Source organism: Diadema setosum, chromosome 1 (genome assembly GCF_964275005.1).
Source record: "Diadema setosum chromosome 1, eeDiaSeto1, whole genome shotgun sequence".
NCBI lineage: Eukaryota > Metazoa > Echinodermata > Echinoidea > Diadematoida > Diadematidae > Diadema > Diadema setosum.
In genome coordinates, this window is record NC_092685.1 from 21893210 (window position 1) to 21965298 (window position 72089).

The 72089-nt window shown below is 38.4% G+C and overlaps 4 protein-coding genes across 4 annotated transcripts in view; 1 reads left to right on the plus strand and 3 right to left on the minus strand.

Annotated features, from left to right (window-relative positions):
- Nucleotides 1–950: 950 nt before the first annotated feature.
- On the minus strand, nt 951–11710 carry LOC140228292 (ras-related protein Rab-4B). The gene is made up of 7 exons (XM_072308520.1): nt 11656–11710; nt 8089–8169; nt 6543–6657; nt 5506–5568; nt 4657–4811; nt 3499–3594; nt 951–1142 (listed from the first exon to the last, which is right to left on the minus strand). The coding sequence occupies exons 1-7, from the start codon at nt 11669–11671 to the stop codon at nt 1036–1038; spliced, it is 633 nt and encodes a 210-aa protein (XP_072164621.1). The 5' UTR covers nt 11672–11710; the 3' UTR covers nt 951–1035.
- A 15886-nt stretch (nt 11711–27596) lies between these two features.
- Nucleotides 27597–40626, plus strand: LOC140228301 (uncharacterized). The gene is made up of 4 exons (XM_072308532.1): nt 27597–27687; nt 33146–33322; nt 38770–38907; nt 40422–40626. The coding sequence occupies exons 1-4, from the start codon at nt 27597–27599 to the stop codon at nt 40619–40621; spliced, it is 606 nt and encodes a 201-aa protein (XP_072164633.1). The 3' UTR covers nt 40622–40626.
- Nucleotides 40627–45178: 4552 nt separating this feature from the next.
- Nucleotides 45179–59079, minus strand: LOC140241525 (hyalin-like). The gene is made up of 16 exons (XM_072321620.1): nt 58926–59079; nt 58075–58320; nt 57083–57328; nt 56081–56326; nt 55145–55390; nt 54220–54465; nt 53385–53630; nt 52263–52511; nt 51621–51734; nt 51151–51258; nt 49981–50108; nt 49207–49411; nt 47896–48039; nt 47248–47354; nt 46540–46679; nt 45179–45320 (listed from the first exon to the last, which is right to left on the minus strand). The coding sequence occupies exons 1-16, from the start codon at nt 59077–59079 to the stop codon at nt 45179–45181; spliced, it is 2967 nt and encodes a 988-aa protein (XP_072177721.1).
- Nucleotides 59080–65115: 6036 nt separating this feature from the next.
- LOC140242534 (sushi domain-containing protein 2-like) overlaps nt 65116–72089 on the minus strand; it is an 18043-nt gene continuing 11069 nt past the window's right edge. Inside the window, exons 7-14 of the mRNA XM_072322625.1 lie at nt 71819–71963; nt 71208–71370; nt 70624–70758; nt 68674–68841; nt 67938–68195; nt 66503–66757; nt 66195–66336; nt 65116–65188 (exon numbers count right to left, since the gene is read on the minus strand). Of these exons, the coding sequence (XP_072178726.1) occupies nt 65116–65188; nt 66195–66336; nt 66503–66757; nt 67938–68195; nt 68674–68841; nt 70624–70758; nt 71208–71370; nt 71819–71963 (1339 nt within the window). The remainder of the gene's footprint in view (nt 65189–66194; nt 66337–66502; nt 66758–67937; nt 68196–68673; nt 68842–70623; nt 70759–71207; nt 71371–71818; nt 71964–72089) is intronic.

The following is a 72089-nucleotide window of genomic DNA, read 5'->3' on the forward strand; positions in this document are numbered from 1 at the left end:
CTGCTGCTTTACATTTTGATGGAACCGTGTGAGAAAATTATTCCAAAATTACCACTGATTGATGCGAAATTCAAATTTTGGGAAGAAAACAAATAAGAAATTTGTGAAATTCTAAAAATTACACTACCAGGCAGCTGTAATCTTTGAAGATACCACAGGCATGGTGCAGTAATGAGTGTCTTCTGACTTCTGTTTTTCCAGATTAACACTTAATTTTTTTGAAGTCTGAGTAGATTTCATATGACTCATCACTTTTTTTTTTACTGCAAAACATTCATGCAACATATCTATTGATATTATAGGGGAATGCTCGAATCATGTTGCATATTACATGGAGAATACATGTATCAGTTGAAGTTGTGAGCCAAAGGTAATACAATTACTTAGCTGTTCACGAGCAGTGTTTTGATAGATGAGGCTGTTGCGGGTGACGATGACCTAAAAACTTCATGCACTCATGCATGCACAGGAAGCCACACGGCTGGCTTATTGTGGAGTGCATGAGGTAGTAAATACCTCTAGTACTAGTTCAGCAGGAGTTTGTTGCTGAATTCACACTGATATTTTACAAATGCACTCCCTGCCTAAAAGAATACAGATGCAGTGGATCCTGTGACATGCACTCCTGTGCCGTTGACTGGTTACTCAGAGTGAATCTCACCAATTTCATTTACAGGGCGTGAGAATAACTGCTGTATGCGCCATATATTTCACACATTTGGGGCTGTAAGGCAATTTTGAGAGTGGTTAAATCTTGCTAACATGAATTACTGCAAGAGAATGAGAAATGAGAATCATCTCTTTTCAAGAATCAAAGTTTCGGTGAATTCCAAACTTTGAGACAATATGCATACACGCACTGCACTGGTGTGGTGTTGAGAGTGGATATTATATGCCCCCCCCCCCCCCCCAAAAAAAAAAGAAGAGAAAACCCTCACCAAACACCACCACGAAATATATGGCGTATACAGTACTCGAGTTTGTTTTCATTGTTGTTGCCTTTGGCTATCTGCTCCTCTCAGAGAACATACAGGCTCAGCACGAACACGACTGCGATGTGCGGACAGGCGGTCTTGTGACTTTCCTCAGTGTGGAGTCACCGTACTGGATACCAGATCCCATTCTCTCAGGGTCCAGCTCACCTGAGCAGGGCAAACAAAATATTGTGGTCATAGTTGTTCCATCAATTCCAATACATTGTGCCATTAATCCCTTACTTTCTCACCAAATTCTTGTGCTGCTTCCTCTCCCCTTCTCCCCCCCCCCCCTCCAAAAAAAAAAATAAATAAATAAAAAAAATCACACCCTTCCTCTTCTTGTTTTGTTTGTTTGTTTGTTTGTTTGTTCATTTTCCATCTGACAAGATGGCTGGATAGCCCATATTCAGCTACGTTAAGCTGGTCTTCCATGGGGTCCAGTTGGATGTGAGGTGGGACCACTTCACCGGGTTAAACACCCTGCTCTTTGCAATGAATGAATGAAGTGGGATCTTTCACGTGCATGAGTTGTTGCTCTCTCATACACGGGACCTCCATTTTATGTCCTATCCGAGGGATAGGACATAAAATGTCCAATTGGTGCTTTGATTTGTTTCAATAGTGAACACAGAGACTCACAGATTAAAAATCTTAATAACTATTTCTGTTACCTCTATATAATTGCCCTCAATGTCTTCAGACAAATGATGTGAAGTATAGCAAACAAGTCATGACAATATTTCAAATGATTTACAACGTAATACCCAAAGAAAATTAATGAGGATACTAATGAAGCATTCATTTCCTTTGATAGACAATGAACAGTTTAATAGAACAAACTCTTAAGGACTTGAGTGCAGCAAAAAAAGAAAAAAGTATTTTCTGATTGTTCTAACACCAATCATTCTAACAATGGTACTCCTTTTATATAATAACGACCTTATCTTATGCATAATCTTTTCATTTGGATGATCAAACAGCAATACTGCCTGTAACAGATTTCACGACTTGCCAACCATTAAATACTGATTTCTCTGTTACTGTGACCTACAATTGTATTCATTCAATGTAAAGAGGTATTGTAAAACTAAAAATATTTGTGGCATGGAACTTTCACAAATTGGAGCCAATAGCCAATGTTGGGTGCAAAATGGACCTCATGGCCTTTTTAGTGGCATGAAATTTTCCAAACTGCAAAATTGAAACTAGAAATGTCGCTAAGGCAACTGGTATGCCTCCGCCATAATGTATGGTTCTCCTAATTGGTCTATAGTACAATGTCTTGACAATGTGTGACGACAGTTTCACATAACTGGCAAAATATTGACATGACAGGTTTGTCACAAATGTGTTAAATGTTCACTTTCCCTGAACTAGCTTTGCTATAATGTCTAAGAGTGCAGGTACATGTACAGTTGTATTTGGAGATTTGAGGATTTTTACTTGACTTTTGACCATTTTTATAAGTTTATGCACTGAGTAATTTCAAGGTATGAAGAAAATGTGTAATTTCAGTATTAAATAGAAAAATTTTTGCATTTTAGCCTGGCCTTTGACCTTTGACCCTATAATTCCCAAGAGAATCATTGTCAGGTAGAACATGCATCCAGTCTTGATTTATCACGTAAACAGATAAATTTCAGGATTTGACCTTGACCTCTGATCTCTGGCCGATTTCACTCAAAAACTAATCAAGTAATTGCCCCATCATACGTCATCCTTGGACAAAGTTTGGTGAAATTTGCTTCATCCAGTCTTGAGTTATTGCATAAACGGATGCAATTTCATGATTTGACCTTGACCTTTGACCTCTGGCTTCTGGCATATTTCACCCAAAATCTAATCAAGTAATTGCCCCATCATACTTTATACTTGGACCAAGTTTGGTAAAATTCCACTCCATATTACTCAAGTTATCGTGTAAACAAATGGGGAGACGGACGTACGGACGGACGGACGGACAGACGGACAACCCGAAAACATAATGCCTCCGGCACCCTTCGGGCGGAGGCATAAAAATTATATGTAGACTACATGTACTGGACTGTGTTGACAAAAGACCTTTTGCTTGTGTTTTACTCACACAAATTGCTGCTCCTTGTGAAATTCATGAAAGTTTCATCCAAGCAAACATTTCTGGCTTGACAGTATTTGAATCTACCACATTACACTTGCTCCTGTGATGAAAGGAGGCTAATGCAGGAATGCATATTGATTCTGGGGATTCACTGCACTGTCCTGAATTCTAAGCAAACTTCAACCATTTTTTTTTCTTGAACTATACTTTCCATACAAAAACTACACAATGTCTTTCATCTTCACTGAAAATGGATATCTACTAATAAATAACTTTAATTGTGGCCACACAGGATTTGTAGAAAAAGAAGCTTGAAGAAACTTGTAAAACGGGTCTCTGGTAAAGCTAAGGATGAAATCAATGGACTTATGCTGCAACACTACTGGGTTGCAAAATATATACAATTTTTATGCTGAAGCAATGTTCATGGAGATGCCATCTTACCAATTTCGATCTTGTTGAGTATTGACCTAGCACACTTCAGGAAAGCTTCTTCCACGTTTTCACCAGTGAGGGCGCTTGTCTCCAAAAACATCATTTCTGTGAAACAATGAGAATTAAGGTGATGGAAATATTTACTCTAGTGTATTCTAAAAGAAACATCCCTCAATAATGTATCCCATGCTAATATATATCAGGTCTTTGACAAGTGATGCTGACAAATTTCTTTTGCTCCTTCCAATGAAAGAATCCTGTAGCAAAGAAATTGAGCAAAATCAAATTACTGCACATCCCGTTTGGCCTTCATATCATCACCACCCATTTGGCCTTTTAATTCCGATTAGCTGAAAGGTTCTTAGTGACTCCTGCATATCCAATGTAAAAACCTACAAACTTTCTATGCTTTTCTGACTTTACAGTTACAACACTTTGAGCGCTGCATGCTCGTATTATTCTTTATTCTCAACTACACCATAGGGTGTCATTCCCTTTGCATTTCACCCATTCTGATGCAGTGTTCTGCAATGTAGATGTACCTGGTAAGCCATGCACAATCCTGATCAATCCACATTCACTGAATACGCAATACTATCATGCTACACTGTAACAACACAGTCATGAAGAACTTCAGCTCAGTCCCCTTGGTAAGTTTGTACAGTGGACTCCCGTTATAACAAAGTACTCTGGACCGGCAGTTTTCTTCCATTATATCGCAATTTCGTTATAACCGGACAATAAACAATAAAAGAAACATAGAGTCGATAATTTTGCAACCTGGATATTTATTTCGTTGTAACCGGAATTTCGTTATGACTGTGTTTGTTATAACGGGAGTGCACTGTATTACTCCTAGTCCCTGGTGCAAATGAGGGTGTATGGCATTCAACATAAAGATACAAATGTCACAAAACTCAAGTTGAGATAAACAGTTTCTGTGACATGTCCAAACCACAAAAAGAAAACAAACATCATCTCAGAACAATGTCGTGCCATAAACGAGAGATGGTAGTGTTTTGTAGGATTGCTTTCTTAACAAAACCAAAACACTCTTCAAGGTCAAACGTTAATATTTCATGTGTAAAATGTATGTACATTCTATCAATCCATGGAAAAAAATGAGAATGTTTGTAACTGTGTCTGCATGCTGCACACATCACGTACCATTTTCTTGAGCAAAGCGGCTAGCTTCCAGGAATGTGACTTCTCTGTCTGCGTCCAGGTCTTTCTTGTTGCCGCAGAGGATGATGACAATGTTGGGGCTCGCCAGCGTCCTGGCATCTGTCAGCCATTTTGTGAGTGCGTTGTATGTTTCGCGACTGTATAGGACACAGGCAAGGGGTCTTTGTGAATGAGATCATTGCCATGCACATTCACACAGAGTGTGTTTTTATATTCATGAAAGGATACAGTCCAAGTTTAATGGCCAATTGCACAGAAAATTGTTTTCCTGGTACACATATGTGATGTTGTTCCTACACTCACACAATGCATAATATAGTTACAGCTACTTTTAAGGCAAGATAATGAATTAAGAGAACACTGAAACAACTATAAACCTTGTTATATTTCAAACTAAAGTTAGGAAGTCAAAATTGATACTAAAGGCCAATGCAAATCAATAAATGGCAATGATATCAAAAGAAAGAAAAGAACTAGCAGACTTACAAAGAATCTATACATTTGTTGTTTGCTTCCACAAAAGTGCTTCAGTTTTTTTAAAGTATCTTACAGAATAATGTGTTACATGAAGCAGAACTGACATTACTCTGAATGCATAAACACAGCAGTATATGTCTGAGTACAATTCTGATTCTTTATCAGAGATCACTTGTTTTGTCCGGGAAAGCACATTTACCTTGATTTTCATAGAATATGTAAACAGGCGTAAGGATGAGTGTATTGTATATCTGTGCGTGGGTGTGTAAACTTTAATACACACATCTTGAATCAATGGGATGAGGTATGTATCCTTTTTCCTATACTGTATAAGGAATCTTAATTTCACTTCACCTTGTGATATCATACACCAGCAGTGCGCCAGCAGCTCCTCTGTAATAACTCCTTGTCACTGACCTTCAAAATTGAGCAAAGAAATAAAATATACACATACAGTCAATCCATGAAAGTTGATCTTAATGGGACCAAGGAAAACACATCAAATTAGGCGACGTTTAGGACATAATTCTGCAACAAATATGTTCCCTACACATAAACTGTCATTACTCATTATTCCTAGTAGAAAGTTTTTGACATGATTAACAGTAGCAAGAAGGGCAAATAATCATCATTTAAAGTTTCCGTACAACATTATATTAATTAATTTCTCCATACATAGGATTACATTCATAACATATGTCATTTTGGTCGTACAGGCTTTAAGACTAGCAACATATACAAACTCTGTATTTCACCAGAACCTGAAAAGAGACTCTATTCTACATTTTTAAGATTCAAGTTAGGAAGAAAAATAAATACCACACATCCGTTAAGTAAACCCCCCCCCCCCAAAAAAAAAAAAAAAAAAAAAAAAAATTGGACCCTAAAGTTTAATCCATGTGGTGTCTTTAATTGATATGAAGGATACAACAGTTTTTACATGTCAGAGCAGTTGAACGGTAGAAATGAAGTACAAAGAGAGTTCCACACATTTTCATTTTTTCCAGCATAATGTCATCGAATACTTTACTTAGCGCCTTCATAAGGTAGGGGGCCGGGTAATATTACCCTTAACATATAATATCATATGTCAGTTGCAAGTTGAGGGAATATGTAATTCATGACAAAGTCTTACATTGTTTTCTCTTTCTACTTCATATTGCCATACTATTACAACATCACATATCACTACAGCATTTCCACCCAACAACGGTTACAACCTAAGTTCAGAACTTTTGACACCTTATCTAAATCTTTTTGAGCCAAACTGATGTGTTCTACTGATTTTTGCTTGGGGTAAATCTATAATTTTATTCGCCCAGTCAGTCAATATTTTGCAGGTCTTCCTACAATATACTAGCAAAGGTGGTGCACCTTGGTCTTCCTCCTACCTGAACCTTTCCTGGCCTGCTGTGTCCCATATCTGAAGCTTGACTGACTTCCCTCCAGCGTTGATGATCTTGGAGCCGAATTCCACACCTATTGTGTGGTTAGAGTCCTGCTTGACTGCAGAACAAGTGGCCACAGGGCATGCACAAAATACAGAGATGGATCAGACAGACCCGTGTCAATCACTCCCCAATTTGAAAATGGAAGGGAAATCAAAGTTCATGCACCAAATCAGCAATTGTTCAAAATATCTAGCACTTTGCAAGAGACACACAGCCTTTGATGCACAGAATATCCACTGATTTTCACTACTTTTCAATGTTCATCTCAGACATAAAAATAGTATTCACTGCATCATGAAAAAAAAAAAATAAGATCTTCTGAATGTAAAATACACACCTAGGGAAATTGACTGTGATCCACAGGCATCAGTATGGATAAGAGTTCATGTCCATTCAATGACAAAAGAAAGATTTTGTAAGTACATTTACAATGGAGCAGAATATCTATCTTACATGAGCAATTACATTAACTAAAAAGGACTACTGTAAGAGTGGAAATGTTTGTGCATTTCAAAGAGCCAGGAACTAGCGTAAAAATACAGCATATACTTTTGCTTGCATTATTTACCACTTATGTGATGTCTTGACTCCACAGCATCAAAAGCACACAAAATTTATCTTACTGGACAGAGCACAAAAAATTACTTGCATGAGAATATCCACTTTTACAGTATACAGTGCACTCCCGTTACAACGAACACGGTTATAACGAAATTTCGTTACAACGAAGTAAATCTTCTGGTCCCAAAATTATCATTATTAAAGTCTATGGCACAAAATTCGCTTATAACGAACACGGTTATAGCGAAATTTCCGTTATAACGAAGTCTTTTCCGAGCGCCACAGACAAAGAAAAACAAAAGAAATGTGCTCCCTTATAACGAAATGCGAATTGCTTTCGAAAATACGTAGCGGAACAAGCATTTATAGCGTCTCTGCATGGGTGAACGCTTCACACCACTGTGTGTTCGCTCCTTGTGCCACACACACTTTCTGAGTGGATCTTGCGTTTATTATTGTAATACAGTTATCCAATCACATTTCACACAGCTTTCCAGTGTATGATGAGTATTCAGCAAACATAATATGATACATATGCGTGGTTTCCTTGTTTTCGTTTTATATTGTATTTGTTCGGTTATAACGAAATTTCGTTATAACAAAAGAAATCCGCCGGTCCCGAGCATTTCGTTATAACGGGAGTGCACTGTATACATACATCAGGGCTCGACACTAATGGTGGCCCGGGCCACCAAAAACGCACATCGGGCCACCCAAAATTTCAGAAATGAAGAATTTGGTGGCCTTATCGGGCCATCAAAAAAGGTAGGATGTTTGCCTTTGGGCCACCAAAAATAAAAGTTAGTGTGGAGCCCTGCATATATCCAGTCATCAGTTTAGAGGGTGAAATAAAAATAGACCAAATGAAGATGACATTCAAGAACTTGGAAAGAAAATGTAAAGGCTGCCATCAAAATATACTCACATTTGTTCTCAATGAATTGATGCAGAATGCATGACTTTCCTGTTCCTGCACTGCCAATGACCAGGAACTTAAACAAAAAATCTGTCAGAGATATATAAATAGATAGTTAGTTATATAGAGGATGTAGACAGATAGAGAGAACCATGGTTAAATTTACACAAATGCAGTGCAAAATTGCACTGATTACCACTGTCTTGTCAGTGGTACATTTGTACATGAATGCATGGGTTGCACACCAGTTATAAAACATGATGTTAGGATATGGTGGCATCAGTGACATTGCTATAGAGGCAAATATGTACGAAGATTTGTTTTAAAGCACTGGACTTGAGAAACACTGCATCATAAAAAATATCTCATAACTCATTCCTTCTGCAATTCTCAGAGTGCCTTCAATGACCCACAACGAGATTCTTTTTGCAGGGGACAGGGACGAACAGACAGATTGGTATTTCACCTGTGTGAAAGCAGTCAAGTGGTACCTGTACTCTCTTTCCACGGTCAACTACATGTGCCATAGAACAACTGAAATATCGATCGGGTGCAAGGTAAGAATAGAGCGAGCACTGATGGGCTTGCAAACTCTTTTGTTACACAAAAGACGCACCTGAATGGGGTCAGGGAAATCAAACATCTACTGAGCTCAACCTTGTCCTTGATCACTATGTACACCTACATACATCGCAGAGACTCCAACCCCAAGCACCTTCTGATCTGGAGATTCTCCTGCCTGAAACCCCTAGCAAACGGGAGACTCCAATTCCTTGCGCCGGGGGCCAGGGCCTGCTCAAGGGCCCTGAAGCATGATTCTAGGTGCTCTCTCGTCCTATCTAAGGCTTATTTTGCATCATACAAACAATCAGCTGACGATGGCAATAAGTTAGAAATCATTTCAAGCGGGAGACACACAGCCAGGGCGGGATAAATTAAATCTCAAGCGGGAGAACGGGAGATTTTGCAAAAATGGGCTTTTGGCAGGAGATCTCCTGTCGAAAGCGGGAGAGCTGGAGTCTCTGACATCGCTATGTACATCTTCAGACGAGTTCTACAGCAAAACAACTGCACACTACATTGGAGGAAAGGCCAATAATACTGTGATAAACACAATTTTCATGCCAAAAAAACAAAACAAAACCAGATATTGATAGAAGAAACTCAGCTGACGCAATGGGAACCTTGCCCATAAGGAATGGGTTAAAGGGATCGTACAGTTTTGGTTGAGACCTAATTTCAGGTTTCTAACATTTTTTGGTGAGATAATGGGAAACCTCTTATGAAATATGAAAGAGCATGTAACTCCATGAGGAATTAAACATTTGATGAAAAATTGGTTTTGAAATGGCTGAGATATCCAAAACAGAGCGACTATAATAAAGTGTGGGACCCACCTTTTATCATGATCACTTTGTTTTACTTTGTTTTTGGATGTTTCAGTCATTCCAAACCCGATTTTCATCAATCAAACTCTGAATTCCTCTTAAAATGGTATGCTCTGTACTATTTCATAAGTGTTTTCATGGTATCTCGCAAAAAGTTAAAAGCCCAATTCTCATCTCCATCAATACTGTACCATCCCTTTAAGATTGCCATGTGCCATGGGAGTGGACCTCAACAAGTCTGGTGGTAAAGGTGTTTTTCTTCATGCTACTTTGATTTTTCATACATCGAAAGGATGTAACTTTAACTTCAACCATGTCAACAGAATTTCCTGAGTAGACTTTGCTATAAATAATCATCTGTGTCACTTACATGTATTTAACGTGGTCAATTCGCCAACGTACATTCAGGCATAGACACTAGAAACGGTTCTACTAGTAAAATAGGCCCCATCATCGCGTGCGTGGTAATACTATAGCAGCTTTCTTGTTATACTCGTGAATTCAGCCCCACTGTGTGGCATTCAATGGTACATCAGCACAGCGATGGGGCTTTCTTCCACAGTATAATCATGAAAGTGGCCCTACTGAACGATGTTTAGAGTAAAACCACCAGTTTTCGGACACTTACCAAAGCTTTTCTGCAGTATTTGTTCAACTCAAATAATACATACAAAATTATATCTATCACAATGTAAGTTAAATATAACTACTTTTTCTCAATGCTGATTTTGTTAAATACATCATAAAATTTCACAAAATCCCCAAATATTATCACCTTGATGATTCCCCAGAATCCGTCCGGCCTCTCCAGAATTCGGACACGCGCTATGCGAGTTCAATGTCAATGCGTGTACAAGGTCGCTGAAAAATGCGCTGCGCCATACCTTGCTGGCGCAAGGTTGCATCAGGACGTAGCGGCGCCCATTGGTGTCTGAATTCTGGCGAGTCAGCACTTGCATTCAACCCCTTTACATTTAGTCACTGCATTGGCACGTACAGAGATTTTGTTTTTGTATTTTTGAGGATACCGTCACATTCTGAGCTGAGCTTGCGATAAGCGAAAAATCTTGCAAGAGATCAGCGCATTTCTCAATTTTTAGCGCTTTTTTTCGGCAACTCAGCTGATTCTTTACATGGGACTTAATTCTTGCACGCTTTGGAAAAGTTGTGCCGATTCTGCGTTTTTGACGGCGAAATTTGGGATTTTATTTTTAGATGGATTTTTGGAGGTGTGTGACGAAGGCACTTTCCTGTTGTGAACAAAGTGCCAGTGTGTGAAATGACGTGATATGCGTGTGTTGTCTGACAATTAGTGACAATAAAATTTGCTGGCATGTGATAAGCAATACATGTGTGGATTCTGGAGGCCAGCCGAAAACTGGGGGTTTTACTCTACTCAAGTCCGACAATACTCCGCAAGAGGGATGCACTAAGCCATTAACTTAGAAGAAGAAGAAGAAGATGATTGATTGATACAGTGGCGGGGCCAATTTCCACGGCATAGCGTCTTTCGTCCTTCCTTCTTTCCTTTGCTCTTTCTTTTATTTCTTCCTTTTTCCTCGGAAGGACTTCCTAATGCAATGGCCCTCGACTAATTTAACTAACCATAGAGATCTAAATACAACCCTATCCTAACCCTAAAATGGCCAAATTTAACCCTAAATTAAACCTAACCTAGCTGACCTTGCTTGCCAACGCAACGCACGGATGCACGCGCACTAGGCCTACATTTGTTATAGGCCTATGTCGTACAAATTGAACGTCGTGTTACTGTAAATCTGTAATAAAGCCAGAGGACGGTAGTCGGTCGTAAATGCGTAATACCAATAGCATTGCGACAGAGCTATTGGTACAGTAGTCCTGGTAGTGTGCACTAGAATCTACGGAATCTACACTAACCAGTTACTTATATTAGTAGGCCTATAACTATTTCACTGCGGAAGAAAACAGTGCAGCGTTGTATTGATTGCATGTAATGTGTGGGATTCTCGATTACAGTCTGACTTGTCATGTCACAGTCACAGCCGTGGCCGTAGCGTATGTACCATCCATGGATGGTCATGGAAGAGTCGAAGACTTCTGCTATATTGACAACGCCGGGAACCACCTGAAACAAAGTGTTACGACTACATTCTTTCACATAACTTCAAGCATGCAACATACTGATAGAATTATGACTTCTTCTTACCGTATGATTCCGACATTTTGGTGAAATGTATGACTCCAACTCCTCACTATTACTTCCAGCCGAGTTGCCTCCACCTCGTCAATAAAATACCTAACGGTTGGCCGAAAAATATAATATACTATAAATTACAGACAATTATAACCTCAAATACATAAAAAATATATTATATAAAAAGCATTTATTATTTTACATTTTATAAGAGCTTTTTTATATCAGATTATGCAAATATTTGCAAAAGTATTGATTCAACTTCAAAATTGTTGCCCATCTACCTTCTTTCGCTTTTCGATCGTGTTTATTTGGTTCGCCCATCACATTTTGTAGTACACCATTTGTACATCACTTGCCGCATGTATTCTATGGTGAGGTAAGCAGCTGACTCCGCGCATGTACGAAGTTCCTTACGATGAATAAGATTACCTATTCGTCCGAATGGCTTCTATTCTCTCGATTATGCAAGAAAGGCAGCTTTGAGCTTTACTGTCGAAAATATCGGATTAGTCGAATAAGTAAAAATATTGACAAATTTTTAAATGTATTTATCTATGTACTTATTTATGCATTAATTGATTGAATAATTAATTACTACAGTAGTTGACTATCAATTAATCGATCAACTTATTTATTCATTTATTTATTAATGTATTTATGTATGTATTCATTTATTTATTTATCTATTTATGAATACAATAGTGCGAGAGATCGTTTCTGACCGAAATGGTACGCTGTGCCTCGTTGTGGATAGCATGTAGTGAAAGAAATCCGATTTGAGGCGGACGTTGCTCTCTTCGTTTCCGTTTTAATGGAGCCTTTGGCCTGACATGGCCTTCATCAGGATCTACCAACACACATTACAATAATTGTCTATAGATGGCATAATGTGCCATGATGTAATAAATGCAATATCGTATAATAACAATAATACCTATATTCTAAAATATTACCTTTGCACAAATCAATCATTACTTCAATACAAAAATGCAATCTAACATCATCTCATATATATATATATATATATATATATATATATATATATCAGTTGCACAAATCCATGCTTTGCGATTCTACATGATAAACATATGAAATAGGTCGATTAGGTATTAAAAAAAAAACCTCAAATCATATAGGCTAAAATTGGAGAGTAAATCAAGCAATGTGTTTAGGACTTATACATGTATCATGTAAATAATATCCGAATATCAACATCATAACTGAAGAGTGAGGAAACCCATATATCAAGCACAGAAATTCCAAGCTTTGCAATAAAGTTCTTGAAAGTATGGAGGGACTTTCAACTCTAAACCGGGATTGCATTGTACAACATATTATAGTGGCAATGTATATGTACATTGTTTTCTTCAGTATTTCGTCCTTCAAAGGGACCGCTTCTGGAGGGGCAGATAGTATATTGCTGTTTAATTGTTTATCAGTAGTTCCAATAAGTTGGTATGTTATTTTACTGTGCGTAACAAATGGACATAGTGCTAGGATGTATATAAGATCGTCTTTAATTACTCAAAATTAATAGTGCATCTTTATTTTGGGGTTTTTGCGTCTTTTGCACCCTGTGAGTTTGCACAGCTTCCCCAAGTGTCCTGCAATAATCAATATAACCCTAGGGAAAATCGTGGCAAATTATCTAAATTCTTCAATATTCTAATCAAAAGATTTTATGTTTTGCTTCTCCTCCTGCAAAATATATGAAACATATTCTTCCCATATATTTCATTTCTCTCTTCTCTACCGTGTACTCTTCTCTGCCACGTATATACCTTTAAAAAAAATGCAATTATGTTGTTACTCATGATCACTTGTATTTTGTTAATTTGCTTTTTTTTTAATTATTACATATATGCTCTATTAATGCATTGTATGTAATTTTCCCTGTTTATTCAATGGAAATGAAAATAAAGTTGAATTAAATTGAATTGAATTGAATTGAATTGAATTGAATTGAATTGAATTGAATTGACATCACTGCCCTTTGGCGATCGCCGATCCCCTCCAGCACCTTATGTCGTCGCACTACTAGTGCAGCGATGAGGATGCTCTTTCAATCTCAGCCATAGCGGACAGGAAAGTGATACAGTGTCGGCTGCTTCTGCAGCTTACAATGGGCCAGTCAAGGCTTATAAATGCATGCTCCTTACCTGTTTGTTTCTGCACGACGTGTCCCAAAACTGCATACGGTCAAGAGCAGCTCGTATTCCTCATGTGACCATCGGCAGCACTTCTGCATCTGATATCCTCTAAGTCCATGATATTTTCTTATCATTTTTCGATACCACCAGTACAGCTCAGTGGGTCTCGGTGCCTTCAAAAGTATATGTTTTACCGCGGGGCCGCGCCCCTAATCAAATTGTATTTTGGATGAAAAAAAGAAAAAAAAATAATCCTCTTGTGATTGGTTGAGAGAGCTTTACGTCACTTGTATGTATTTTTAACTATTTCATGATATAATGTTGGCCTGTTTTACACTCCATTGTGTACTATTTGCACGGGAAATGGCGTTACTGCTTATGACGGCATATTCCAAATGGTGAACTAGCTTGTGCACGTGAAATGATGGCAGGAAGCCATTCTGACATCAAGCGCTACTTCGAACTGTCACTTTGTGACAGTGAATGTAACAACTTCTAACAAAGCAATTGTGACATCACCACGTGATCACAAGCCAATTTCTTCTTTTGTTTAAAGTTTTAATCACAAATGTAAAACAAAATACTCTTCTAAATTTCGAGTTTCTGGTTAAAACTATATGGGCCTCCGGATGACTAAAAGTACTCCCCTCGGGACTGAGCCCCTTTCAACAGTGAAAAGTACTCTTGAAAAAAAAAAAGAAAAGTATTTTTAGTCACCTCTGCCCACAGTTTTAACCAGAAGCCCTCAAGGAAATGTATATTTGTATACTAGTCTAATGAAAATAATGGTTCACCCATTTTGACGTTTCTTCCTGTGTGACTTTCATGTACCCATCATTCAAGAATAAATTTCCTCTTTCTTTGACCTCAGAAGCGGCGCATTTTTCCGCTGAGCATAAGAAGTCCAGCATGAGTTACGAGACACCAAATGATAAAAATATAATTATATATATATATATATATATATATATATATATATACATACATATTGGTATCAACTTGTCCTTTAATCGTTAAACACAAGTGTTTTTCACTTTGTTTGTGCTGTAAATGATGGCTATTTTTCCTTATGATTATAGATATTTAGATAGATAGATAGATAGATAGATAGATAGATTTTTATTTTGATCAAATGATACTGGGTTAGCATGCATGGACATCTCTACAGATCTGTTGATTGATAGAAAGCTTTTGAAATTGTAAGTTGACTTAAAGAATCAATTTCTCTTCTCAGCGACCATAATACACTGCAGTTTTCAATTCAATTCAATGTTTTATTTCATTTTTCGACAAGAACATAATACAAACATCACTTCTTTTTTGTGAACAGAAAATCAGGTGCGTAAAACTATGTAGGATGAAAAGAATATACAATAATTGTAGCACCTTGCAATAATTACACATTATCATAAAACTCAAGTGATTTGAAGTAAGTAAACATTGTGGATAATTCGAAAAATGGAGGGACCCACTAAAAAGACAAGTCTTGTAGAATGTGGGCCCCTCAGACGAAAAACATCAATTAGAAGTAAAGAGAAGGTCTGGAAGCCCACTATAGAAACAGATCAACAAAATAGACACATGTACACACGTAAAAAACATGAGACGGGACTGAATAGGAGTAGCAGTACACAACAGACAGTTGACTACGAGATGAGACAAAACTAACATAACAGTACGAGAACAGAACGGAACAAACAAAACAAACAAAAACGTTTAGCAGAAACAGCGATCTCGTCGGAAGTATGTCTAGGGAGAGAGAGAGAGAGGAGGGGGGGGGGGGGGGAGTGACGCGAGAAAGAACAATGTAGGCCTACAAGAGATATTATCGAAGAAATATCCTGGCTTTATTACAATAAGAGAATACACGTAGCAATCAATAGTGGTTCTTTTCTTAGATAAAGGGTTACAACAGCTGGTCAATTTAAATCAGTAGAATTATAAGATTGCAGTAGAACAAATTTCAGTTTCCTTTTGAATGAGTATATAGAGGGGGCATTTTTAACATCGGAATGCAATGAATTCCAATAACTTGGGCCAGTATAAACAAATGTGTTCTTGGCTAAAATGGTACGAAGAAGAGGTAAATGATATTCATTAGAACGTCGAGTTGGATATTCATGAAACGACTGATTTTTTAGGAACATGGAATGAAAAATATCAGGAAGAGAGTTATTATCATACATATACATAAATTGTCCTAAATTAAATAAAAACAAATCTCTGATTTTTAACAGCTTATTAGAAGCAAACAATACATCTGTATGAGAACGTATGGGAGAATAACAAATGATGCGGAGAGCTTTCTTTTGTAAAAGGGACACTCTATCCAACAAATTTTGGTGGGTGTTGCCCCAAACTAACACTCCGTAATTAAGGTATGGCAATATCAATGACGAGTATAACATAAGTAATGATTTTTGTGAGAAACACAATTTTAGTCTATTAATGACACCTATATTACGAGAGATTATATTACAAATATAATCAATATGCAATTTCCAAGAAAGTTTGTCATCTACAATAATACCAAGGAATTTGAAATATGAAACTCTCTCTAAATGTGTATCGTCCAGAACTATGTCTGTATTTAAAGTGCTAACGGTATTACTAAAAAGCATATATTTCGTTTTTTGAACATTCAACGAGAGCTTATTAGCTCTAACCCAATTTGTTACTTTTTTCAATTCACTGTTAACTTTTCGAACAAGAACATCAATATTACTGTTGGAATAAAATACATTAGTATCATCAGCGAAATGAATAAAAGAAAGAGTTTCAGATACTTGACAAAAATCATTGATATAAATAATGAATAGCAATGGCCCTAACAGACTTCCCTGAGGAACCCCACATTTGACTTCTCTAGTCAATGACTTATCACTTTTAATTGTGACAAACTGTCTTCTATTAAATAAATAACTCTTGAACCACTCCAAGGCCTTCCCACGTATTCCATAATGTGATAACTTGTAAAGTAAGATATCATGATTAATTGTATCGAAGGCCTTGGAGAAGTTCAAGAAAATACTAATGAAATGGGAATGGTCATCAATTGCATGAGCTACTTTTTCGACGAAACTTAAGAGAGCATGAGTAGTACTGTGCCTCTCACGAAAACCAAACTGAGAATTTGTAAAAATTTTATGCTGTTTCAAAAAATTAATCATTCTCTTATGAATAAGTTTTTCCAGGACCTTAGACAAAGAAGATAATAATGAAATTGGACGATAATTATTGATTTCAAGTTTCTCGCCCTTTTTGAGTATTGGGATAACTTTTGCCAATTTCATTTTATCGGGGAACACACCGTGAGACATTGACAAATTAAATATATGAGCAAGCGGATCAGCAACCGAAGATACAACACTTTTCAAAATAACATTATCAATCTCATCATAACCAGAACTTCGTTTGTTCTTTAATGAAGATACCATATCAATTATCTCATATCTATTAGTAGGAGTAAAAAAAAATAGAGTTGGGATTATACTGACCTAAGAATTCAGTAAAATGCTTCTGTGTAACCGGGATATTTTGGGCATACGTTTCACCTATTTTTGAAAAATAAGAGTTAAAAACATTTGCAATAGGAACAGAGTCATGAATTATTTCATTATTCATCTTTATGCTATCAATATCTGAATTTTTACTAGAAACATTCATAGCCTGTTTTAAAACCTTCCAAGTATTTTTCATATCAAACTTATATCTCAATAATAACTTAGTGTAATATTTTTTCTTTTCAAATCGTAAAATCATTGTTAAAGTATTTTGATAAGATGTATATTTATTTTTAGATAACTCATTTCTATCCATTTTGTATTTGTAATATAATCGATTTTTTCTATTAATAGAACGGAGAATAGATTTTGAAATCCACGGTAACCTAGGTATCTTTTTGTAATCCGATTTATTCTTTTGTTTAGGGATTATTTCGTCCAAATGGTAATTAAAAATTTCCATAAAATTATCGAACGACAAATTAATATCATCACTGTCTAACACTCTCGACCAGTCAGTATTATCAAGGGCCGCGTCCAAACTAGCTAGCTTTTCATTCGACACTCTGCGGCTAAATGAAGGAAATACAGAAGATTTACCAATATTAGGTGAGACTTTAAGAGTAAAATAAGTCATAATTGGAAAATGATCAGTCATATCTGAAAGAATTATAAAAGAATCGGGGAGGGGTAGAACATTGCAAAAAAAGTTATCAATAAGGGTAGCAGAGTGATCTGTAACACGTGTAGGTTTTGAAATGAGCGGAAGAAACGAAGAAGACAAAAACGTTTGGAGAAACTCATTTGAAATATTATCATTATCTAATTTCAATAAATCAATATTGAAATCACCGAGTAAAAAACAGTCCTTATTTCGAAGAACCGGGGATTGCGCCAAATCTGAAAGATGAATAAAAAAATCGTTGATGCTTGAGTTGGGTGGTCTGTACAATATGCCTACCACAATATTTCTATTTCCTGGAATACAGATTTCGAGAAAAAGTGATTCGACAAAATCATCCATTCTAGAAATATTATCAAGAATAGTACATTCAAAAGTACGTGATACATACAACGCGACCCCTCCACCACTCCTATTTGGTCTATTATTGACAAACATATTATACCCATCGATTGCAAAAGAATTTCCAGAATCAGAAGTTAGCCAGGTTTCACTTAATCCAATGACTGAAAATGGCTGATTTATATCAGATTCCAGTAAAAATTTAAGCTCATCAAAATGTTTATTTATACTTCTTATATTCAAATGCAGCAAAGAAAACGTATTTTTAGAAAAATTATTATACATATCTTTACATTGGTTCACAGTGATATAATTACACAAAACATTCTGAGTTAAGTCAGAACTAAAATCATGGGGAAGTTCATTAACAGATGAATTCAAATTATCAGCGACAAGATTATCATAAGGGGTGATTCGTGTACTATCTGTCCCACTAAATGAATCAGATTCTGACATTGTATGCCTAAATAGTTCAAAAAGGTCATCATTTGAAACGGAATGAAATGGCGCATTACTGTAATCAGCCATTAGAGATACGGGGCGTAAATGTATATATGAGAATCAGCTTTACATATAAAACTAGATTGACATGAATCAATTCATGATAAGAGCAAATAGCCAGCCAACGAAATGTGGCAGAATACGAGAGGAATTGACGGCCATGAACAGCGTCAGAATCAGAACAGAAAATGGAAAAGAGAAAGTAGACGAGAAGACTCAGTAACATTGAAGTTGACAAACATGGAACACACACAAGTAGACAAGGATACATGGAGTGTCTTAGTGGGCTTCCGAAATGATAACAATAGCATGTGTAGACAATCCAAACAATGCAAACAATGTCGGACTGAACAGGGTACATGCTGGAACTCAGAAATGTCTCACGAGATCCCTCGTACTGTGTTATAAATTTATGCAGAATTTCACAGAAATTACCATATGATGTTGAACTTGCGAGGGAACAACAGACACTTAATTAGAATATGCCAGATGGTTCCACAGCAAAGATGTCAAATCGATAATAGGAATACCGTGAGGGAAAACAGAGTGGCGATCCCACAGCAATGTTTTGAATAAATAATGAATACATAATACACATCCGTGACCGTGACCGTGACCGCTCAACATTCTGAAAATAATACGGTCATAAAAAGAGCTGTTAGAATCCATTATAGCATTTATCAAGACCGAGTCAAATCGGTAGCATGAACTGGGCCGAATTCAAGGCCACAGGCGTGAACTTAAAATTAGACTTGTACAAAACAATGAATTTCATACCGGGTCGGTTACATAACGCACTGAATTTTGGTATTCAGCTGCGATGAATGCAAAAGCACAACATTCCAAATCGGCAAAAGTAGTGACAAAGTAATGCCATATAATTGTTGACGGATAAGGGTGAGGAAATGATAGAGAGAGAAAGTAAAAAAGGAAGAAGGGTGTGAAAACAAGTGATGGAGGGAGAGTGCTTGCATCTGATAAAAGTAGCTATTCTATGAAGGTATACATTGATATGCATACATACCGTCAGTATGTACATTGACATGCATAATAACAGACACTTATATTTTATACTGATTCATGCACGTCAACGTGTATCATGAATTCAATATACACACATACAAGCCACATGTCATAATGCCATATACATTGATTATACACGCATATGCACATAATATTATTGATACCAACATTATACATGCTGAAATGCGCACGTCGACAAACATAATACACTGAATCATAATAGTCATACTTTGATAAACCAACAGCATAGATATATGCATATTCATTCCATCTTTCATTGAAATTGATATTCAACTTTCATAAACATCATAAACAAAATCATAAGTATCAATCAATTATCAGTTATAGAGAGTTAAATGATCAAGAGAGAATACTATATGAATTTCTTTGGTTTATTACATAATATATACTTGTTATCATCATAATAAGGGAAGAATGAAAAATGCAAAGGCAAGACATTTCAAAGCAGTTAATCACACTCGAGTGCCAAGATGTTCAATAATTATGTATCGATTGATGAAATACCATGGCAGCTTAGCGAAGGGACAAAAGCATGAAGAGCGACTACACTTTCAGAAAAAAAAAAAACACATTCAAATCCTTAATCAGTACATATACATATTGATCGTAATATAATCATTATAAATGTATACTTTGATAACCTAACAGCATAGATATATGTATATTCATACCATCTTTCATTGAAATTGAGTATTCGACTTCCATAAACAGAACCATAAGTACCAAACAATTATCAACATTTTATTGTAAAGAGTCAAGTGATCAGAGGAATATATCATTATGAAAATATATCATTATGAACTTCTATGGTTCATTACGTAATGTACTTAGTATCGTCATGAAAAAGGAAGAAAGACAAGATAATATCTGTTATGCTATAATCACTTCAAAACAATCGATTACACTCAAATGCCAAGGTAGTGTATACTTAATCGTACACAAATAATATATCGATTAATGAGATACCATGGCAGCATAACGAAGGGGGAAAAAAACATGAAGAGTGACTAAATACTCTCAAAAAAAAAATAATAATCAGTTGAGGGACAAGTTCACCAGGAACTGGTCAAACTTAATTTACTTTGTGTGATACCTATTGATCAGTGGAAGGGTAGCCCCTGAACTGAGATTGTCTTTGAGGTGTTGAAGAAATGATCACATTTCCGGCATAAGTTGACACCACCAGAGGGCGCTTTAAATAGCAAAATATTCATATACTGAGTAAAAGTGGTATATGAATGACACAGGAAGAATATCAACATAAATTTAATATCATTATTTTCAGGCATATCATCACCTCGATTTTTGGATACGTTGAAGTTCCAGTATGATAAAATAGTGGTAAGTAATAGGATAACACAGTAGGATTAATACTTGTGATATCAACAAGCCTATAAAACAGCCTACAGTAGGGTTTTAAGTATACATGATGAAGACAAAATGATTGATGCCTCTGATATTTAATTTAACAATATCACATTCGATTTGTTAAGCATTTGAGAAATAACAAATGAGTGAAAATAACAAATGTAAATGAGAGAAAAGCTTACGCATGAGAATCAGACCAGTTTGACCAGCTGCTTGGGGCATTACCAGTCGATCTTGGGCGAGTTTGAAGAATTATCTTGGTGCCAATTATTTTGATTCTGGTAGAGAGGTGCTGCTTCTTTCGGAGATCATAAGCTATTGATGAAAGCCTTCCCCTTTCGCGTTTCATGCAAGCTGGAAGATCGGTACGAATAGAGATTCGCTTACCGGGGTCGGGTTCTTGCACGCCAGGAGGGCCATCGCTGTCACGAGTCGACTGTGTTGGATGCTCGTATGCGCGAAGTACGCGATCTCTGTCGATCATGTACGCGAATCGGACAATGATTGGATCCGGACGTTTCCCAGCACCTGCACGATCATTGGTCCCAAGGGCCGCAGCTCCGGACCTAGTAGGCAGACGGTGAGCGTTGACTAGAGGAATTCTAGCGGCGGTTTCCACGGGAATAGCGAGAAGCTTCGCAAACACATCGGCTGCGGCGGTATACGGGTTTTCGTTGGGCTTTTGGTGGGCTCCGTAGATGAGGAGGTTCAGCTTCCTCTCGTGGACTTCAAACAGCAAAAGCTTGTTTTCCAGCTCCTCCTTGTAGCTATCCACTTTCTTTGAGATTTCAGGAATGTCCTTTCGTTGTATATCATCAATTCTGCCAGAGGCGTCTCCCATGCTTTTTTCAAGCTCCGCAACAGTTTGCTTTGTCAGGGACAATTCCTGCTTGAATCCAGCGAGCTCTGCTATGACGTAATCGAGCTTTCCATTCATTTAACGGGAAAGCGTGACGAAGGACTCCCATGCCTCCCTCGTAGGACCTGATGCTATGTCAGGCGTGGCGGGGATTGTTGGGGCATGGTCGGGGCCTGAAGCAACGTGCGTGGCGCCTGCTGGTACTGGTGGCGTAGAACCAACTGCATCCATATTTTGACCAGGAAAATTAGGCGAATTAGCTGCTTTTTTGCCTCCTTTGCGAGTTCTTAAGTGGTACTGACTCATGTCCCAGTAACACTTGAGAGGATAATATGACGTTTATCCAAGTTAGAAGGCAGTAATTTCTGTGAAAAGTATGAATTCCCGAGAGCTCGTGAGACACACGTCTTGCTAACCCGCAGTCATGACGTTAATTTTATGACATTACACCTCACACTTATTAGGTGCATGAAGCGGAGTACATGTCTTGTCCCTATAGATCTTCAGCGTCTGCCCTATCATGGGATGAATAAACTGTTATCATAGATCAAAATTTTGAAAAATGAAATCATTCAGAAAATTTACTGATATTTTGAAGGAAAAAAAATCAATCTAGTGCATGTTATACTGGGCAAGCCTTTGTAGCATATACATCAAACGTTCACATTCGGTAGCCTTTGACAAGAATATTGGAGAGAATAACATATCAACAGAATTTTTGTCAAGATAAAGAACATGACAGGAAAAAGTGTTTCATTCTGGGTACGCGATCATTGGAAAAGGGAAGAATTTGAAATAAGGTATATAAAAAAACAAAATAAAAATAAAAAGAAGTAGGGAAAATTATCGACATCGTTATTCTAAAGATTAAGTATATATTTTCGATGCGTGATGTAGGCCTACAGCTCTTATAGTTTGGAGTGCATGTTCAGCAAGTGTAAAACAAAACAAAAACAACATCTTTGCGGAACTATTCAGATTCAGTTTCGTCTCTTGATGATCAATGACGTTATGAAGAACTATTATGGAAGTATGTTTAGCTTGACTCTCTCTCTTAATTTCTTAATTTCGATATAATTGTCTGTCTGTCTAGAGTGTGCCTTACTATATACTTCTATACCATTGGATTTCCGACCAGTAAGAGCAAACAATGAAAGGGTTAATGCTGAAAGTCATGTTCATGTTAGAGCTTTTATACGAGATATCGCACTGACTTAAGGTACCGGTAATATCCCCAAGCTTTTTTAACGTCTTGACACCCCGTATCAAGACGTAAAAAATTCAAGTGGCTCTCTTCAAAAGGCAATGATCTGGAGATTTCATGCCATTTCCACGTTGACACTCAGTCGACTGATCGTGAGCATTAAACCACACTGATAATAACAGTAATATCATCTGCTATGTATTTTTTTTTATCTATGTTAAGAATTATGTTGTTAAGTCTTGAATAATTGATAGTGTACTACGACACCGCGTGTTCTAACCTCTGGAGGCCACTAGGTCACATTTTCCATTGCACTCTACCGACAGTCACGCGATATGCCATCCCAGAAATGCCATTCCAGAGATGCCAAAGTCATTGAGAGTGCCAAGTTTTGCAAAATAATACACGTTTTTGTGCCTGGATTGGAATAAACACAAGTCGCATTGTCAACCAATGAAAATAAGAAAGAACAAAGAAAAATCGAAGCAAAACAAAATAAAACAAAAAAGAGTCGTTTCCGGCACTACAGTTATGTATGCATGTTTACCAAAGATTAAAGGGGGAGGGTAAAGCGAAGATGAGAAGTGGACATGTGAACATTAGTGGTTGAAGTGTAGACCAAAGACAGTCAGACACTGACAGAAATAAACTCACGGAGACAAAGATGAGAGAATAACGTCAACATTGATAAGCGAGGTCCAGCTCGTGACGGGAAACCGACATAAAACACCACGGGGCTTGAGTAGTGTCGATCTCGTGAGCCTCTTTTGCCAAGTGTCGAGCTCATGGGCCTTGTTTGCCTAGGGTCGAGGTCATGGGCCTTGTTTGCCGAGTGTCCAAGCTGGCAGGCCTTTTTTTTTTTTTTTTTTTCGTAATGTCGAGCTCATGCGCTGTACGACTTATGGACTTTTCGTTCAATGTCGAGTGCATGGGCCGTAGGCCCTATAATGTCTCGTGGGTTTTAGGTTCGTGGGATGACCCAAGTACGAACACTCTGAAGGTTAGTCCAGCAAAGCTGAAAAGACATCAGGTAGTGCTTATTTTGACGAAAAATCGACACTAGGGCTGTTCTGGGTATTGTGTTCAAGTTATAGCTGAAAAAAAAAATCATCATTCAAATTTGTCAAAAAGCAATGTTGAATTGAAAGTTGAAAAAGTTTATGTTGAAAAAAAAAGTCGAAAAATGTTCCTCTCAGAATAATTTTGTTTATATTTCGATATTCCAAATGTTGGTAAATTCGAAAATGAAAATTATAACGTTCCTTAGTCCGAACCTTAATTCATTGTCGGTCAACCGAACTTTCGGAATAACGGACCTTATTTTATTTTCAGACCAACAAACCATCGGAATTTACGAACCTTCGGAATATAACGCTACAAAATCAATGTTCGGATTAACGAACCCTATTTCATTTCATTTCTCTGACGAACATCTATGTGTTTGGAATTCGTGTGTTAAAAAAAACAAACCCGAACCTATGGATTAACAAAACTCTGTAATTACAATAAACATCACCAGTCATAACAGCATGTGGAATCGAAATGCGAACAAATATTGCAATCTCCAAACTCACTGCAGATAATTGCTAACAGGGTAAAGTCCTGATTACACAAAACGATTTGTACAACCGGAACATCTGCCGTCCTCATTCTCCCGGTAAAATGAATTTGATTAAGTGTCACCAGCTTCGAACATGGAAGTTCCAAAGCCGTCACTGTCAAAACAACGGAATTCCCTTGTTAGCTCTTTATTAAGTGGATTATGTACACTGACAGATTCGAGAAACCGTTCATACGTAAACCAAGAACATAATTCATTCACCGGAGATGCAAAGAGATAATAGCTTTTGAGATCAATGCTCTGTTAATCAGTACACGGGGCTCACATGGGGCTGTATGGTTGGCCCATTCCAAAAGGGAAGTGACGTAAGAAGAAGAGCTCATCTTCAAGAGAGAAAGGTCACTGAACTTTAATGGCTTGAGGGATAAAAGATGCGTTTAGGCCTATATCATAAAGCCTATGAGGTATTAGCATGTATCACCTAATGACGTCTTATAAGCTTATCAGATGGATTATCGTCTGGACATCAAGAATGTGACGTCACTTGAGATTAACGCTTCTCTAGCATTGTATCTAAAAAACTATCAATACCGTACTTTTCGATAGAATCGACAGAATTACGAGTTTAATAACAATTTTAGCTAAGCTACATTGGTATATACTTCCCCTTCACAAATCTTGGAAAATGACTAGACCATTTTTATATGAATAGTGAAGTCAAAGTGTTTAGTTTTTCTGTGCATCAAACACCAGCGAAGGTACGAGGGAATTGTAATAATGTCTTATTCAGATAAATATCATATGGATTTAGTACGAGCTATCGATATTTATACAGCCTTGCAACCTATCACTTTCTGTCTCTCTCTCTTTCAATCTTTGATAGTGTACGTGAGGCCCCATGTGTGTAAGTGTGTGCATGTGTGTCCATCTTTGCTTTGGCAAATCTTCCTGTGATATATACTGAAAGTGATACTAACGCTCATCGTTTTTGCTTCTTTTTATTTATTTTTTTTTTTTTGGTTTACAGTTTCTTCTCTTTGTTTCCCTGTGTGAATCGATAGAGGAATCGATAGTCAACTTCTCTTCAGCTGACGTGATCATCCATCGTCTGAGCACACGCTAGAGTCGGGAGCGAATATATCGACAGTTGATCGGAAGTGGCAATTAGGGCGGCTGCCGTGCTCGCGCAGGTTTCCGCCGCAAGTTCGGGGATGCCCGCCAGAAAGTCCTCCCAAAGCGAAATAAAAGGCAAACTGCACTCTATAATAGGCCTAGGTACTGAGCACAGTGAAACTGAGATGCACCCATGGATAACAGAAGAGAGGGCAAACTATTTGGAAATTTAAACATCATCTCTTTGGAAAAAGAAGAACCGAAGAGGTACAAAAACGAAAGTGAAAATCGGACCATGGCACGAGAGCTGTAAAGTATTTGAACGCATGTGGCGGAGGACACGCAGTCATATAGCTGGACTATAGCATAATGGCTGCCACTAAAACATAAGATGTGAATCTGCATGTGAGAGAATTATGTTTATATCATGACTAAAATGAAACCTGTGTGTGCTGTATAACAGACAATCACACTCATTTTAATCTGAAATAATGATATCTAAATCTGATGGGTGTGTAGTATGTTGTCTTGGACAACGGAAGGAAGGGGAGGGGAAATGACAACAAAAAGATATAAAAGATCAATAAAAGCAAACATTTTCAGTGAAGACGTTAAGCAATCCTGCCACGGATAACTTTGTAGGACGACAGGAACAGAATAAGAAAAACATGTATATCTCTGCTGTTAAGACCTTTACTTCTACTCACTTTCCTCTCTTTGCACAACTACAATGGCAGGATGTTTCATAAAATCAATGGCAAGATATTATCTACAGATGAACGAAATTAATACTCAACACGTAACGTCCGCTACAGAAATAAAATTAGGAAAACGGCGCAAGCGTCGAAGGTTGCTGCTGTCTTACATAACGACGTCACAGCTCGTCAGAAAAAGGGGAAGTACACCCCTCCTGTTCCTGCACCGACAGTCCTGCATGCATACGAATGAGACACATCGGCTTCAACAGACATGCGTCATCCAGTCGTGTGTGTCACAGCGAAAGTCTCGCCTCTTATAGTAATATCAGCAGAAGTGAGTGGTTGACAGTGCAGACAAATCGCGAACGAATCCACAACACGGAAGATGGTAAGCTGATCTCGCTCTCACAAGACGAACACATCGAGTCCTACATATCAACTGAAACTGTTGATAGGCATTTTGAGTTATTTATGGAATACTGCGAAGGAACTTATTCTCCTCTCACTTCAGTAATTCTAGAAAACAAGAGCATATCGATTTCTACCTTGAATTTGGGATTGCTCTTCTTCAACTTGTTATCAAGTTATGAAGACTCTGAGCACCGGATGCGACATTCATTCAATTACGATATGTGTTTTGCGATGAGAAGCAACACTGTTTTCAGATTACTAATCAGTTTTCTCCTTGTAGGTGGCGCCTCAAGGATTGATTGATATACTCTGTAAAGATCGGTAAACCTGAACGGCAATCCTCAACTGTACTACGTTCTGGAAGTATTGAAGAACATCCACAGCATCGATGTGAAGATAGAACAAACTTCGGCCAACGCTTTCATTTTTCTTTTAAACCCAGAAACTACAGGAACTTGGACTTGATGGTGATCCCTGTCACTGCAGTGCAGAAAGCACACGCTTCTTGTGAAAAATGGGGGCTTGTCTTTCAGGGTTCGGAACGCAATGGAAAAATACGTCGAAGACTCCAATGAAGGTTCTAGTAGTTGGATTAAACGGTGCCGGTAAGTATGTAACTACATGATTGTATAATACTCCGTGCTGCCATAACAGTCTCAAAATATACCTAGACGAGCTATTATAAGCATGAAGGTTACATCTGTAGTCGTTGCTTTTTAGGGAGTATAGTACAGAACACAAGGAGCATGTTCGTGAGCTCAAGTACTCTAAGCACCATACAGATTAATTCTTTCCCCTATCCCTGAGTATCTACTCTAAACTGTTTCGCTTGCGATAAAAAAATAAACGATGGCATAGTATTGACACGAGATAGAGCATGGAAATTTAATATCTTCCCAGATCGTTATTATAACGCGATGAGTATGTGTCCAGGCAGAGGCATATTAGTTATATTTTCAGAGATGTGCTCAAGTGGAAACACTTGAGCCAATGACAAGAGTAAACTGAACTTTATTCTTTGGAATTATTTCCTTTATCAGTGTATTGCGTTTCTCTTGTTTTGTATACTCTTTATACAGTCATGCATTCAGTGTTGATTATCACTTGAAAGAGCAACTGTCCAACATTCATGTTCGTTAATAGTGTGATATACGTATAATTACGTATAATTTAGGTTAAGGTTCAGGCTCAGTGACATTCATTTCAAGCAAAGATGAATATAAGTACAAGTAACATGCGATCAATTTGAAAATGCTGCACGGGGTGCTACATGCTATGAAGTACAAAAACTTGTGACGAGTGTGTCCTTGACATAAAGATGAGTATAACATTCCATAATACGCAGTATAATAGTAAATAGAAATACAAAACCGTGGTAATGACAAGGACAAAGACAGAAACATAGACATAATTATATCGACAATAACGGAAACAAAGACAGGAACATATATACGGATACTGCCATTTAGAGAGGCATCAACTTCGACTTATTATCAATAGAAATAGAGACATGGGACCCACCAATTTCATATGTCTTCTCCAAACTCCAAAACTTATTCACAGCTATGGTCCTCCGGCATAAGCGAATTAGTTGAAGTGATGATATCAACCCATATGTCTGTCTTTGGTTTGTGCCATAACTCCTTATTAGGTTTGCATAATTTGGTTTGACCAACACTTTTGATTGAACAAGGACGACCAAAAATAAACTAAAATGAACAAAAATACCTCACGGAAGAAAAAAGATAACAATAACAACAAACCAAATACCTCGTGACTTTCGAGGGTTCCTCAATGAAAGTTTTCCAGTGGAAGGGGGTGGGGGGCATTGACCCTTCCCTCAACAATCTTGTGATTCCATAATTGCTGTCGTGCTTGTAGCAATATCTGCAATATACAACGACAGAAGGTATACAGTACACATGCCATTGTCTGCTGCATACATCAATCAAACATGTCATTGACGGTTTATTGTTTGCTGATATGGCCATGTTTATAATGATGAGAATCAAGGGAGCGAAAATGTCTTTAACGAAGAAGTTTTAGTCTGTATCCCCATGTAAATCCTCTATCTTAATGATCCCAATAAGTTTAGTTTAGGTGGGAAGCTTGTTTACAAGATCTCTGATGCTCTAATGACCACACAAATACCCCTCGCTCTCTCCCTCTCTCCCCTTCTTTGTCGCTTCTTCTCTATCTCTGTTATAAACTCTTTCATATATTCAAATTCAAATTCAAATTCAAACTTTAATTTCACTTTTTTTTTTCAACAGAATGTATAAGAACAATATGGTATAAACAGGGGTTTAACATTGCGTTTTTATCCGTATCATTTGCTTTCATAATATTACTGTGTCGTTTCTCAATCTTCCTATGTCTTTCCTTAGATCACTGACATATCTCTCTCGTTTATTTTTTTTTTAGTTCAGTCGATTCACTATATAATATAGTTACGCACAGTGTATATACCAGAAATAGGAAAGGGCTCGGGGCAATTGAGCTGAATTTGATGGGGAACCCCGGTGTTGCTTGTTACTTGTGCGTCCACGGTCCACGGACATAACACACTAACTTGTCAGGCGGTGACACGTACGCGTGTCGACATGAATTCCGTTGTCAGCTATCCACATCAGACGATGACACATTTCCGATTATGTTCCACGAGCTTTGGGTGACCCAGATGAACGCATCTGGTGTGCTGGAGCGTTTAGCGTGCCTCTCCGAAGTTAAATACCCGTAGTTCAACTCCTTCCGATAATGTTGATCACTCAGAGACGTGATGTTTTTGCGCTTAGGGGCGAATTATCTAATTTAGTCCATGTAATTGGCGGATGGAAGTTAAAGCAAATGTGTTGTGTCCACTTCAAAGGAGACCCTTTGTCCAGTCGTCCTCACACAGAAAGTTATGCTTGCTGGCAGATTTAAAGGGACTGTACAGTACTGGTTGAGGTGAGGATTCAGGTTTATAACATTCCTAAGTGAGATAATGGGAAACCTCTTATATGAAATATGAAAGAGCATGTAATTTTAAGAAGGATTCAACGTTATCTTTATTTGATGAATTTTTTTTTCCTAATGGCTGATATATAAAAAAGTGATAATAATAAAAGGCAACAGGCCACGCCTTTTATATAGGATCTCTTTGTTTCACCTTGCTTTTAGATATCTCAGCCATTCCAAAACCGATTTTCATCAAATAAACTTTTGATACCTCTTAGAATTGCGTGTTCTTTGACATTTCATAGAGTAGTTTCTGAATATCTCGCAAGGCGTTAAAGGTATTAGCCCACATTTGTAAACCTGCAGCAATTGGTCTCATAGTTAGCATGGAGTTTGGGTATGATTGCAGTAACACCTGTGCAAAATTTCGTTCCAATTAGTCCATTACTTTCATAAAAATAAATGAAAATGCACGGTAATCCGTATGCATGCGTATAACGCTAGCTAGCTCCGGTCCACGTACGTGTTACATGTACAATGTACGTAGCTATAGCCCGCGCTCGTAATTCGATTTTGGGTCGGGTTGACCCGGTTTGAAAATTGATTTTAAAACGATGATTTTCTCTCTTTTATCGAATGGTATAGACAAAGAACGACAGGTGAGGTATGTTACTGTTATAACTTGTACTTGAAGTCATATTGGACCTGTTTTATGCAGTTTTGATTTTCGTGGGTTTGCAAATGTGGGCTAGTACCTTTAACAGCTAAATCCTCAACTCAACCAGAACTGCACACCCCTTTAAAGGCCTACATAGTGTTACCATAATTCTCAAACTTTGGTGGCAGTGTCCTACAGAACAGAAGAGTCTCGCTCTACTCGATCGATATCTCAATCCATTTTCCATAGTCCATTTATGGTCATGATGTATAACATCTACCCGATGAATGAGACACTATACGGGAGCGTAGAATATGCCATAAGCATTCAACAGAATTAAAACGAATTGAAGAGGAAATGAAACGGCAGTTATACGTGTATTTTAATTCGCCATTGATATATATACCTGAAGCCGGTTACTGCTTATAGTTTGACTATATTTGGGATTATTTATTTTTTTCTATTTCATTTTCTTGGGGGCGATTGTATACCACTCAAGACCTCTTCCGATGAATTCAGTACACATTGAAAGAGGGCTTCTAGGTTTATGAGTATATTACCATCTAATAATAGTTCCCGGCAGAAGTAACGATCTCTTTCATAGACGTCATTCCTGTCTATGGAGTGTTTTATCGCAAGATATTTATCTTATATCATAAACTATATCCGTACACTTGTCACGATAATAAGAAATGATGTCTGAAACATATTTCTTTTTTACTTCACTGATTTTACAACGTATGATATATTATCATAGAAATCATGTATCACACAATATCATACAGACACTATGGCACACACACACATACAGATATTGCCTTTTTAGAGGTGTAATATAACAATATTTGACATCCCCGCAGGAGTTACAATTTTTTATTCTTTATATAGATATTATGGCATACACACACACACACACACACACACATATATATATATATATATATATATATATATATATATACACAAATATTGCCTTTTTAGAGGTGTAATATAACAATTTTTGACATCCCCGCAGGAGTTAAAATTTTATATTTTCTTTTCATACAATAGCTCCCAAGGACCTGTCAAGTGTTACAATACTACGATAGATAAGGCAATATTCATTATGATTTACATAAATACACATCATTTCGTTCTAACCCAGTAGCAGCCAGTAATTTTTTTGAATTATATTACCTGACGCGACGTCACTGCTCGAAATAATATATTATTTCGATCCTCGCTGGTATAGCTACGTGATTGCATTATGACCATGGTAATTGCAACCACACATAATGCATTCAATTCAATTCAATTCAAAGTTTATTTCATTTTTCGACAAAGCATAATATTTATGTTACACTTCTTTTGACAACAGAGAATAAGGTAAACAGAACATTATGCAATGAAAAGACTGTACACTAATTGAGGACCTTATAGTAATTATACATTGTAGAAAAAAAAAAAAAAAACCAGAAGTGGTCGAAATGAAGTACATGTATAACCTTGCTCAAAGCATATATTATGTTACACTTCTTTTGACAACAGAGAATAAGGTAAACAGAACATTATGCAATGGAAAGACAGCGTCATTTTCGTTCTCATAGTCATTATTATCACTATATCGTTACTATTTCAGTCACTTTTTCTATCATTAATCCAAATATTCTGCCTAATATCGTTAGACAATTACCACGTGTGACAAGTTGTACACAATAAAAGTAATACACATTATAGAATACAGCATTCGATGTCTGTCCACACCAGCAATGACTGTTCTGATGTAGGACAGTTAGTAACCGACCGACTTCTTCCCCCAACTCAAGGTGATGATTATTTAAGGACATCAAAAAAGACATATCAAGAAATTAACTGGTTGAAGTGCACGTTAGCAAATTTGGATCAGACTCTTGACTTTCAGTATAGGAGATCCCGAGTTCGAATCCCGCCAAATGCCCTTACCCGAGGGTATAGAGGTTATCTGACATTATAGGGTGATGATAATGACGTATGTGTGGACAACAATATAAAGAAAATATAAAGGGAATTCGACAAAAATTCATTTTTCATGGAAATTGCACATTCCATCAACTTGAAACTGACATAATTATGTTAAGGGTAGCAATATCATTCCCCCCCCCCTGCTTTCTGAAAACGGTTAGACAAGTGCTCTTTCATTTTGCTAGAAAAGAGATTTTTTTTTTAAAAATTCCCGTTATATTTTCTTTATATTTTTGTCCACATGACACCATAACCTCTAGTAGTCTCCTAATTCAGCTGTTTCAACACCAAAACTTTAAAAGTTCTCAACTTTTGCATCGATTGTCCGATTTTCCTCAAACTTTCAGTGATGTGTTCTACTAATGTTGCTGCTTTCACTCAATCCACATTTCTCTTTGCCCTCACAACAGACCTTCTACGTGCATAGTATATTCAAACTTCAAGCACACTTTCATCTCGCTCTGACTCTTGGTCCCTCTTTGCAGGAAAGACCACCATTCTATATCGACTGATGCTGAAGGAGCAGGTGTTCACCACGCCCACGCTGGGCTACAACTCTGAAACGTTCACTCCGGTGCCGGGGCTGACTTTCACCATGCTGGACCTGGGCGACTGGCCCAAACTCCGGCAGCGACACTGGCACAATTACAGGGACGCGGAAGGTGAGTCCAGCGCCTCAGCAGCATCGTGTACTCTGCAGATGCATTAAGATCATTATTTCGTATATAATTAAAATACTTCCTGTATATGATATAATTTTATGTGAATAAGATAGAGCCATGCCTAATGCCTATATAAGATGAAATTTATGTATTCAATTTTTGTAAAATATCTATATGTTTCTGTTGGAAATGGAAAAATAAATGAATGAAATGAATGAATGAAAAAGTGTGAGCTTGTGGGGATTTCCCCGATGTCGCAACAGCAAACTTTCATGAATACTACTCTTACGAGCACAGGAGATGGACAAAAATAGAACAAAGCAAAGGGAGACAAAACGGGAGAGACTTATTGGCACAAGAAGCATGTGGAGTAGTAGGCATCTATCACATTGAGTGTAACAGTTAATCAATTCTATAATCAATATAAACCTTTGTATCTTGTTCAGTCGACAAGGACAGATGATACCATTTTGAAAGTGAAACACAGTTTACCGACTGGTAACGTCTCCTTTCGAAAAAAAAAAAAATTGCGGTTACAAAGCATTCATATGGAGCTTTCTCGCTGTATAGGTCAACAGTTACTCAGAGATATACGGCAAAGTAAATCCCATGCTAAATATTTGTGGTATTTAGCTTAATCATCATGGTTCACACCATCTCTTCACACGTTGTAGATCTTGATCGACCTATCGGGGTCATCCCAAGAGACCGTAGCCCACGAGTCACACAGATCATGAGTTCGACACCAGCCCAATAAGGTACATGAGTTCGACTCTATATAGGTAAAACAGCCCACGAGTTCGAGATTACAACACGGGGCTTTAGGTGTCGGTCTCATGGACCTTGTCTGCTTTAGTGTCGAACTCATGGTCTGCGATGACCTGTGGGCTGTATGATTCTTGGGTGTCGGTCTCGTGATGTGCACCTATCGACCGTGACAATAAGTTATTCATCTGTTTTGCCTGATGTAATCAATTACCACTCAATTATTACAGTGAGCAAGGTAACTTTTCTGAAGTGAAACTTGACAGGGAATTCTCGTATGTTTTCATCTTCTGGTCTTTGTTGACTTTGCTTCACTATAGGCTAGGCAGGACACCCATCGTGTTCATGTTGTTCCCAATCCATTTTTTTTTTTGTATTGAATTCCTACATGCTTATTGGGAGCAATCTTTATGTTGTCGGCAAATGCCTTAAAAATGTCGCGAGTGTCTATGAACTCGCCAAGAAATTGCATTTCTCCTCTGAGAGATATGCCTCCAAGCAATCATACATCGAATTTAGCAGCTATACTGAGGAAGATACATATGAAATTTAAATCTTGGCTGGGCCCGGGGACTCTAATTGCCTCCCACTCTACTCTTGCTAGTTCAAGTATCATAATTGATAATTTCGTTTAGGCGATGTGCCCTTCTGTGCGCCGACCGATGTCATTGGCCCTCTTTTTTTTAGTGGTAAATGTCAATCAGTGTAATATCAATGTCACATCAATTAGATTTTATGATACTCTGTATGACATTAACTAACTACTAGCTTGTTAATGATGACAGCCCAAGACACCTCTAGGGGAATGTTATTCAGTACACGAATAAAAAGGAGAGGTGTGTGCATGGACATTAGACGCTATAAAATAATTAAAGGTAGAACTAAGATCTTCCCGGAAACCCTATAACCCTATTAGCGCCATCAGATCTACGAAGAGTTACGGATTAGGTGACCCATCATGTCGTATAAAATAACATTAGCATCACGCAGACAGTGCTTGTATGCTGAATTTAATTTTGGTTAAAGAATTAATCTTAACGTTTATCGAGACAAGACTAACAGTATGATAAAATGACAATACACACACTGGAATGGCAGGCGCACCATTTACTCATGATATTCCACAGTCCATATTTCCAGCTCCCTCACAAAGTTTTACGATTATACAAGTCAGTAATAGAAGGTATAGCTCGTTCTTTTCTGCGGAGAAACTATATAATTCATACATGACAAAAACGAAGGAAAACAAAACAGAGTAAATTTCTTAATGATAGTTATCACAGAAGTGACATCATGATATCAACTGAAAAAAACATTCTTCTACGCGTCCTTTATTCTGTGTATTCGTTCTTTGAGATTAGAAGTAGATCAAATTCATTTTACGAGCCTTAAAGGCTGTGGTCATCAATGTTAATCACGATCCTGCTGAAAATGACGTAATAGGCACGCAATTCAGAAGAACAAGTTTCTCGCCTCGAAATTAGTGATCAGTATGGTGGCTTTTGGCACAGGGCAGTTTGGATGCTATCTGGGCACTTACCTGATGAATGCTCTCGCTCTCTCCCTCCCTCACTCCCAATCCCTTCTTCTCTCTTTGTTCTCTTGATAAATAATTTTTTTGTTTTATGAAGTGTGTATAACCACATTGTCTTCAGTTTCGTTCTTCCAGTGGTAACAGTGAAAACACCACAGCACAATCGATAGACCACTCATCAACTACAATCAGAAACCAAACGACGGACAAAATCAAAAGCGCCTTTCATATTGTAGCAGGTGCCGGTGTGCTTGGAACTTCAAATTATTTTTCTCTTGTGCTGCCAACACCAAGTTAAAAATTTAAGTATCTCGCAGTTTACATCTGAACGTTTGGCACGAAAAGTAACGTGATAGGATTCCCGTATTGTTTGCATTATTGCACACAGATAGGATGTTGTTGTTTTGGAGAGCTTCCAAGACCAACTTTAAAATCATTTTCAGAAGTCATTTTGGGACAGGATGCCGCTAAGTATTATGATGTGTGATCATTTTTCAAGAAAAAAGTTTGTTGAAAGTGAGGATTAAAAAAAAAATGTCAGTACCTAGTATAACCCGTCTGTTAATAAAATGCAAGGATTCAGAAAGCAAATGATAGCATCCCTAATCTTTCTCTATTCCTGTATTTCTGTCTGTCTGTCTGTCTGACGGTCTCTTTTTTTAAAGTAGCTCTGTGCAATCGGTTTTCTACACTGCTTTACACGTTGTGTTTAAACGTTTTTAAACTAATTGCATAGGGATGTTCAAGTTGATGAAGAAGCACATTCGAGAAATCATACCAGCATTATATCTATGAAATATAAAAAAAAAATAAAAAAATATTGCACTGCGTAGACCGTTTTCGAATCAATCTATTCCAACACAGCTGTCTATAAAAGGGGGGGGGGGGGGACGTGTGTGGTAATTCCGGTCATTCACATTTCTACAATGGTGGCAAGCAACAATTATGCTACAACAGAACATGTTTTATGGCTTTTGTACACAGTATCAAAGAAACTGGCGCACATGACCTTTCTTCTCAGATATTTCGACTACCTCCCCTCCCCTCCCCCCCCCCCCCCACAAAGCCAACCCACACCCCAATCAAACTTATTGAATGATGCCTTTAAAAACAAGATTTGCGCCAGGGCTAAAGTCAATTAGCACGATAGCTATCTTGGCACCGTGGAGCAAGATGACCGTCTCAGTTCGACAGATAGGTGATTCATCTGTCCCAGGTCATCACGCAGGAGCTGCTTATGACGTCATGATTTACAGGAAATGATTAGGGAAATTGAAGTGTGTCTCGGGGTCAAATAAGGAATCATTATGATAAAGCTCCAACATTGTTTCTAGTAGTATCACTTATTAACCAGCCGTAGAAGTTACCATTGTTATGCCTTCATATTTTTATTTCTCGGAAACATTTGATTTTGTTCTTGTTTTACAGAGAGAAGTGTTTTTCCCTCTAGTTTTCTTATTATTTCCTTGACATCGAAGAGTACTTTAGTTCTTTAGAACTTTAGAACTTTCGTTATTTCGAATTCATTTGATATCAAAGTTTAGTATGAAAAAATGGTATGTTATTTCTACATGTGAAATGAAAATATAACTTTTTGTGACCCCGAAGCCGGACCTTATGATTAATGTAGTGCGTCAGCTCCTTATCGAAATACCTCACGTAGAATTTTGCCGTTGGAGGACACAGCACCTAAAGGTTCGTTGAATATGGAGTTTTCCATGTAACAGGACGGTGCCCTGTCGAAATATTTCTGAAGCTCGGGAGCTGCAATGCGCACTGCACAAAGTACAGTGTGGCATTGCAACAATGATGAAGCAGATTCATTCATTCATTCATTTCATTTTATTTCATTTCCGGCCAAAGCATACAATATGACAATTGCATATAAACAAATTAATAACAATGTAACTTGTGCATATCCAAATGAAATTTAAATACACGTCATTTGTTTACATGAAACAATAAACATATATAATCACCCTCGTCTCAAAGTTTATTACAAACGTCATGTATGTTGCTAGATCTACATCTAACTTAGATCTAACGTTATGCCTAGATCTTAAAGGTAGGGAATCCCATTTCCAACTCTAAATGACGTGTATCTTCGACATGCTACATGAAGAGTCTGATCTACCTCCAGATCTACATCCTTTTAAAAAAGTTTACTTGACTTGTCAAAACGATGATATTTCGCCTGGTCACCGCGAAAATCCTAATCGTTATCATTCTTTCCTTTTGTTCGGGTATTTGTATAATAATATTACCCACATTTGGTACATTTGAAACAGTTCAAATACCCTCGGCTATCGCCTCGGGCGTGTTAGACTGTTCTACAGGTACCTTGTGTGGGTAATTCTTACTAATGCTCTCATTATGTGGATCACTTGTCTTATACACTTTTACACTCCGCGAGTTATTTCACCGTAATGAACTGTACGAGTTATAATCTTCCTGGCTTCTATGCTGTCTTTACCCTGTATGCGTGCATACATTGGACCTTGTATACAACCCGAAGCCGCAGTTGGTTCGACACAATCTTGATAGTTTCTACCACCTTGAAAGCTAACTGAGAAGCTAACGTGTCCATTGAGGCCTGTATAGTGACAATGAAATTTACGCGGATGGGTTATGTCTCTCTCACACATATGGAAACCCTGAAAGATCATCACAAAAATTATGCAAGATTTCTCGATAAATTGTGCAAATATTTGTAAATATATTTGATTATATGATTATAAAATTCTTGTAAATTCTGTGTGAGAGAAGTATTTTGTTTTGCCCCTTTCGGAACTTTCATACTTATGTATCCAAGGGAGAGAATATTAGACGCCCGACTACAACATTATAGCATAGCTTAACACGTCGGGATTCGAACCCGATAAATGAAAATAACAATGATTATGATGATGATGTTGATGTCGATGCTGCTGCTGCTGATGATAATAATGAGTAATAGTAACAATAATAGCAATAATAACAACAATAATGATGATTGTAACAATGATATACATGGCAATTTCTAGAAATCTGATGATTTTTTTTTGCGCGTTCTAATTGTCCATTATTAATATGATATTCAAAATCACTATACTGCTACTAAATAGTGTACAATTATACTTTGCTGTCATGATTGTTTCCGCATTTACAGGTATAGCCTTCGTCGTGGACAGCGCCGACACGTCATCCCTGGACGATGCCCGAGATTTTCTCTTCAAGATCGTACAGCTACAGGGTCTTCCTCGTGCCGTTCCTGTCGTGGTGTTTGCCAACAAGCAAGAACTCAATGGTAATTCTGGTGATTGACTGATTGAATTCGATGGATGGATTGATTGATTGATTGATTGATTGATTGATTGATTGATTGATTGATTGATTGATCGATTGATTGATTGATTCACTGGCTGATCTTGATTTTAAGCAACCTTCGAACAACACAATGTTTGCATTTGTAGTTTGATATATCTTTAGATGAAAGTAAATACAAAAACAATGTTTTTTGTAGCTTATAATGCATTCTTATAATATAAATCAATCAATATCAAATATAAGAATTTCTTGGAGGAAGTTTTCGTTTTTTCTCTGCAAATGTTGCGGGTAGTATATGATTAAGGTGATGTTGTTTCATGCTGTTCTTGTGCAAAGCGATATTTGATAGACGATCAGACGGCAGTGCAAGAGCAGGCTAATATCTAGCTGTAAGAATCTGGCCATTGCTTTTGGTCGTACATCGCCGTGAATATATTTACGGCGACGGCGCTGAAGAGGCTATAAAGCTTATTCTTCAGCATGAGATCCATTTCCCCAGAGGGCTCTGCTATTACAATAATCCAGCATTGCCAAGGGTTCTTTTATATACCTTACTCAAGACACAGCGGGTAATGTCCAAGGGTGTTCTATTCGAATCCATAAGAAGAAGGCGTTACACTGTCCCGAAGTTGAGCAAAGATGGACACGCGATAAAGGAAATGTTCAAATTCGGCTTTGATCGTATAAACTCCCTGTCATTCGTGAGGGTATTTTAAGCCATCTTATGGTCGCCGATGGAGCTTCTCTGGCTTCGAGAGTAACTTCATAAGCGGCGGCAATATCTTCGTTAAGCCAAAAATAGGCCGAAGATCTTGCGATGGTTCATTTTTATAACGAAGGTTCACATCTTCGTGTAGTCTTCTATTGTGGTTTGGGTGTCATCGTGTGATTTTCTTTAGGCATCGTTTGTGCTTCGGCTGTTGTCTTGCTTTTTACCAAGTTCGGGGCCAACTTGGTGCGAAATTGAAAATTTTATATTCGTATATGGCCATATGAATGTCAGTTTAGTGACAGTGTGACGCCTCCCTTATCGTGTGTCTATCTTTGCCCAATTTTGAGGCAGTGTGACGCTTTCTTCTTAGAATGGAGGTCCCGTGTTTGAGTTAGTCACGACTCACGTGACTCACGCATATTCCACGTCATTCCTTCATTGCAAAGAGCAGGTTGCTGACTTGATAAAATTGCCTGCCTACCTTTACCCATCCTCACAAGAAAAAAAAAAAAAAAAAAAAAAAAAAAAAAAAAAAACGGGCGAAAGATGCCAAACCCTCGTGGTTCGCCCCATAAGTGACTAGCAATAGTCAGCAAACGGTTTCCACCAGGTACATTGTGTCATACAGCGAAGAAAAAGATTCGAATTCCATGAGGATTAATATCTTAATGCTTGATGCTGGGATGAAATACCTCCAGTTAGTGCAACCTCTTGTACTTTTCTCTCTTTCTCTATATTAGTTAACCATGCTTCATATCGTTGTGATGCTCATTATTCCACAGGTGCAATCGATATCTACCAACTACTCGAAAAGTTGCAACTCCACACCTTATGCCAGAATCCATGGTTCTTACAGGCCGCCAGCGCCGCCAAGGGAGAAGGTCTCCTGGAAGGTGTCAAAGAACTCGGGCTAATGATTCAACGATATCGACAACGAAATACACTGAGACGGACGCGCTCCTTGGGCTCACGGCCACACTGAACCAACCATCGTATTCCTTAAAACTGAGCGGGTGTGATACACCGCATTGTAAATAAATGCTCACGAAATAAAAAAAGATTTGGTGAGCTTGTAAATATTTCTGAACTTTTGATAGTGAACTATGTAATCCGTCTAAACCTTATGCTCTTTGAATCTGCGTGGAGTTGGACAGTGTCGACGTCAGTTTTTCATCTTCCATTGTCTCTCAGTACCTTTGTTGATGGAGATGTCCATGTGTGTAAGAAAAGGGCGGGAGTGTCATTAACCCTTTTTGTACCAGGGACTTTAGACAGTGTCTACAATGCTATGTGATTTTCTTTGCCAATCAACACTCAAGGCACACAAAGGGTTACCCGCGTTTCTCTCATTCCTCTCATTTTACTGTTCATACACTTTATGTATCATACGGAGTGCACTTTAATATATACAAATACATTCAGCAGGGATCTTTCAATGGGAGGTTTCAATCACTGCATACAATAGAACACGTAACTATGTCTGAAGGTATTGCTTTACAGAGCACTGCTACAGAAACACTTTTTGTGTAAACTTTGTCCACGAGCTTCACTTGAAGAATAAGTTGTCCCACCCTTGATGAAAAGCAAAGTAACCACGTGGAAGCCGGCATGGTAAGATTTCAAAAGCTTCAGTGATAAGTATTGATTGCAATGTTAGTTGTGTAAGTGCAATCTATGTCATTATTACACTACTGTTTTCTAGACTATGTTGTAAAGTGAAAAGTTTATCTGAGTATCAAATGAATATCTCATGAAGCGGGCATTGTTATTGGGGCAAACAAATAATTCAGTGTAATGTATAAACCAAGGCATTATATACCTGCGCAATACTGAAATAATCGTGTTTAAGGGTGATAGATCATGCTATTTTTCTTATATATATATATATATATATATATATATATATATATATATATATATATATATATCAGGCGTTTCTTAATGATAGTCCTTGATTGTATTTGTTGCCGTTTGGAGTTGGAACTCAAGACCATTTTACGTTGCTACAAGATTTTTACATGATGAAGCGAAGCGAAAGCCTTATATCGGATAATATTTGCATTTGTTATGAGTGTTCTTGCGAATCGATATTTGTATTAATGCCCTTTAAATTTCTACTCCCACCAGTTTTAGACAGACTTCTTCTGAAATCAAGTTTATATTATGATTTACAAAGTGGCTTGTACAACACGTGCGAGACATACCAAAGAGCAAACAAAAGATAGATTATATTTAATTTAATTGCCATGGCTGATATTTTAATTCATTTTCTACAAACCTGACAATGGTCATGTACTTGCACGCTTAACTCTCATATTAATGAGATTCTTGGATAAACATGGTGAAAAGAGTGATATACTCTAAAAAGTAATAAAAGATACGTTCTAAAGATTTTTCAAGCATGAACGGTTTGCTGTTTGGCATAATGCCCATGCACGCAGCATTTTTCGAGTGCATTGTCTTCATTTTCTGGCCATCATAAACATCAGATGTGAAACTGAAGGTGCCACAATTTGTAGAATAATGTCGAAGGTATATATAAAGGGGGAGAGCTGTTCTAGTCCTTATTCTTATTGTTCTGTGAAAATACATCGGTAAATATGAGTACAAAGGTCACCTACCAGTATAATGATAATGCAAAGACACATTATGGCAATGGATAGAATAATGTGATTTTGGTCATTCATCAATATTGACCACTGCAAACTGTACCATCTTTTAAAAAAAAAAATCTATATTGTTAGCCCTTTTACGCTATATCCGATATTCTGCGTGAAGAACAAAGAAACATAGACATAAATGAAGGAATTAGATTGAGTAACCATCGTGTTTTTATACTTGAATAAATCCGCTTACAATATCAAACTTACACACACAGGTAAACCATCACTGCAAGGTAACCTGAGCCTAAATGTCAGCTTGAGCCTATACGAATTTAGTTACGGAGGATATAATACAGCAAAGTCGAAAATGCAATTTCTCCTATATATGTTTTCAGTATATATCGAATCCTCTCTGACTACTACGTATCTTGTCAGTGCAAAATGATTTATTTTCGTTAATATTTAGCGTCACACTGCTGCTTCTTATCTCGAACATTCGCTAGAGTAAATTCATAAGCATAAAGAATAAAATGACAGAATATGACAAAATACATAGGCCTACGTATTCTAGTTGGAGAGTTTCATCAACGAACTGATTAAGATAGCGGTCCTATGTCAAAGATGAATATACAATTTGAGCCCGTTTACACGTTTTTACTTATCATAACTTATCATAAAGACAGTTCTTATGGATTCAAAAGAGATGACGTAGCAATAATGTTTGTGTAATAGTGTAAACGGTTTGTCTGCACTATAACAGTTACAAATGAATGTCTCATAAATTTGACTTTTATACGTTGCAGAATCAAAATTCCCGTCACTGGGATTACAACATAATTACGATATATAAGCTTATCAGAAAACGAATGCCATGTTTTTCTTCGCACATCAAAGATACCAGAAACAGCATTTATCATGATATATATATATATATATATATATATATATATATATATATATATATATAATTATATATAATTGTTTGATGTGGATTTTTTTTTGTTTTTTTTTTTGTTTTGTTTTTTACTTCGAACTCACCTTCTGAGGCTCATGAGCGAGAAGTGTACCCAGATATGAATGGAATTCATGGTGATTGAAAAACAATAGTCCAAGGTAAGAAAGTTGTGGATTATACATCCAGACGAGAACATGATAATTGTCATTTTCTTTTATTTCTATAGTAACGATAGAAATTGTCATTAACCAGAGGTTAAATGATGTTCTGGCTACTTTGACTTGCGTAAGACTCCCTGAGATACAGTAAAACATCGCAGAATGTTACGAATTTGTTCGTACTGTTGTACAAATCGTCACAAAAATAATTTGTTAGCTGCTGAAAAGGAGCAACAATGGAATACTTTTATTCCACTGTTGACATAGTACTGTTGTAGACTTTTCAAGGCAATTAATCTCTGGTCCGTCGACTTTTTGTTTTCTTGAAAAACGTGTGATTATGCAAATACCACTATTCAAGTAATATCAAGATAATGAATAAGAGGTCTCTGTAGCCAACGAGTAAGGAAAGCCAGAATGCAGAATTCGAAGGTGAGGGGGCTGTGGATCACAAACAGTTAGTAAGAAACAATAGGTGATACGCCTTAGCGTATCACCTAAAAAAACAACCAAACTCCCTCCTACAAATTTCAGATTAAAAAAAAAAAAAAACTCCTACAAATTTGCGGGCTCGTCATTGGTGAATGGCACAACTCCGCTACTGCTTATAGGCCTACAGAGTGCACATGGTCTATATAAGCCACTGGAGTTACTTTTTTTTTCTGACGTTGCTCGTTTCGGCCCGCAGAGGAGTAAGTCTGAAATCACGTCATTGCACAACTCGAGGAACAACCTTTGGTCACAGTAACAACAACAACAACAACAACAACAACAACAACAACAACAACAACAACAACAACACAAACAACTGACCTAAAACATACCAAATCAACGAATAATAATGAAAAAATTACACATCTTTATCACTGCATCAAATACCATGTGATTTGATGAACCCACATTTCAGCTTGATGTTAGCGCATCAAGCCGAAAAAGCGGCTACAATGCACCATGCATTCTGGGATGAAAACGTCTATAAGCTAACCATCCTGAATGGGCCGACCTATCCGACGATCAGGGTGTGAACTTAAGATACCATACTTTCACAGCTTGAAAGAGGTCCTCTTTCATAGTTTATTCGCTCTTTCACCCAGAAGTATGGTGCCATATTGTTTTATGTTCTCTTCTCTCAGAGGAAAAAACAAACAAACATATTGTTTACAGATATATGCATGAGTCGGACTGCATGCCTTCGAAGGATGTACAAAAACACAACACATTCATCCCATCGTACCGAGCATGCTGCTAAACCACAGTATTTACATGAACGATAACCATTACTTCTTGAAACGAAACGATATATCTCAATGAATGTTGTTTCGGTTTTTGCATGTGTCATGATTACTATTATGACACATTTCCATGTTTGCAATCTTCATATTCCTCTGTTATTGTATTTTTTTTTTCTAAATTGAGCTGCCATCGCTGAAACCCCCCCCCCCCCCCCCCCCACTAGCTCAACTAGCTGTGGTGGTAGTTTTTGTTATGTTCTTTACTGTTTTCAAACGTACAGGAGGTGCACTATAAACTAGCACAGGTATAATTTGACGAAAAACTAGCACAAAAAAAAAAACAACCCACCACACACACACACACATACACACACGGCGCACACGCACTGTCTCACATACATATGAACTGCATTGAGTCTTGAAATATAAATAAAATGTATAACTATTTCTTTGGCCCCTTACTCATGTTACTGTTACATAGTGAAACAAGTCTTTGGAATCCCATATAGGGTACTGCATAAAGAGATACGATCGATCGTTTGGTTTTTCGGATTTCATTTAAGTTAAAGCATTTCATCTTTCGTCTGACATCTAATCAGTGACAATCTTCTCTAGTACGTTTCCTGCTTCTCTGCCAGTTCTGTTACCATGGTTATAGTGGTAAACCTCTACTTGAAAACCCACGCGTGTTGGTTCGTCTTTCTGATGAGTGTTGACCGGACGCATGGAATTGCTGTGGGATGAAGAAACACACGAAATGGAATAACTCAAAACTATCCGGGACGGACTGTTGGATATAGGTGTATACAACCAAAGCAGTTGTCACAGAGCGACGGAAAATGAAAGTATTATAGCGTAATTTGATCTCTCAAATGCACAAAACAACTCAGCGTGAACATGGCGCTTTGCAATACAAGTGAATACAACTGTATCTAATACTGTATAAAAAGACAGAGAGACATAATATATATATATATATATATATATATATATATATATATATATAAAGTTCTATTAAGTTGATTCGCCACAAGTCAACCTATGTCAATTTGAATAGAGAGTTGGACTTGATTTAAACGAAAACATCTAGTATTCTAGGTGTTAAACTTGCTCATTCCCTTTTCGCTTTCATACTCTTAAAACCGCATCGAAGGATGGACATGTGTCCTTATTATGAAGCAATCTGCCTTCGAGGCAGAATCGTAGTACGGTGTGGAATGATCATTAAATTTTTATGTGTCATGTATTTACGTCCGCTAAAAATCAAGATACGCGTTTTCCTTTACTGTGTGAAACAAAGACAAACACAGTAACAAAATAGGAATGTTCTCTTATTACTCAAGTTCCAAGTGGCCGAATGAATTTTTCCATAAGCTTTACCCATAGCATACGGGAGCTCTGCTGATCTCAGAGTCTAGTAGGTAACGAATACAATTTTGTCTCATGAGAAATGATTAGAAGCCACTTAAAGCTATACACCAACTCAGATTGCGAAGACATCAATTTGTAAAAGGAAAATGATCACTTAGGGGAAATGATTTGAAAAACTTACAGCAGACTCTCTTCCAGACGCAACATATGGTCGAGCAAAGTTTTCTTGATGAAATTTGGAAAACTCCGAGTCTAGCCTCCTGCCAACTGCTCCTTCGTTTCGTCTCACGGTAGAAGGGTCCGTATGAGACCGCAGTCCACTGTTCCTCCCACCGGCATAATAGCCCGAACGAGTGGTATTGGATCTGCGTTCTTTTCCATCCTCCGCGAACGCCATAACCGACGGGTTCGGGTTAAACCTTGGTCCAAAGTTTTGGAGTTTTGGAGATTTCGAACTATGTAAGACTTTCTCTGACTGGACTCTAACGACGGCGTCCCGAGAGCGTTCATTCAACGCCTTTCCACCCGTAAGGCTTAGCTCCATTATGCTTAACATTTCTGTATTTGGATTTGGGTCAAACCTCGGTCCAAACTTAGGGCGGTGAGATTTCAAACCGTTTAGGACTTTCTCTGTCTGGTCTCCAAAGAAGGCGTTCCAAGGACGTTCCGTTCCATTTGTACCGCTTAGCTCCATTTTGCGTAGCATTTCTGCATGCCCAATCTGGAGAACGAAAGGAGCAAAGTCATCAACAGAGACACACCCTGACAGAGATTAATTGTTATCTACGTGCAACATACAGTCCAATTACTTCTTCCAGAAACTACGGTATTGCTCGTTTATCCCATCGACTCAACTGCGGGGCAGTTGAGGAACCACTTTCATAGAACACAATCATTGCTTATCACTTGCAAGGAGCGATTCAGAATTCAAAATTAACGTTCTATCAAATCATTATTTGAAAGGGCACCGTGAATTTGTCACTGTTTCTAACTATAAATCTGCAAATCATTTCGTAACACGATGCGCCCATCTACCGGCACCTGACTGGTTCGATTCCCTTGACAGTAAAAGCATACCAATACCAAAGGATCAGAATAACACATGTCCAAGGCCTTTTAATTCTATTTAAAGCTTATCACGGCGAACACCAGAGACAACTAACACCCACCGGCATAAGACTATCATTTGCCCAATACCAGTACATGCATTGTATTCTTTGCCTAATTGTACAGGCTGTGACATGACTATTCACTGTTGGTAGTCATAGAAGCTTTTGGGTGAAACTCACTACTTCAACTCTCCTCTTCCAACACAAGATGGCGCCCCCCGCGACAATGACGATGATGAACAATATCACTCCACAAATAGCACCGATGACCACGCTCTGACTAAACTCTACACACAAAAAGAAATATAAAAGCACAATATATATTAAGGGGTCTTTAGCTCAGTTACAATACTGTATTACTGGTAAAATTTTATGAATGGACCAATTAATATTCGATTACAGCAATTAAGAATGAATATGTTCATTGAAACGAAATCAATTCCTTCATTCAGTTATTCATTCATTCATTCATTCATTCATTCATCCATTCAATAATCCATTATAGAGCCTATTTTTATTGTTAAGGCCACCATCCACGTCAAGTTCGTCTCTTAGTAGCTGCTACCTGATTCTTCCCCTGCTTACGTGTGAGTTCTTGCACAATCGGTTTTCTTATGGATTAGCATGTTACCTTATAGTAGATGTTACGTTTACGTGAATGCTAGCATTTTATGTTTGCATTCTTTGCCTTTTGTTATAAGCAGAAATGCTATACAGAGATCAAATCAAATCAAATCACACTAATCTAAAACCAATTATATTCACTAACTTTGAAAGGAAGAAAACTCCCGAATATTTTGTTTTTCTTCATCAATAACCCACGCTTACCACATATTTTCCCCCGTCCACTGCCGTCTGCCGACAAGTCTACGTATGATTCGTAACACTGACACGTGAAAGATCCTTCGGTGTTTGCACACACAGCATTTGGTGAACAGTCGTTCGTTTCGTCACTCGCACACTCATCAGCATCTAAACACAAAATTGGATGAGAGATTCAAATGTCACTTCCAAAGAAACATGCATCAAGTAATAGATTTTGCCACCATGTCCTCTAGGAAGCTTGTGATCTCACTTCCTTATGTAACATAGATTCGTCCTTTATTTATTGTTTCATCAAGCCATTGATCCTTTCATCATCCATTAAAAACAAAACAAACAAACAAACAAACAAAAAACCAACATGTAAATTTGCCATTAATCAAATGGCCCTTTTAGATGCAAAGGTTTTTTTTTCAATAAAATAAGAAAATATGGGATGTTTCTACATTTTGTTTTTATTGACTAAGTATACGAAACTATCTTACTGACTATCTATGCGATATGAGTCATGCATGGGTGAGCACAAATAACAGAAAAATGGTCACTTTTCAAAAGTCACAAAAGTCGTTTTGACGTTTTTTTTATGTATTTGTTTCTGGTGCATGTATAGGTGCTGTTTTTGTTTAATTATCCATCGTTTGATCCCCTTATGCCATCTGACCAGTACATTCCTTGCGCAATCCCTACAGTGAGCTCATTCAACCACAACATGACTCCCTCTTAAGTTCACACAATAATGTCCCGTTGCATGTTGGTAAGAATATTTGATTACAATTCTTAAAAAAAAAAAAAATGAAGAGGTTTTGAAGATATACGAGGGTCGAATATATTCATTTACAGCTATTGTGTTCAACTAACAGTTAAGAAAAAGAAAACATATAAAAGTGTGAGGATAGTTGTGAGAGGGTCAAAGCCCCTAGGATGGATGATAAAACAACATAAATATACCAGAAACAAAATGTTTCACAGATACACAACAGTTACTCTTTTGACTTTGAAAAGCGACCATTTTCTCTCTCGTGCGTGCTCGCTCATGCATGACTGAACAGATCATTCTCATTTTCATACAAAAAAAAAAGTAAATAAGTGTAGAAATGCCTCTGTCGAATCATTTTGTTCAACACCCTTTTCGTTAAAAAGTTACACTATATTGATGAGTGGGTACTTGTTGTCGTTGTTGTTGTTGTGTTTAATGGAATCCATTTGACACAAAAAGGACCAAGAAGATGTTTGTTATCGTTCAAACCACTGCAAAGACTTATTTGTTTACAAAGTGATGATGGAAAAAACAAGCCAACAAAGTCTGTCTGTCATTACCTGTGATCTTCGTCGCTTCCGGTTCGACTCTAATGGATGCCAAACCGGCGGTCAGAGTCTCATCTCCAAAATTATTTAAAACGTCTGCTTCTACAGTCGAGAAACTCGTTGACGTATTGACGAAGCTGTCCAGTACTGCTATCACACTACCCTGACGATACTCGGTGACTGTTACGTCGTTGATAACGGTTGTAGTGGCCAGAATCTGCCGAAAAACCCAAACAAACAAACAAACACATGACACATCATGGGTACTGCTTACTTAAAACTGAAAAAGCAACATATAAAAGAAGCATCGATATGGAATATTATCTACTTCGACGGTAAGATATTGGACCTGAATGCATGTTTCATCAATGCTTAACTGATTCGGCCAGAGCAACACGGTGACTGTCTTTTTTTCCCTTATCGACAAATGCGTTTATCATGTAAAGGCTTGCGAAATATTTCTAACAGTTTTGAGATTAAGATTAAAGACGTTAATGCGGCTTTCAAGCATGCAAAGATTATTTCATGGATCTGCGCGTGTTTGCGAGATCGTCGATTCGTCACATTTGACATCATCGTTTAGAAATTTTCCATTGTTTGGAGAGTCAAAGAGAGTGTTCGTGTGTGTGTGTGGGGGGGGGGGGGAGGGGGGGGGGGGGTGTACAACCCCAGTGTCCCCTCCAGTTCAATGAACATAATTATGACTAAAAATACAGATTATTCATTTTACTATGAAAAGGGATGATAAAAAATACAATTAAGATCTTGATCCTTGCTCTTTCTTACCACTCCAATAATTGTTTCGGTGAGATTTGTGTACAGTTCTGAAGATTCATTTGCCAGTTCCAGCGTGTAATCAATGTCAACGCCGTTGGCAGCTAATATCGTCAATTCAATGCTGTAGCGAGTTTGAGCTATATAGCAAACACAAACAAATGTTTAACGATAATTATGTGGAATAGATTTGGAGATTTCAACACCTGACAATTATCTTTGAACACCCCGTGAATATGACATACTCATTAGACCTGCTAAAATAAATGTATCTGTAAACTCTGCAGACTTATATGAATGTTTCCCCTATTATGTTAAGTTCATTTTGTAATTTCATTACTATTGTTAATATTATTTGATTTGAAGATGTATGTCACTTATGAAATTTGTGGAAGAGCAAATAAAATGATATGAATGAATTAATGAAAGGAAAGAAAAACTATAGTGCTGTACGAATAATAAACATACTGATACTGCAAAGAATTACTCGTATGAGAACGGGACAATTTGCCCTCCACAGGTCATTGTGCTTTTATTAAATTCAAGTACATGTATTATACAAAAGAAAAGTGAAAATAAAACTCTCTGCAAATCATTTTTATGTTTGAGGTTGAGGGTTCGTTCAAGGTTGAAGAATCAATTGTGTCGTCATCTAGTTTGAATCAAGCAAACATATTATAGACAATATACGTATGGTTTGATGCTGTATCATTTTATGTTATTTGTTTCTTCATTGTTAATACTCTAAAAGGCAAACAAAAATCTTTAAAAAAATATAAAAATAAAGATCTTCGCTGTCCACGAGTCATTTTTGGTTTGGTTTCAGAATTTTTAACAGCCTTTAATTGATGAATTACAAGTGATTCTTGGCACCACAATTTAAGATACTATAGTTTCCTGTTCCTTACTCAAATGGCGCTTTTTGAAAATATCTTCCTGATATTTTTTTTTTCTTTTTTCACAAATTTCAAGAATGTGACAAGTTCTTTCTAGTCTTTCTCCAGTATAAGATCACCAGTTAAGTGTCGCGATGTAAATAGTAACGGTAAGATCCCCTACGATTTGAAGACGTGCCAAGGCGGTACAATAGTGATCCGAGAAAAGGCCAAAAACAAGTTATTGCAAAATATCAACAAAAAAAAAATCAGTTATGATAACGTTAAGGGATACTGATAGACTCACCAATGCACGTTTCCTGCCTTCGAATAAAATTAGGGCGACACTGGCAACTTGAAGAAACACATTCCTCAGAGACTACGCAGTCCATATCAGATTCACAAGAAGCACGAGCTACAAGAACACACAGATACAAAAGGAAACAAATGTAATGAAAAACGGCAGAAGGGTATTAGTTGTTCAGTGTGAAAATTGTTTAATTCTACACTGAAAATGCATTTAATCATGAAGTTGCGCTAAAACAAGATAATGATGGAAATGTGCAATTGATGTTTTTGTTGGATTTCCTTATTTAAGTGACCAGCTACGAGTAATAAACCAGTCAGTTTATTACACTCTGAAAACGGGCATAATGTTTCATACGTCGAATGTATTTTAGACTAGTATGAATATGTTACAAGTGGGATTCTATATTAGCAGTCAAATGTGGCAAAAAATCAGCAAACGAGAGAATGAGAAAGATATATCATACAAACCTGATTCGCACGTCCTTCCTTCATATCCCGATGGACAGCGACAGATGTATATATTTGAGAAATCAATACACGTTCCTCCATTCAGACAAGGGTTAGGATCACATATTGACCCCTCTGAAAGAGAGCACAGGTCAAGGTATTCACTTATCGAGCAGGCAGCAATACTCTTTCCTAAATGAATGACACTGATTCACACGAACTGATTATTTATTTAAAAAAAATCTACGTCAAACTTTGTAGTCAGGTGCCTTCATTGCTTTGAGTGCAGATATGACAAATTGTACACAGCAATTAGAGCATTTCTGAGCGATTCTTTAATGTCGCAAACTATAATTATCTATACACAATATTCCAGCCTAATTTCCAGTAACATCAAGGCATTATCGAATCGCAGTATTGGAAGCAGTGCAAGAACTATTTTGATAAGCAATATTAGGTTAGTCCATACTAGAGAGCTGATTATGAGTTATTGCATTGTTTTAACCTCATAAAATGTAAAGATACTTTTAACCTGAAAGTCGAGATCTAACCATGTTTTAACATTTCCTACAGATGAATGACTAATTATGATGGAAAAGGCAAAGTAGTTAGGTATTGAATGAGTTTGGAACCCAATTCCAAAACACCATCATTGACATTTACCGGCCACTGTGACTATGAATTCACAAGTCTGATTATTTCCAGATCCGTCGACTGCCACGTACGACACGCTCGTGTTGCCGAGCGGGTAATCCCCACCGTTCTCTCCAGGTGCTACGATAGCAATCGTCACATTATTGGAATTGTCCGTCGCCGTCGGGGCTTCCCACGTTGCCACTGCCTCGGAGGAGCCGAATTGGGCTGTGACGGCCAGGGAGCCGGGGCATCCCTCGATGACCGGTCTCTCTTCGTCTGTAGGTTGAAGAATGGTATTTTTTTAGGTGTCGTGGTTTATAAGGTTATAAAGTTGTGTGGTTTATAACCATGAGAAGAATAGCGTACTTCAAAGTCACACATCGTTTGGACATCGTTCAAGCATGTAATGACATCTAAATCTTGCCACCTGGTGAGAAAAAAAAGGTACATTTCCACCCAATGAAGTAGAAATTAAATTGAAAAGAATGATGCAGGCTTCATACAAAATCGAACCTAAAGTAATGAAGTTATGGAATCTAAATTTCACATGTTTTTGTGAAATAGTTAACCATGTAGGCTTATACGCAAAATTGATGATGATTATGTCATGGAGCTTGGGCTCCATACAATGACATGGCCTGACCAGTCTGTCTTCAGTGGTCTTTGACCTATATATACTCACCTTCACACAGTTTCTTTTTTATTGACATGACATACAAGCGAGTAGCTTCTATCTTTTGTTTCTCAAGATCCATCAATAATAATTTTTCTCGGTTAAAAGGGTACATAGATTTGATGAAGGCCAATCGAACAGAAGATACTGCAATGCGACAAATGAGAATGCCACGTGTAAGACTTATTTGCCCTGCACTTTTCATATCAAACGAGTTAATGATAATAACGACCTGCGGATGATTTTGATATTTTGAAACCGACTATTAGTGCAGGGCATCACAGTGAGTCCTTTGCCTGAAACTGCGTGTTATCTTCCAAATATGACAAGATCGGCATTCACATGTATGACACTTTCAAACACTTGGGACACAAACAAACAAACGTTGAAACAGTATATGGGAGGCTGGGCTGGGCAAAACTGTGAGGGCGCTCCATGGGTTTAGACGCCCTCTTGGAAAGTGAGTTGTGACAAACCTTTGATATGCACGTCGAAGGAGCACTGAGCAGAATTTCCAGAAGGATCTTCCACTCGATAGGTGACTGTGGTCGACCCGATGCTAAAATTTCCCCCACTGACGGTGGGTCCCAGCAAGCAGACTGTCACGTTCCCTGAATTATCGGTTGCTGAGGGCTCATTCCATGAGATCTCCCTAGAAGGAAGGCCAGGCTGAGTGGTCGCCGTCGTCGAATTCGGGCATGTGATCATTGGGTTTTCGTTATCTACAATGCACACAGTGATATAATTGATAACACTTAACCCTTTAGTAACTGAAGATTCAGTACATAATGGCCTATTGTCCCCTGGAAGGTACAGCAATATTACTCTCATTTCGGCAACTTCCTAAATCATGCAAAATAGATCACTGCATGTTTATTTTTGTCTATTATGGGTTATGCTTATTTGAAATCCTTTTTATGACTTTACCAAGAGACTAGTGTGTCACAGAAATAATTCTGACACACTTTTGTTGATCTTTGACTTATTTCAAATTATGTAATTATATATTCTATATGGAAGAAATACAAATAGTAATGCATAAAACAATAAAAAAAAAGAGGACGGGCGACTTCGGGCGGTTTAGGATGTAAACTGACGGGCGGTTTCGAGCGGTTCAGTTACTAATGGGGTATCATTCATGCAAGACTACTATCGAAATGGATTTGGATAGTTCTAATATGTACCGGTAGATTTCTAATAAATCTTCCATTATATATAGTCTGTGCTTTAAGGTAGACATGGGTGATTGACCGGCACTAGATCACCCTTAGACTAGCGGCACATGAGACAAGGAACTTGGCACCCTCATACCTATAACACGCACAGAGATAACGCACTCGTCACTGTTTCCTGCCGCGTCGGTTCCCCGATAGGTCACGTTGGTCTTTCCGATACTGAATCGTCCACCGTTGACTCCAGGACCCACAAGGGAAACATCCGCAGACCCCGAGTTGTCCGCTACGGTTGGCTCAGTCCAAGTGACTACCGCTGTTGAAAGTCCAGAATCCGTGTAAACCATTGGTGGACCTATACACGTGATAACTGGATTTTCTTTGTCTGGGAAATAGAAAATAGAGTCACACATTTTAATCAAAAATATTGACTACACTTTAACATAAAGAACCTCTACAATTTCAGTTTCTAAATAATAATGATGTAGTCTTGTTTCATATATTGTTGTTAACGAACGAACAGCAGTCCGTTTCATTAAACGCACTTCGAAGATAACTTTGTGATTCGTCTTTAGTAAAGTTGCAAATACTATTCATAATTCATAATCTACCAAGTGACACTAAGGTTAATGACACATAATATTTCAATGTGTCATAGTTAAACAAGATTTGTAGCTGTGTATGGGGCACCAAATATCGCATGGTCTCATTTGTTACGAAATTAGTCATTTCGTCGACGAAATGACTGATTTCGTAACGAAAGAGACCATACGACACTTGGCGTCCCATAGCTGTGCATAGGAATGACATTATAGTAAAGGTACAAGAACGCTCGTGTGTGAGTGCGTTTGTGTGAATTTTTCTGAGCGTATGTATGTATGTATGTATGTGTGTATGTATTTTTCTGTGAGTGTGTGTGTCCGTCATACATTCATACGTGCAATTACCATCCAGTGAAGAGTGTGTCCTTGGCTTCCGTTGCACAAACAAAAGAAAACTGTGGGTAAGTAAAAATTACCGACCACTAGCATGACTTGGTTCCCCAATGCTTGATATTTGCTTACCAATTATAGTAACGACAAATGAACAGTTGTTCCTGTTCCCTGCGTCATCCAGTGCTGTGTACCATACTCTGCTTATCCCTATGGGAAATATGTCTGCAGTGGTCCCATTGGTATCACGAATGACGTTTACATTGCCAGAATTATCGGAGGCTTCCGGAAGGGTCCAGTTCACCAGGCCGGTGGACATACCAGGGGTTGTGGTCGTGGAAATGTTATCAGGGCAAGAAATGGTTGGCTCTTCCATATCTGCGAAAAAAAGAAATCAAACGACACAGGCCTAGACTAGAAATCACACTATGGATATTCTCATTCATCGTATATCTTCTTGGCTTGATGCCAGTCAGTATTGTCCTCTAATTGGTCAGGAGTGGCCTTAACGAATCTGACTTTAACACCGTCGTGTTGTCGAAATATAGTCACTTGGCTGCTTGGGGAACGGTAACTCTTTAGGAATGTAGGCCACGTATTATCTTCTCTAAATATTTTGGGAAAGTTGGACAAGCTGCATGAGATTGAACTATTACGTCTCGTACAAAATGAATCTCTCTTGCAAGACGCCCTTTGCATTTGGAGGGGGCGAGGTCGGAGTTGATTCGTTATTGGAACGGAAGATATCACATCAACACTTCATAATTATATGATTAGGGCCCGATCATCCTATACGTAACAGCGGAGCCATTCAGGATAAATAGAGCCAATAAGATACAAAGATAATTAGATAGAGTTAGATAACAGAGGAAAAACGTTACTGTTGGCAACAGAGAAACAACAGCAGGCAAAAAAAAAAAACAAAAAAAACATAGGTGTCATAAGTTGGATTTGCTTGTCGTATGATTAAAGTGAACACAGAGGAAGGAAATACGTATATTTCATACCTACTTCCAACGATTGACGACAAAAGATACGAGGTTTTCTCGCACGCAATCACTTACTTACCTGTGACGTAGACTGTAAACGAACACGTCATACGATTTCCTGCGTTATCCTGCGCATCGTACGAGAGCTCCGTGGTGCCGATTGAAAAATTCCCGCCATTGATTCCTGGTCCCAGGAACGTGACAAAGGCACTCCCAGAATTATCCCGAGCCGAGGGTTCCATCCAAAACACGGACGCAGTGGCCAAACCGTGTGATGTTGGGACAGACTGCGACTCAGGGCAAATGAGAGAGGGCGCTTCACCATCTATGGAATCAATTGAGACAATAACAACCATAGACTACACTTCAGAAAATAATGCATGATTTGCGTGAAAACTAAAAGGAATGATGATGATGATAATAATAATAATAATGATAATAATAATAATGATAATAATAATAAGGTCTTATTTAACCTGCCATGCCATTATCATTACCCTAGCATGCCAGGTACCCATTACACCTAGGTGGAGAGGGACATCAAGAGCAAAACATCTTGTCCAAAGACGCAAGTACTGGGCGGGGTTCGAACTCGTGTCCTCCGATAGGGAGTCGGGAGTCTTATCCACTATGCCACAGCGCCCCCAGAAAGATCTGTAATAATTTCAACCATGGATAGCGTGTGTCGAAAGCTGTTGTTATATCGCTGCATTGCGATTCCTATACTGCAAAACTGTCTCGTAGCAGTTTACTAAGTGTCTTCATTGCAAACTTCCCTGCGGGTAATACTGATGAAACTCCAGCTAACATTTCTTTTGGTTTGTTATACTGTGTCACATCACAATGACGCGCTCGTCCCTCGGTGGAGATTGGGAAATGATGACAAGCAATCACTAAATTTTCAACTCCCTTGATCCCATAATCTTCATAGATTTCCCAGACTCTCAAGAATCAGAAAAATGAGATGAAAACACTCTCTACATTAACCTCAACATATCACAAAAGTAGTAGCGAGTTGGCACAGTATCAGTGACACGCAGAATTTGGCAAATTGTGAATTTGGACATGTTCAAATGATTACCGGTTATAAGTATTTGAAAAGAACATGACTGCGTATTTCCTGCAGCATCCGTGGCTGTGTACTGGACCGTGGTGGAACCGATGGTAAAGTTGGTGCCGTTGGTGGCTGGTCCTTCCAGTGTGACTGTTACTTCTCCGGAGTTATCCCAAACGCGCGGCATGGACCACGTGACTTCAGCACTTCCTAGGCCGGGGTCGTTTGTCCCAACATAATCTTCTGGACAAATGATGTTTGGCCTCTCATTATCTGCCAAATTGAAGTTTAAAAAAAAGTTTATTTCAAAACATATTCATTCAAATCAGTTGTCGGATTGTGGGATTTCAGTTCGACAAAGGGAAATACCTTATGTGATACAGAACTCCTCCCCCCCAAAAAAAAAAACAAAAACAAAAACAACAACAACAACAACACACAACAACATATATACATGTATGTATAATATAGAGACTGTGACTTTACATGCATGCACTATGCAATACACCTTGACCATTGATAAGTGAAGTAAACGTGCACATTTTATTTTGAAGGAGAGAAGCAGATAATTATTGTCCCATGAAATTATACATTCATGCAATATGAACTCATTGAACCAACTACAAAAGACTATGAATAAAGTTCGGCATCACAATAGAATATCAGAAAGGTGTTTGTAACGAGGTTACTAAATTGAACGCATAGGCAGGCTGCTTGTTGGCAATGAAAGAGTTAAACTCGGAACTTGTGCATATTGTCACTAATTTCGCATCAGCTCTCAGAGAATACTTTTCAGTCTGCCAAAGAAAGTTCAAATACAGTTTGTTTTAACACATTCTTTAAGAAATGTGCATATTATATCATCACACTGTCGAGAAAAAATATGTGGAGGCTTTTTTAACAATTCGAACTAAAATAACATTCTTTAGCGTGGTTACGACTAGTTTACTAAGTGTGCCAGAACAGTGTGTAATTGGAAATCACAGACCACTAGGTTCCCGAATGGTTTTATTGCTTACCATTTATAGTGACGGCAAATGAACAGTTGTTCGTGTTCCCTGCGTCATCCATTGCTGTGTACCAAACTCTGCTAATCCCTATGGGAAATATGTCTGAAATAGTCCCATTGGTATCACGAATGACGTTTACATTGCCAGAATTATCGGAGGCTTCCGGAAGGGTCCAGTTCATCTGTCCGGTGGACATACCAGGGGTTGTGGTCGTGGAAATGTCATCTGGGCATGAAATGGTTGGCTTTTCCATGTCTGAGGCAAAATGATAGCGACGACATGTAATAGAAATCACACTATGGAAACTCGATTCTCATTCATTATCTCTCTACGTTGATTGATGTCGGTCAATGCTATCCTCTGATTGGTCAATGGTGGCCTCAACGAGTCCATCCCTGAACTACAGCACGCCATGGTGTCAAGATGGCGCCACAGCGCGCCGCGTGTATAGGGCACACTGAGTCTTTCGGAATGATTTTCACAAAATTATTCTCTGAATATTTCTCGAAAATTTAATGGATTCGAATTCAAATTTTATATCTCGTGCCTTCGGACCTACACCAACAGATGTCACCTCCTCTTTGGCAAAGCACCTTCATGAGTTAGTATGGGGCGGGGCAGTGTTTGATCCAGAATTGAACAATATTAGAAATATCATATCAAAACATAATAAGATTATATTAGAGTCATGTCATCCCGCATGTAACAACGGCGCGGCGGAGGCATTCGGGATAAACTAAGTAAGTTAAACACGATTCATATCTAACTTTACAAGTTGTACAATTACAATCTATACCCAACTTTACAAGAACATCGAATCTTACAAGAATACTTTTTCTTTTTTTTTCGCAGTCACTTACCTGTGACGTTGATCGTAAAAGCACACGTCATGCGATTCCCTGCATTATCCTGCGCATCGTACGAGAGCTCCGTGGTGCCGATTGAAAAATTCCCACCATTACTTTCTGGTCCCATGAACGTAACTGAAGCATTTCCAGAGTTATCCCGAGCCATGGGCTCCATCCAAGACACTGACGCAGTGGCCAAGCCCCGCGATGTTGGGACAGACTGCGACTCAGGGCAGATAATAGAGGGCGCTTCACCATCTATCGAATCAATTTAGACAGTGACAATGATTATTACTGTAGATTACACTTATGAAAAGAATGCATGATTGACGTATAACCAAAAGGATTGTCTGTATTATATCCAACCATGGATAACTTATGTCAGCAGCTGTTTTCATATCTCTACAATGCGACTCAGGGCAAATAATAGAGGGCGCTTCACCATCTATGGAATCAATTAAGACAGTGACAGCTTTACTGTACACTACGTCTATGAAAAGAATGCATAAATCTACGTGAAACGAAAGGGATGATCTTCATGTACCCAATTATGAATAGCCTGTGTCAACAGTTGGTGTCAAATCGCTCCATTGCGATTCCTAATTTTGTTTCGCCTGACGTCATGATATCAAAATTTTCATACATGGAGTCCTTGACGGATCTTGAGATGCCCTCATATCCTAGAGTAATTCACAAATTTTACAAGCTATGCTTTTCTTGTGAATTCCTTTTTCCATATAATCGCAAAATAAGATTGTATTGCTTACTTGTTTATTTATCTAAAAACCAAAGTTGATATTATCATAATATTGTAACCGTGTGTAACTCCAACATACCCGTGTTACACGTGTTTTGGTGGAACTTATGTGATTCAAACTTCCTTCAAATGACATGTACTCATGTAAGCGTTATGTAATAGCTTTGTATTACTTATATGGAAATAAAATAATTTGAATGAATGAATGAATGAATTGCAAACTGATAACATTATTGTCTCGAGCTATAGTTGGTAAATGTCTTCTTTGGAAACTGCCAGTAGCCCTGGAGACAGGTAAAACCCCAGACCTGCAATTTACTTATTCCTCAATATCCGCAAAGGAGGAATGGTACGTTGTTCTATCTGTCAACCTTAGATCCCTAGATCTCCACGGACTTTCCGCACTCTAGTAAATCAGAAACATCACCTACATTAACGTCAGCATGTCACAAAGCATAGTGCTGTTGGCAAAGACAAGTATCAGCGACATGCAGAATAAGGCAAATTGTGAATTTGGACATGTTCAAATGATTACCGGTTATAAGTATTTCAAAAGAACACGACTGTGTATTTCCTGCAGCATCCATGGCTGTGTACTGGACTGTGGTGGAACCGATGGTAAAGTTGGTGCCATTGGTGGCTGGTCCTTCCAGTGTGACCGTCACTTCTCCGGAGTTATCCCAAACGCGCGGCATGGACCACGTAACTTCAGCGCTTCCTAAGCTGGGGTCGTTTGTCGCGACATAATCTTCTGGACAAATGATGTTTGGCCTCTCAGTATCTGTAGATTTAAGGAAGAAAAAAAACAACAACCAGATATCTATTTCAAAGCGTTCTGATTCCAATCAATTTTCATAATTATCTCAATAATATGTTTCGGTATAGCAATGCACTGTAACTTCACATGCATGCAGTATGCGATAGACGGTGACCACACACAAGTGAAGCAAAGCATGAACATAACATCACTTTGAATGAGAGAAGGAGAAACTGTCACTTGAAAATAATCATACTCACTGAACCCATTAATCAACAGCAACCGTTTACATAAAGTTCGGCATTACACGAAGGAATTCTGACGAAATGAAGATTGGAAATGCAAAGTTAAGTGAGCTCGAAGATAGTTGCTCTTTGACAACGAACGTCACTGGTTCAATTATGTCATTAATTTCACGGTTTTCCCCACTATTGCCTCCTCAGTCTGTCAAAGAAATGACAAATGGACTTTGCTATAACACATCTTCCAAGACATGTGCTTTTTAATTGAGCATATTCAAGACATGATATATCATCTAGCTGCATGTGCTTGCTTGTTTTTTTACTATTAAATTTTCAAATTATATAATACAAAATAAATCAAATTATTCTTGGAAGTTATTACAACTAATTTACAAAGAGGTTCACTTTGAGGTCCAAGTATACAATAGTGTTTATACAATGCTCATTGACTCTTTGGGAACGAGCCCTCTCGTAGGTATACCTCTATTAGGTATCAAAACAGTTGTTCTCTTTTCTAATGAATAACCGAAGATGATGCCTTGTTCTGACGTCTTCACTATCACTAAAAACTAAGATTTTTCTCTCTTTTTTTTTTTGCCCAGAAAACAGCAAGAGCTAATTCAAGAATACCTGTGAAAATAGCAGTTCGCATTTTTTTGTACTGGGTTCTCCACATTAGCAATTGCCTCTTTTCCTTTCCAGTCTTTTAGACATTTTCATCGTCTTTTCATTATACATAACGACTATATGCATAAATACACTTCATAATCCTTAATGTTCCACCAAAAATAGATCTGTTTTGTCAGATTCCCCTCATGATCGCAAAATTACATTGGTAACCGGGTGTAGGACTCTCAATACTTTGTAAAGTTAATGAAATCACCTGTTGGTAAAAAATCCCCCCCCCAAAAAACAAAAAAAAACAAAACAAAACCACACACTTCCAAGCACAACTTCCTCAAAGAATGTCTTTGGGAGGGTAAGGGGAGTTACAACAAAGCTGAAAAGTTGGAGCGACGCGACTATCCACCCATCATCTACGACGTATGACTCCACGACCTTTTAGAATTACAACAATAAAAAACACCGTTGGTTGTTCAATGCTTTTTACATCCCCTTTCTCAAACGTTGTTGCACAACAACAACAAGAATCACGAGAAAAGACACGTTTCCGTTTAATGAAGTATCTGCATGATGTCATCTCGACATATATGAACTTTGACAACCAAAGCTAATATATCAAGGTGAAATTACATTTTTTAGTCCTGTACATCACCTGTACAAGAGCAATATAAAATGTGAGTAGAAATCGCTGACAATCTAGGTTCCCGAAAACTTGATAATTGCTTACCGTTTATAGTGATCATAAATGAACAGTTGTTCGCGTTTCCTGCGTCATCCATTGCTGTGTACCAAACTCTGCTAATCCCTATGGGAAATATGTCTGAAAGGATTCCATTGGTATCACGAAAGACGTTTACATTGCCAGAATTATCGGAGGCTTCCGGAAGGGTCCAGTTCACCTGGCCGGTGGACATACCAGGGGTTGTGGTCGTGGAAATGTCATCTGGGCAAGAAATGGTTGGATTTTCCACGTCTGCAACAAAATGAAAGAGACGACATGCAATAGAATCACACTATGTGCATTCGATTGTCATTCGTCGTCTATCTACGTGGCTTGATGTTAGTCAGTGCTGTTCTGTGATTGGTTAATGCTGCCATCAACGATTCCAATTCTGAACTGTGTAACGGGTATCAAAATGGATTCGCTTGGGGGGGAAGACGAGTATTTATGAATGTATTCTACGAAATACATCTCCCTGAAGTTTCATGAAAATAGAACGAATTCGGATCACAAAAACATTATCTCGTACCTCCATACCAAGTCCCGAAGATGATGAAGGTGATAAGTTCCCCTGTGGCAAAACAACTTTTCCAAATTCATGATTTTCTTCCGTCGAGATGTTTTTTTTTTTCATTGCAACTGATTGACAAATTGCCCTACATCGACGTAAATAAGCACTGAATTGATCAGTGTCTCAGTAGTAGCCATGATAAAAAATCATGGGCGTACATACTCGAGCAGGATTTGAACCTACGACCTCCTGATCACCGGACAGGCGTCATCTCCACTAGACCACCGAGCTTTCGCCCGAAAGCAAGTGTTGGTTCTAATCCTTATAGCATGCAGCGGGTACTGCTTTGTTATTCAAATTCATGATTTTCTTCCGTCGAGATGTTTATTCATTGCAACTGATTGACAAATTGCCCTACATCGACGTAAATAAGCACTGAATTGATCAGTGTCTCAGTAGTAGCCATGATAAAAAAATCATGGGCGTACATACTCGAGCAGGATTTGAACCTACGACCTCCTGATCACCGGACAGGCGTCATCTCCACTAGACCACCGAGCTTTCGCCCGAAAGCAAGTGTTGGTTCTAATCCTTATAGCATGCAGCGGGCACTGCTTTGCTATTCAAATGCATGATTTTCTTCCGTCGAGATGTTTTTTCATTGCAACTGATTGACAAATTGCCCTACATCGACGTAAATAAGCACTGAATTGATCAGTGTCTCAGTAGTAGCCATGATAAAAAATCATGGGCGTACATACTCGAGCAGGATTTGAACCTACGACCTCCTGATCACCGGACAGGCGTCATCTCCACTAGACCACCGAGCTTTCGCCCGAAAGCAAGTGTTGGTTCTAATCCTTATAGCATGCAGCGGGTACTGCTTTGTTACTCAAATTTATGATTTTCTTCCGTCGAGATGTTTTTTCATTGCAACTGATTGACAAATTGCCCTACATCAGTAGTAGCCTTATCATGGCTACTACTGAGACACTGATCAATTCAGTGCTTATTTACGTCGATGTAGGGCAATTTGTCAATCAGTTGCAATGAAAAAACATCTCGACGGAAGAAAATCATGAATTTGAATAACAAAGCAGTACCCGCTGCATGCTATAAGGATTAGAACCAACACTTGCTTTCGGGCGAAAGCTCGGTGGTCTAGTGGAGATGACGCCTGTCCGGTGATCAGGAGGTCGAAGGTTCAAATCCTGCTCGAGTATGTACGCCCATGATTTTTTATCATGGCTACTACTGAGACACTGATCAATTCAGTGCTTATTTACGTCGATGTAGGGCAATTTGTCAATCAGTTGCAATGAAAAAACAACTTTTGCATTAGGAAGGGGGAGAGGGTGACGTTGGCTGGGGATTGGAAATAGAAATATTGTGTCAACAAGTCATACTTAGGGCCCGTAATCAAACACGTAACAGCGCAGCAGAGTTATTCAGGATATTAAACTTAGAACCAATCATACACAAATACAATAAGGGCAAGTAATCATCCTTAATCACTGGTTGAAACATTATTTTGTATGTAATCTGCGGTTTATGGAAGACTTGGATGACTGTCTGACAGTAGATCCTGGATAGGATGCTGGATGGAATATAGTGAAGCCTTAACTAAGACACATTTGAACAGAGAAACAAAAGGCGAAAACATAGCTGCACCAAGCTGTCATAGAAAAAACGCGTAGGCCTATATTTCATACCTGTATGCATCCAGCTTTAGAAGACTACCATCTTTTTTTTCGTCGTCACTTACCTGTGACGTGGACTGTAAACGAACAATTCATGCGATTTCCTGCATTATCCTGCACATCGTACGAGAGCTCCGTGGTGCCGATTGAAAAATTCCCGCCATTGCTTCCTGGTCCCATGAACGTAACCGAAGCATTTCCAGAGTTATCCCGAGCCATGGGCTCCATCCAAGACACTGACGCAGTGGCCAAGCCCCGCGATGTTGGGACAGACTGCGACTCAGGGCAGATAATAGAGGGCGCTTCACCATCTATCGAATCAATTTAGACAGTGACAATAATTATTACAGTAGATTACACTTATGAAAAGAATGCATGATTTACGTATATAACCAAACGGATGATCTGTATTGTATCCAACCATGGATAGCCTATATGTCAGCAGCTGTTTTCATATCGCTACAATGCGATTCTTAACTGTAAACCGATAACATATTGTCTTGCACCAGATGTGTCTGTTAGGGAAACCGCCCTGCCATGCCTGCGCGTTAGATCGATGAAACTCCCCGGCAAACCTTTCTTTTTATTTGTCATCATGTCATATCACAATGATGCGTTTATCCCTTGTTTGGGTGCGGGAAAGTGGCTACGTTCAAAAGTATCAGCGACACGCAGAATACGACAAAAACGTGAGTTTGGACATGTTCAAATGATTACCGGTTATAAGTATTTCAAAAGAACAGGACTGTGTATTTCCTGCTGCATCCGTGACTGTGTACTGGACCGTGGTGGAACCGATGGTAAAGTTGGTGCCATTGGTGGCTGGTCCTTCTAGTGTGACGGTCACTTCTCCGGAGTTATCCCAAACGCGCGGCATGGACCATGTTACTTCAGCGCTTCCTAAGCCGGGGTCGTTCGTCGCGACGTAATCTTCTGGACAAATGATGTTTGGCCTCTCGATATCTGTTGAATTGAAGAGAATGGAGAAAATCAATGTCAAAGCGCTGTGATTCCAATGTATTTTCATGTCGCGTGGTTTTAGTTTGATCACGGGAAATCATGCATGTAATCATGGTAATTCAGTGCAATAACTTGGTGTTACCGTAGCACACTCACGCAGTAAAGAACATGAGGTGACCACTTACAAATTTAGTAAAACATGAAACATGAATCTTTTATTTCAAAGGACATAGAACGATAACTTTGAAGTGATATTGTATAAATTCGCTGAACAATAACTGCTGTAAGTTGTGATTCATCTAGGTAACGTTCAATTAATAAAATCAGACGAGATGATGAAACGTCCAGGACCAGACATAAAACCGTTCTTGGAATAACGTTTTACAACAGTGAACGTCCAGACGCATTGATTTAAATTTGTGTTTTATTTGAGTGCATTGAAGCATAACAGAAGATGAATAAAATATTAGGCATGTACCGAGAGTTTGCGTGGGTACGAAGGTATTCCTGACGAAATAAACGTCAGAAAGGTGTCTGAGACACTGCTTGACACTAATTTGAAAAATCTTAATCATAATTGTCCTACAGTTATGCCACTGGAGTTAAGCTATGATAAAAAAATAGGGTTAAAGACAGCCGATGAATATCTCAATGTCAGTGATAAGTTGATAAGTTAAGGAAATGTGTTTTTTCATACATGTATTTAGAAATGACCTCTTAGAATTTGGTTCACATTTCCTATCATCGCTCCACCATCACGAATTGTTGTAGCCTTCTTATCCAGCGATGAGTGCACATGGATTTTGATTAACGCTTTCAGAATTCATATTTTTTTAAACACATCGCCTGAGTTTTCTCAAACTGCGGTGATATGTTCTCTACTCCCTCAGCATTCACCATGAATCCACCGTGTTTGGGGTAAAGCCCTCTTCAAAGGAACACTCTAGACAAGTCAGCAATGGGCATCAAACCTTAATTACCTATGCAGTTAGGTTCGCTTCCGTCCCACGTCGCGTTTGGCAGACACAAAAGTGTGTTGTTCTGGCTGAGTTGGTAGCCGCTACTGCAGGTGAAAGTTGCCTCACCCCCTTCAGTGAACCGACTGGCGATTAGGTTTCCATTGGTCGGTGTAGTCAGAGGCGGACACACCACTGAAATGACAGGCAGGAGTTTTTCACACACGATGTGATTCCAAGAACCATTCCAAGAACACTGATAAGCATGATTTTATTTGCACTTCTTTAACATAAAATTACACTGGGTAGCAATTTGACTTAACTCATAAAAGAACTGTAGATTTTGTGACCAGGAACTCACCCAACACGACGCTGTTCGCTGCTTCTTCAAAGTCTTGGAAAGTTTGGAGCGAGTTCTGGGCAAAGGCCTGACTGCCCGTAGTCTGGAAGTCAAAGGTGCAAAACGAGTTTCCCTGACACACTTCCTCTACAACATTCTGCTCCACACTGGGGTTCATCGTCGCCTGAAAGACTGGAGTGAAGGCTAGATCGTTGGTAAGACTGTGGTTCGAGCCAGCCGGGTAGTAAAACAGCGTGTCTTCCTCCGAGACGTTCCCTGCGGTTAAAGCATGAAGAGGAGAATTTGGCACATGACCTCGAACCTTAGCAAAGAATCTCATCATCGGAATGAATGACGCAAGTTCATGCGACATTGGTTTAACTCATTCTTCAAGCTAAACCAATGTGGGATATGACGTACAACTAAAACATCTTCCTGTGGTGTGTTAAAACTCCACAGGAGATGTTTGGGAGGTCTACTCATCCAAGATCCAAGATCAATATCTCGCACTAGAAATGAATAGCGAGATTTAAATCTGCGACGCCAACGTTTGCGAGGACGCCGCTGTCAGGCCAAAAAAAAAAAAAAAAAAAAAAAGTGTTCTGCACATGCGCAAGACAGCTGGGGCCTGTCTCATACAGGTTGATCGTAAGATTGATCTTACGATTGATGCGAGTCAAAAAAAAAAAAAGATACGCATGGTTTGTTCTCAAATCTGAATATCTTTATGAAACGGACTTAACATCGTAAGCTCGATTTACTGAGTTACGCTTAGTAAATCTTAATGAAACAGGCCTGTTGTTATTTTCCAACCTGGGAAGAGACGCGTCATGAACATTAGATCTACAGCTTGCGAATGTATCGTTGACGGGACTGTACAATTATTTGGATATCAAAGCCATGATATGAGAAAATGTAAATGTAAATGTACAAATCGTGGAGACGGAGCAATAGATGGTAAAATTTGACGGGGACAGCTCAATGATGAAGACGTAGAAAAATCATGAATGCAGCACTACGATGATGCAAGTGGTATTGATATTTATGGATGAGAAGCGACAGCTCTTGATAGTGAATAAAGGGCTTTTGAAAAAAAAAAAACACACCAAACGTATACGTGTCACGTATAGGTATCATGTCTTAAGGCCTTGACAATACACAGCACATACCAATCAAGGGAAAAGCAATAGACCTACTCTGGCATACCGAAGTCTCTGGTAGGCTTTATTCATTAGTCAGGGTATAATCATGGTCACTACTCCAATACACCCGGATGACAGGCATCTGCACCGAACACGCAATTAACACAAGATCGAGAGCAGAAGAGGACAGACACACACACACACACACACACACACACACACACACACATACAAAACAGCAACAAAGGAACAGTCAAACAAGCGCACATCAGACAGAGAGTAAGAAGTAAATTCGTCCCAAGCTCGTTACTCACACGACAATCCGAACTCAAAGTGTATCTCCTCCGCAGTCAGATTGGGCGATAAAACTCGCCCGTCGGAAGTGGTGAAATCGTCGTCGGGATTGCCGTTCCACGACCCCATCAGGCCCCGCGTGTTGTTTCGAAAGAACCGAGGCGTCACTAGCAGGATGCTCAGCGCGCCCTCCGCAGCCTTCAGCTGCAACGTGACGCCGGCGTTGAATACTACTTGGACGCCATTGTCAGATATATTGCGGCCGGTTAGGGACACTCCTGAAGATGCATAGAATTACGAATGTAATGTAACAATAATAATGATAAAAAGAGGAAGCAGGATGATGATGATGACAATAATAATAACGATAATAATAATGATAATAATAATGATAATAATAATAATAACAATAATAATGATAGTAATAATAATAATAATAATAATCATCATCATATTCATAATCATGTAAAATAATAATAAGCCCTTCTACTCCTTTAATCTAGTTTTAGTTTCTTCTACTTCACCTTGGAGAATTATAATCTTTGTAGTTTTTAAAGTTTGTGTGTGTGCATTTTTTTCAACTCCTCAGAAATTTGCTGACGAAGCGCATTGCCGTTTTGAAATGAACGCAATGTGAAAACAAGAGCGAAATGAAGTGAAACACGATGCAATTAAAAGAAAATAATTGAAATTAAATTGAGTGAAAAGAAATTTACCTCACAGACAATCAAACAGCACCATGGAGTGGTCACTCACCATCGTAAGTCTGCTGCTCTGCTTGTTCAAAGTCAACCTTCTCGAAGTCATCGCCATCCCTTGGTCGAACATAGACATCCATAGACTGCGTATCAACTAATTCTACGTGTATCACATCACTTCCTATGCACTGTGCTGCTATTGCAACAAAGACAGTTGCTTGAGTGTCTGCAGTTAAAAAAACCACAACAACAATCAAACCAATAAACGAAAAGACAAAATAAGTCTACAACAGAGCTACTAATATGGACCTGGGGCTCGTTTCATAAAACTTGTCATTTTTTCATTTCATTTCATTTTCATTTCATTTATTTCATTTCCAACAACATTTTCATACACAAAATAACACAACATCAATGCAATGTAGTAACAAAGAAAAATACGTGATGTTGACAATACTACGCATCACAAAAGCAAAGTAAACAATGAAAATTGGATTAAAACTAAAGTTGCAGGAAATGGAGGAGACATGCTAAAAAGCTAAGCTTGTATTTTGCAGTCTCCTCGTGGACAAAAAGACTAAATAACATCAAAAAGCAATTAGCTAGACATAATATATATATATGTCATCAGTGACAAGTTGTCATAGAATATGATGTGACAAGTTTTGACAAGATGTTGTGACAAGTTGTGACAAGATGCGATCAGTGACAAGTTGTCATAGATGTGACAAGCTACTGAAATCCTTGTATCTGACTGACTGAGAGCAAATTTGTCATAGAAATGTGGCAGTTGTCACTGATGACAAGTTTTATGAAACGGGCCCCATGATCACAAATAGATTTGAGGCAAAGAAACTTGATTTGATTTGATTTGATTTGATTTGATTTGATTTATTGGTTTCTGTATCATCATTGTACATGCACATTCATGTACATACATAAACATAAGTTGTTCACAGAATACTTTTCCTTCATTACCTTTACACAATGTACAGCAACGCATATAGGTAAAACAACAATAAATAATACAGTGGGGCTACAGCATAAGCGTGGCTTGATTTGCGTGCAGCCCCCGTACATAATACACATCGGAAAGAGAATAGGAGGGACGGATGCTAAACTAAAAGTGCTATATTTACATAATTATTTACACTATGTTGTGTGCGGATGGGTTATGTGCTAGCCCTTTTTCATTTTCAGTTCAATACTGAAAGCACAAAGATACATTTGCTGAGTTACAGTTTCACCATGTTCACCGTACAAGATAACAAAACAGTGATATTTCATGAATTATTATATGTTATGTGTATGCATTATACCCTATGTAAATTTTTGCCATCATACCGTCACTGTACATTGATAGGAAAGGAGGAAAGAAGGAAAAACAGGCGTTGTATACCCCCAATCAAACCCTTTGTTTGTTTGTTTGTTCATTTTCCATCTCAGAAGATGGCTGGATAGCCCATATTCAGCTACGTTAAGCTGGTCTTCCATGGGGTCCAGTTGGACGTGAGGTGGGACCACTTCACCGGGTTAAACACCCTGCTCTTTGCGATGAATGAATGAAGCGGGATCTTTTACATGCATGAGTTGTTACTCTCTCATACACGGGACTTCCATTTTATGTCCTATCCGAGGGGCAGAGTGTTTTGCCTCTTGCTAGAGAGGACGGTATGCTTACACACAACATTGCTCAGTCCAGACTCGGGTTCGAACCCGGGCCGCGTGATCGTGAGGCAGACGCGCTACCGACTGAGTCAACTCACCGCCCACCCTTAAATAGATTTGGATTTTCAGACAAGAATCTCAGAACTCCTTTAACCCCCACCACCTCTGAAATAGAGACATTTTGCATTGAATCAAGGAGTAAAACAGATAGCTAATCGGAGATCAGTCCCATGCAGCAGTAGAAAAAAAAAAAGAAAAAAAAAAGAGATTTTCAGAAAAATGTCAGCAGGGTCGAGATGATTCAGCGAAAAGTGCACAATTACGTCACTGGTGAAATTACCTGAGAAAGGCCTCGTTCGGCTCTGCAGTGTAAACACCCCATCCAGGGTCTGAAGCAAGAGAAATTCGCCGTGTCCATTAAAGGTGTATGTCTTCATGTCCAAAGTGGTGATGTGGGGGTCGCCATTCCCTAGTGCTAATGAGCAAAGAAGATGATAATCAATCAATTGATAAATCGATGAATATATGAGAACACTACAGTATATAACGGGTGTCAATGCTTGTCATCCTGCATATCTTGGGTGAATTTCTTTGCTGTTTTTAAGCCAAAGTATATTTGGACTTTTTAAAAGAGGTGCGTGCATGATTGCTTAAACGATGAACTCTGGTGTTACATTAAACGACAGATGCGTAATTTTGACACCATTCCATTCAAATTGGAGTACATCTATATGAGAGTGAGTAAAATCACAAATTTCCTGCACCGGTAGATTGATAAAACTTACCTCTCATTTCTATCTGATTTATACGAAATTCTCACTCTTCAGTTCTAAATGTTTACTTTACTTAAATATCATGACAGCCAACTCCGACAAGGCAGTGGAGTTTCCCTTTATAGGAGCTAAAGAAAAGGACTATAATCACCCATGGACGGTGGCTCATAGTTGTCGCAAACTTGGGAAGGTCTGCGCTCAATGTAGCTCGCACAGCCGGTGGACCGCTCCGATGATTCGGAGAGGGATTCTTGATACGTGCAGCAGTACGACAACGGGAGGACGTCGGCGATGAAGTGTGACAGGAAAGGTACCTATACGGATAGGACGTCAGAGGGAAGCAAGCAGTTCAAAAAGCAGTGCAAAGTTTCCTTTTAAAAAGATGACAAGACTCGAGAAGCTGAATGAGCAGGTTATTGATGAGGTACTGTGATTTCTCGATTTAAGAGCACATACGAAAATGACAAACGGAAGTGATAACTCATCTATCCACCTGCCCTTACGTATATAAAATGTGATAGGTGAAAACGCAAATTAACCTAATTCAATATAAGTTCTAATCACAGTGACTCTGGGGTAGTTGTTAATGCCTATACCTTTGACTGTTACTGAGGGAGATTAACTCGTGGTGAAGAGGCTTGAGTTGTGAAGGTACTATATAGTAACTCGCTCGGTTTATGGAATCCACGAGTGAATTTGCCTTGAGGTCTCCATAAAAAATCACGTTCCCCACCATTGCAACATTCGACTTGATCCAATTACCTTTCCTGGATGCTGGAAAGGGGACACACCATCTTGATGAACGAGATAGGAGAGGCCACCGCTAGGCTTCCATCCCTGCTGAAGCGCAGCGTTCATGATGTTGCCATCTTTGCCGTAGCAGCATTCTTGTCCTCCGTTCTCCACGCTGTACAGGGACAGTGCCGAAATAATTCTTTAATTCATTCATTTATTCATTCATTCATACATACACACATTCATTCATTCATTCATTCATTCATTCATTCATTCATACATACATACATTCATTCAT

Excerpts from the sequence above, each read along its gene's own strand:
- LOC140228292 (XM_072308520.1), bottom strand. Across the intron at positions 5,569-6,542 it reads GCAGGCCAGGAAAGGTTCAG|GTCAGTGACAAGGAGTTATT; the intron begins GTAGGAGGAAGA and ends TCAATTTTGAAG. Across the intron at positions 3,595-4,656 it reads CCGCTTTGCTCAAGAAAATG|AAATGATGTTTTTGGAGACA; the intron begins GTACGTGATGTG and ends ATTGTTTCACAG.
- LOC140228301 (XM_072308532.1), top strand. The coding sequence starts at position 27,597 with ATGGGGGCTTGTCTTTCAGGGTTCGGAACGCAATGGAAAAATACGTCG. Across the intron at positions 27,688-33,145 it reads AGTTGGATTAAACGGTGCCG|GAAAGACCACCATTCTATAT; the intron begins GTAAGTATGTAA and ends CCCTCTTTGCAG. Across the intron at positions 33,323-38,769 it reads CAATTACAGGGACGCGGAAG|GTATAGCCTTCGTCGTGGAC; the intron begins GTGAGTCCAGCG and ends CCGCATTTACAG.
- LOC140241525 (XM_072321620.1), bottom strand. The coding sequence starts at position 59,079 with ATGGCTCGGGATAACTCTGGAAATGCTTCAGTTACGTTCATGGGACCA. Across the intron at positions 55,391-56,080 it reads GTTTACAGTCTACGTCACAG|ATATGGAAGAGCCAACCATT; the intron begins GTAAGTAAGTGA and ends TTTTTTTCGCAG. Across the intron at positions 45,321-46,539 it reads CGCCCTAAGTTTGGACCGAG|CAATTCCATGCGTCCGGTCA; the intron begins GTTTGACCCAAA and ends TTCATCCCACAG.